Consider the following 54,662-nt stretch of genomic DNA (forward strand, 5'->3'; position numbering starts at 1 on the left):
AACCTAGTGATTCTGTGATTCTGTGAATGCCTGACAAAGAAATTGAAGAAATGGAAAGCGAGAGGACCCCTTATTCGCCCCTCTCAATTTGCACTAATTCTACCCCAATCTTCCTCCTGTCCTCCCCGACCCTCTGCCATCCTCCTTCCCTCTTTCTTTGCCACTTCTTCCCTGCTTCTACCCCTCATTCTTACCTGCCATTCTCTTTACCAGTCATCCCCTCATTTGCCCCCACATTTCTCCCTCTATTCTTTCCCCGCTTCCTCCTCCCATTTTTCTTTCCCCATTCTCCCCACTGTTCTCTTTGCCATTCTCCCCAGTGTTTCCCTACCTGTTCTCCCTACCATTCCTCCCCACCATTCTTCATCCCCGTTCTCTCCAATATTCACCTCACCATTCTTTCTCCCCATTTCCCCAGAGCTTACCTTTTCTTCCCTCACATTCTTCCCTCCTCAGTCTTTCCCACTATTCTTCCCACCATTCTTATACACCTTTCATCTTCCCATTCTTCTTACCATTCTTGTCCCCACCATTTACTGCCCCTCATTGTCTCTCCCTTCATTCCCCACACAGTAACCCCCTCATGTCTTCCACATCCCCCACTCCCCCATTTTCTCCCCACTGACATTTCCTCACCTCTCTCTGTCTGTCAGTATTAGCAGTTGATCATGTGGCAGCAGGACATTATCTTGTCTTTTCATAAAGAGTTAAAGCTACTCAGTCACTCAGCTGCTCCAAGAGCAAGGTGAACCAGAGAAGGAGACCAAGAATAGCTCCTGAGACATATTATACTGGGTGGTCTGTTCATCAGAACTGCTCAGCCACAGTGGCAGGATTAATATCTGTTTTCAGGAAGAAGAGTATATTTTTTTTTAAATTCAGATAGTAGTCTTAAAGTAAAATGCAGACCAATAGCAAGGATGAAGGACTGGTTATGAGCTCTTCCTTAAGACTGTGGGATATTGAAAACTGATTGTATAGCTCTTTTGTTTCATGGTCGCCTCTGCAGTTGGACTTTTTTCAATGATGATTTTAATTACATCTGCACTCATCTATTGCCTTGAAAAGGGGTTGCCAGAAGCAAGTACAGGCATTGCTGGAAGACGGTAGCAGCACTGGGGAGTCTGCCAGTGGAAGTTAATTCACAGCTTTGTTTAAAAGTCTTGAGTCAAAAAAGAGGTCGTTAGCATTGATAACAGTATTGGCAAACTGTAAACTGTACTAAAATCTATTTTTTCTCTCTATCACTTATGAGTTTTTGTGAATTGGAAATTGTACTAAAATCTATTTTATTTTTACTCTGCTTAATCACTGAATAAACATAGTGTTGAACAGGAAGGTATTGCTTTACATCTCTGTACAGACTTCAATATCTGAAGCATCTTGAAATACCATCAGTCAACATTGTGTAAGGCCTCGTCTTTTGATTTGTCATAGTTGTAGACCATTGAAAAAGTTTAAAATCCTCATATTGTAGACCATTGAAAAAATGTTCCCCAAACTATTGTTGCTATGTGCTATTTTTGAGGAACCTAGATATCATAGATCTTTAGTATACATGACATTTGTGCTATTTTATATCTGTATTCCATTGACAATATAAGTAGTTACACATAGAAATACTCACAGCTTACAAAGAGCTGATCCAGCTTTTGACCTCATACTGACTTCTGCTTAGTTAGAGGTTATATTTCTTCTTTAAAATAGAGAAGAATGTGGAAGTAGAACTATACAAGGATTATTTTTTTAAAAGAACTAGAAGTTAAGCATAAGTTAGCCATATGATTAGATATGTCAAGACCCTAATAATCTAAAAAATAATTCCCTCTCAGCTTTGTCTCAAAAATACTTAGTTCACTAAGACAGTCAAGACAAAATTATAGAGAAAATAAAATTAAACTTTATACTTAAAAATATATATAAATATGCAGACAGCCATTTTCTCCAACAAGATTATTAGCTCTTCACATAGACCTTTCAACAGATTTTTGGGTTTTTTTAATCTATTTCTGCGTGCCTGTAACTTTTGCTTAAATTACATATTCTTTTGGACAAAGAGAGATTAGAAAGTCTGAGAAAGGATTTCCAAAAAAAAAATGTAGTTTTTCCTCCCTGAATTCCCAGTTTTACCTCCCTTCATTGGACAGCACTGGCTAGTGATCTGTACCAGTGGGAAGGTCCTGTCTTTCCTTACCGTTTTGCAAAATGTGCATGAAAGTTATGCAGTCATTACATTTTATGTCCTAATCCTTCTGTGTCGTTCCTTGGATTTAAGGAATTCTGACTCACGAAAATTCCAAGGGATCCTTGGAGCCAAAGTATGTGTGTCAGTACCCACAGATTACAACATAAAAGATATATGAGGTTAGAGAAAAGTTGTAGGGCAAATCCTGATTTATCCACAATAAAGCTTGATTAAGGGTAATTGTTTTCTCTACCATCATGCTTCAAGAGAATGATCTTTGTAGCTAGCGTAATAACCACTAAGATGGGCATTGTTCCTCTTCAAAGATAGAAAACTAAGGAGTGTAGTTTAAAAATGGATCTAGCTAACTCATTTTTCTGAAATGAAGCATTAGCCAGTGTGCCCATTGATTTTTGGCATTGTCTAATGTAGAATGATGAATTGAAACAGAAATCAGCCCTTTATGCTTTTGTTATTAAGCATGAAATTGGTTGCCTTCTTTCTGGGCAGATTTTCTAAGGCCACTTGAGCAAATGGTTCAAGACATCTGTGTTCAACAAGCATCACTGAGCCATATCATTGTTGAAGTATATTCTGTCAGCTATGACATGGTTGTCATTAAATGTATGTCTCAAATGAGGACAGTATCCTACTCTAGTTTTTTCACAGGTTGATAAAAGCAAGTTCATCTTTAATCTCCAGCAGTTATCCTTCTGCACTGCTTTATTCATTCCCAAAGTAACTGTCATTCACAAAATTATTCAGAAAATTAGTTTCCTATATGAGAAAAATAAATAAATCAGTGAATATAAAATTGCACACAATTTCTCTCTCAATCTCTAGGTAGTTTAAAGTAAATTTTTATTTGGAGGCAGTTTATATGGCATTAATTTCACAGAGTCTGTTGTGCTCCAAAAACCTCCCAGGTAAATATGTCTGAGACAATACAAAATCGATTGGATAACTCCTTGGTAGAATACTGAAGAATTTCCTCAGAAAAAACAATAGTATGCAGTGACCCTTGTGATAGCTATATATAAGCTCGTTTCCTACCTTGTTTTCACATCCTCCCTCTTCCTGTTTTACACATTTTTGCCAGAATGACCTCTTCTGATTTTTCAGTAGAACTTTACTTGCTACCTGCCTTTTACATCTTTAGATCAGTCTGGACAAGAACAAACCCAGTTTATTACTTTTGAAATTTTCTTTGCCTCTTCTATATCCTCTCTTTTAGAAATGACAGCTTTTGTAGTGGTCTTCCTCAAGCCAAGACAAGAAAAATTATTCATTCACTGAGGCTTGTATTAATGTTTGAATTTCCTGGAAAAAATGCATTGTTATTTAAAAGGTTGAAATATTATTTACCTTTTTTACCCTTTCTTTCTTCTTTAGAGTGGCTTCAAATTCCACTTAAATGGAGTAAACCCTCCCTGTTCTTACCTGTGCAGGATGTTCTTAACTCAGGCTCTCATGCTATAGAGTTTATGTTAAAGAACCCTAAAATAAACTCCTGGAAGTTATTAATACATTAAAACTATAAAACAGTGCCACCTTCAGTTAAAATTGTTAAATATGATTTCAGTTATATTAGTAAAACAGTAAATAGGTATTCAGAACTAGTTTTGATTATCCATCAATATGTAAGGGACATCCCTTCCTCCATCTCCACTATTGCTGCCAGTGTTGGAGATAAATTAGTATTAACAACCATGAGGAATTTTCTAAAGGTTTTCCTAGTGTAGATAACACCTCAGTGTCTGTATACAAAGTCAGAATCACAGTTCTCTAAACGGACCTGGAATGAGTACAAGTTTTAATTGATTCAAGAGTCTCTGCTGAAGTCATATCACAAGGAAGAAGCTCAGGCATTTGTTTCAGAGGACAGTAAAACTCTAAATGTGAAACTCTGTATATGCTTACTGCAGGCCCCCAAATGATTACAACATGAGCAATATGGTGAAATACTGCATTTAAAAAAAATATTTAATGGGTGTGGGCAGTTCTCAATGCTAATCCCAGGCTTCCTTGACGATGATCATGGAAAGTGAAGTAAACTCCATAGTGAGTGAATTTTTAAAGCAAGGAGGAAGAGTTTCAGATAAAGGAAACTCATTTGATGGCGTTCATCCTTTGGTAGCAATGGATTCAACCTAACAGAGTTTGTTCTCATTTATAGAATCATAGAATCCTAAAATGGGTTGGGTTGGGTTGGAAGGGCTCTCCAAAGATCATCTAGTTCAACCTACCTTTCATGGTCAGGGACATCTTTCACTAGATCAAATTGCTTAAAGCCCCATCCAGCTTGACCTTTGAACACTTCCAGGCATGGGGCATCCACAGCTTTCTAGGCAACCCTTTCCAGTGTCTTATGATCTTCATTGTAAAGGTGCAAGACCCTGCAATTGACCTTGTTGAACTTCATGATATTCAGATGGGCCCAGCCCTCAAGCCTGATCAAGGGACAGAGTGCTAGCAAGGGCCCTCAGCCTGTTGCTCTGAGATGTGCTGGTTATACTGCAACACACTTGAAGTCTTACAGAGATGAGACGTGGGCTCCTGAGGTAATAGAAGCCAACACAGAGACACCAGTGAAATATCTCAAAGGAATTAAAGGGTGTTTCTCTAAGAAGGTGACATGGCCGACAGCCCTGCTGAATGCACACAGTGCACACCAATGCATGCAGCATGGGCAACAAACAGGAGTTGGAAGCCATCATGCTGCTAGAAGGCTCTAACCTAGTTACTGTTACTGAAACTTGGTGGGACGAATCCCACGACTGAAGTACAGCTGTCGATGGCTATAGGCTGTTCAGAAGGGACAGGTGAGGAAGGAAGGGCAGAGGCTTTGCCCTCTGTATCCAGAACTGGATAGAGTAGGAAGAGCTGTCTCTGAAGAATAGCCACGAGCAGGTCAAAAGCTTACGAGTAAGAATCAAAGACCAAGGCAACAAAGGGAACCTTGTGGCTGGTGTCTACTACAGGCCACCCAATCAAGGGGGAGCTTATTGATGAAGCCTTCTTACTCAAGCTACAGAGGCATTGAGCTCACAAGCTTTCGTCCTGCTGGGGGACTTCAGCCACTCTGACATCTGCTGGAAAAGTAACATGGAGAGCTGTAGGCAATCCAGGAGACTCCTGGAGTGCATTGAGGATAACTTTCTGTGCCAGGTAATAGACAGCTCTACCAGAGGGGATGCTGTACTGGACCCATTAGTCACCAGTGCAAATGAGCTATCAATGATGTCAAGATTGGGGGCAGTCATGTACTTGAGCAGATTGCAGTCCTGAGGAATATGGGTCAGGCAAAGAGTAAAGTCAGAACCCTGAATTTTAGGAAAAAAAAACCTTCTAGCTCTTCAAGGTGTTGGTCAATAGAACCCCCTGGGAAACTGCCCTCGGGGACAAGGGAGCAGAACAGAGCTGGCAGATCTTTAAGGACGCTTTCCGTAGAGCACAAGAGCTCTCAATCCCCAGGTGTAAGAAATCAGAAAAGGAAGGCAAGAGGCCAGCATGGCTGAGTGGAAAGCTGCTGGTTCAAATGAAGGGCAAAAACGGGCAAGAAGGAAACTCAGAGGCAGTGGAAGCAGGGACAGGTATCCTGGGATGAATACAGGGATGCTGTGGGGCTGTGTAGGGATGAGGTCAGGAGGGCCAAGGCATGGCTGGAGCTGAACTTGGCTGGGACGCAAAGAATAATAAGAGTTTCTACAGGTATGTCAACAACAAAAGGAAGGTCAAAGACAGCATACCCACCTTGATGAGCAAGATTGACAGACTGGTAACGATGGACAAGGAGAGGGCCGTGGTATTCAGCTACTGTTCTCAGTCTTCACTGGCAATCTCTCTTTGCACACCTCGTGAGTGAATGGACTGCAAGGTGGGGATTGGAGAAGCAAAGTGCCTCCCATTGTAAGAAAAGATCAGGTTTGTGACCACCTGAGGAACTTAAAGATACAGAATTCTATGGGACGTGCCGAGGTGCATCCCAGAGTCCTGAGGGAATTGGCTGATGTAGTTGCAAAGCCACTCTCCATGATATTTGAAAAGTCATGGCAGTCAAGTGAAGTCCGTGGAGACTGGAAAAAGGGAAACATTGCACCCATTTTTAAAAAGGATAGAAAGGAGGGCCCTCGGAACCTCCAACCTGTCAGCCTCACCTCTGTGCCTGGGAAGATCATGGAACAGATCCTCCTAGAAGCTATGCTAAGGCACATGGAGAATAGGGAGATGATTCGAGAAGCTAGCATGGCTTCACCAAGGGTCAGTCCTGCTTGAACTGACCTAGTGGCCTTCTATGATGGAGTGACTCCATCAGTGGACAAGGGAAGAGCTACAGATGTCATCTATCTGGACGTCTCTAAGGCCTTTGACATGGTCACAGAATCACAGAATCACAGATTCATTAAGGTTGGAAAAGACCTTTAAGATCATCAAGTCCAACCATCAGCCCAACACCACCATGCCCTAAACAATATCCTGAAGTGCCACGTCTACATGTTTTTTTAATACTTCCAGTGATGGTGACTCCACCACCTCCCTGGGCAGCCTGACCACTCTCTCAGGAAAGAAATTTTTCCTAATATCCAGTATAAACCTCCTCTAGCACAACTTGAGGCCATTTCCTCTCGTCCTATCACTGGTTACTTGAGAGAAGAGACCAACACCCACCTCACCACAACCCCCTTTCAGGTAGTTGTAGAGACCGATGAGATCTCCCCTCAGCCTCCTCTTCTCCAGACTAAACAACCCCAGTTCCCTCAGCTGCTCCTCATAAGACTTGTTCTCCCAACCCCTCACCAGCTTTGTTGCCATTCTTTGGACGCGCTCCAGCACCTCAACGTCCTTCTTGTAGTGAGTGGCCCAAAACTGAACATAGTAGTCAAGGTGCGGCCTTACAGTGCTTACAGGGGGACGATCACTTCCTTAGCCCTGCTGGCCACACTATTTCTGATACAGGCCAGGACGCTGTTGGCCTTCTTGGCCACCTGGGCACACTGCTGGCTCATATTCAGCTGGCTGTCAACCAGCACCCACAGGTCCCCCACAACTTCCTTCTTTCTAAATTGGAGAGACACAGATTTGATGGGTGGACTCCTGGATGGATGAGGAATTGGTTGGATGGTCACATCCAAAGGGTAGTGGTCAACAGCTCAATGTCCAGTTGGAGCTCAGTGTTGAGTAGTGTCCCTCAGGGGTCTATATTGGGACCAGTACTCTTTAATATCTTCATCAATGACAGAGACAGTGGGATCGAGTGCACCCTCAGCAAGTTTGCAGATGACACCAAGCTGACTGGTGTGGTTCACATGCCTGAGGGGTGGATTGCTGTCCAGAGGGACCTGGACAAGCTCAAGGAATGGGCCCGTGTGCATCTCGTGAAGTTCAACAAGGCCAAGGGCAGGGTCCTGCAGCTGCGTCGGGTCAAACCCCAATATCAATCCAGGCTGGGGGATGAAGGGATTGAGAGCAGCCCTGTGGAGAAGGACTTGGGGGTACTGGTGGATGAAAAGCTGGACATGAGCAGGCAACGTGCGCTTGCAGCCCAGAAGGCCAACCATATGCCGGACTGCATCCAAAGAAGTGGCCAGCAGGTTAAGGGAGGTGATTCTACCCCTCTACTCAGCTCTGGTCAGACCCCACCTGCAGTGCTGTGTCCAGCCCTCAGCACAGGAAAGACATGGACCTGTTGGAGTGGGTCCAGAGGCGGGTCACAAAAATGATCCGAGGGATGGAACAGCTCTCGTCTGAGAATAGGCTGAGTTGGTGTTGTTTATCCTGGGAGAAGAGAAGGCTCCGGGGAGAGCTTATTGCAGCCTTCCAATACTTCAAGGGGACTTCTAAGAAAGATGGGGACAGAGTTTTTAGCAGGCCCTGTTGCAACAGCATAAGGGGTAATAGTTTGAAACTAAATGGTTAAAAGACAGGGTAGATTTAGATTAAATCTAAGGAAGAAAATGAGGGTGGTGAAACCCTGGCATAGGTTGCCCAGGGAGGTGGTAGGTGTTCCAGGTCCCTGGAAACATTTAAGGTCAGGTTGGATGGGGCTCTGAGCAACCTGATCTAGTTGAAGATGTCCCTGCTCATTGAAGGGCGGGTGGAGTAGATGACCTTTAAATGTCCCTTCCAACCTAAACATTTCTATGATACTATGAAGGTCCCTCTGCGTAGCATCCCTTCCCTCAAGTGAACCAACTGCACCACTCAACTTGGTGTCATCTGGAGATCTGCTGAGGGTGCACTCAATCCCACTGTGTATGTCATTAATAAAGATACTGAATAGCACCAGTACAAACCCCTGACAAACACCACTTGTTAGTAATCTCCCTTTGGACGTTGAGCTAATGACTGCAACTCTTTGGATATGGCCATCCAGCCAATTCCTTTTGCATCAAATAGTCCATCCATCAAACCTGTCTCCAAATTAGGGCAAGAATGTTGTGGGTGACCATGTCAAAGGCCTTACAGAAATTGAGATATATTAGGTAAGTAGCTCTTCCCTTGTTCACTGATGCAGTCACTCAATCGCAGAAGGACACTAAGATTGATCAGGCATGATTTTCCATTGGTAAAGCCTTGTTGGTTGTCTCTACTTACCTCTCTGTCATCCATATGCCTTCACATTGGTTCCAGGAGAATCTGCTCCATGATATTCCCAGGCACAGAGGTGAGGCTGACAGGTCGGTAGTTCCCACAGTCATCCTCTTTGCCCTTTTTAGAGGTTAACAACTGAAGCCTAAATGGTAAAGAAGCTTCTTGTTGTGTTGTCAGCAAGGATAGAGAGTACCTCGCAATATTGTGTATTGGGAGTTTCCAAGTACATGCTGACAAGGTCTTGAGGTAAAAGCCAACAAACAGTGTCGTCTTTTGTCTCTTTGTCAGTTTTGCACTTTGTTTCCAGTCTTCCTACTATCTGCAGGCAGGTGGCATTCTTTGAGGCTGGTTACTTCTTCATCATAGCATAACTTAAGTCAGAAGGCATCTCTGAAGGCTGTCTTGTCCACTTGCCTCTGCTCAGAGCAGTTCCAGTTACACCAGATTGTAACAAAACATTGACCTATTCTCCAAATGAATGTTGCAATAACGAACATTGCATCCAAGTTACTTTGAGGAAGTGTTACTAGGGAAGCAACCATGACGCTCCCACTTTGTCAGCAAGAAATAGCTGTGATTCAACCTCAGACTTTCATAGACCATTGAAAGAACTATTAGGCACGATAAAATCAGCAGATAGTCTTACCATAGCCCAGGTCTCCAAGCTCCAGGGCTCAAGCAGCATATTGTTCTCCATTGTTCACAGTTTTACTGTGACTTGTGACTGCACAAGTATGGAGTTCATAGAAAAAAAAGGTTGAAATACAGAGAATTTAGAGTTAGCACAGTCTGGATGCAGGTCACGTCATGAGGTGGAAGCATTAATGGCACTGATGACTGAGAACTGTTTGGATAAAGGCAAGTCTTCCAATTTTTCTTCTGGAGAGTGGTTCAAAGCAGTTGACTATAAGATATTGTTCTCCATTCTAAGAAAGAACAGAGAGACAAGCTAAAAAGGCTCAAGGTTTTCATTGAGGGACGTAGCATAGTAACGGGGATCACGGGTTGCCACCTACGGAAGTACAGGAGTGAATTGATACTTTTTCATTCCTGTTAGAATGGTGTGTAGGCATCAAGTGACCTAGCAGACCAACATGGACTCAGTTGCCAGGTCAGCTGCAAATGACTCAGATCTTTACATCCATTTTCCCGCTTGCCTGCACCACTGCCTGTTCTATGTCCCAGCTGTTCAATAGCAGCATTCGTGACTACAGAACATTGGTCAAAGTGTAAACCTAAATGAGTCCTTGGTGATGGTGGCAGAAAACACACTGTTAGGAGTTTTACTGCTTAGTCGGTGCTCTTTGAGTCATTCTGGGTGCATGAAGATCTGGCATAGCAACAACTACAAATGCCACTCTGCACTATGTTCACTTAATTTTGTAATGGTACTGACGTGTGATATACAGCCTTTTGCCACCTCCTATTTGTGTCACCAGTGCTGTAAAATTCATGAATCCATCATTTAAAGAATGTTGCTGTACCCATATGCCAGGGAGACAGGCTCTTCCATGCACACCAGCAATGAAATTCTGTAGTAGTTTTCTTAGAACTGAGGTAAAAGCTGAGTTCTTTGTTATTTGTTTTATACTCAGGACAATTTCAAGGTATTCTTACATTTGGCATTAGATTGTAAGTATCACAAAAGCCACCTGTCACAAAGGTAAAGTTTTATTTGTGCATGAGGTAGTCTTGATTGTTAGACAAAACTTATGTAGTTATCCTATAGATCTACAGATGCTTGTATACCAGATAAAACTCCCTCTCTCACCTCCCCATGCCCTAGATACAGAGATGATGTCAAAAAATGCTCTAAAGTCAACAGATGCTTCCAGTTGGAAACATGTTCAAAGGATCTTTTTTAGAAAGTTCAAGGTAAATTTTGGTTCCTAAAATAAAAACTGAAGTGATTAAATTGGCAAGAGAAGTTGCTTCCTAATTGCACCCTTTTCTGATTATTGGTCCCAGTAGTTCTAGGACATCTATAAATAAATAAATAAATAAATACACCCCCCCCCCCCAAATAAGCCTACAGGCCTCTTTATTCATATTTTGCATTTTCTGTTCCTCAAGAAGAGCATAGAACACAACATATGGTGAAGAACTACTTTTGCAAATTTGACCCTTGCAGGTTTTCATCAGATACTATTTTCTTCAGTGCCAAGGAAATGCTTTGGCACCTCAGGTCTATCAGGCAGCATGATAATTCTTTACTGATGTGAATGAAGTCTCCCCAGTTTTTGTGTTCCTTTCCCTTTTTATTTCAGCAATACAACAATAGGATCATCCAAATCTCTCATATTATTAAATAAAAGTTAAAGAAATAATTTTGACAACATAGTTGGGAAAAAAATTTGTCATCACCTTTTTATGTTTGAGATACTGGTGCACAGAAGAGATATGGCTTATCCAAGATTATATCAGAATTATTTGTCAAATTCTGGAATCAAGCTAGCTGGTCCACATTCTAGTCCCCTGCCTTAAACTCAGCCCATCCTTTACCATTGTTTATAAAAGAATCAAACAGTATTTATTTGACCCAGTCTTTTAATGGCCCCTGCCTGAGTTCATACGTATGGAGAGATGAGCAAGAGGCTTTTCCACTGGAGCAGCTGTTGAAGACTACTCACATAAATCCTGCTGTGCTGGTCCTTTGGAGGAGATAGGCAGCACTTGCTTTTCCTTCTTGGCAGAACAAGCGTCTGAAAACAGAAGACATTCAAGCCATGCCCTGGTCCACTCTGGCCTATGGTTTCAGTGTTGTGCAGGGGAAAACCATGCTGTAACTAGCTAAGCGCTGATGCAGCCTGTACAGTACCCCAGTAGAAAATTACACAAAGAAGGATTGTGTCTACCCATCTGACTTGCTTTCTTCCCTGTTGCTATTTCTAATCCTTTGTTAAACGCAGTGCAAATCAATCATCCCAATTAAGTGAGGAATATGTTAGTAAGTCAGTAAAAATATTGCTAACTGTTCTCAGTGTTTCAGTTTGTTTTCTGGAAAAACAGTGTTTGTAGAGAGATGTTGGGAAGAAAAACAATGAAAAAATGGAATTACCTTACTCTGCTTTAACTGTAATGAAAGAAAGGAGAAATACATGACTTTACAATGATCCTAGAAGGATTTGTAACAAAGGTCATTGCTTCTTCACAGTGTCCAATTTTACAATTTTGTCATCAGTGGTTTATGTAAATGCATCTTATTAAGGTTAGAAAGTGGAGAAAGCCAAGCAACAAAATAAATGTAAGCTTAAATAAAGTGACGACAAACAAAATGATGATGCCTTTTCCTCTGTCTAGACCCCTGTGTTGAAAGCATGTTTTCATAAAACTCAGACAGAATTCATTTCCATACTGAGTGCTTAATAGTTCCTGTCAGAAGAAAACAGCTGGGAAACATATGGTATCCATTTCCCTGTATCACTTGGAAAAAATTTCACATGTAAATAAAACCAACATAAAAGTGTAGGCCTTTGAACCTAGAATCTTATACAATACATAAATAAGTCAGTACAGTGCATTCTTTGTGTTGGCCCACTAAGTTACATGCCTTTTGATTATTATTATTTTTATTTCTTCTTTGGAAATGTATTCTTAAGCACTTCCAAAAGTATTTAGGTAATTTTCAGACATCCATAACTACTAAGCCATACTAATCTTTCATTTCAGACGTTAATGTTGCACTGAAAGTGTATATATCTGTTTCCTTAGGAAGGTGTTCATGGCAAATTGTGTGTTTTGACCACAAATTAGATCCCACTGATATGCAGTTAGCACGTGTAATAAATCTGCTTTGTTTAAAGAATATTCTTGACTTTCAGAATGCATTAACTCTTAGTGTACATTCAAAGGGACATAGAAACTGCCTAGAGGCTTTACTGGTTTTAGTGATGTCCTTCAACTGAAAATAACAAAATAAGGAAAACTCTTTGACAGAGTTCAACTGATTATGGAGATCATAAATATCACCAGCTGGGACTGTGTGAAAGAGTGCAAGTTCAGTAGGATTGAGTTCAAGGTCAGTAAGATTAAGAGTTCAGGTGCCTTGAGCTCCCTTTCTTCTCTGCAAGTCAGATTCATTGGCAAACTCCATATCCTGCAGTGCACTGAAATAATGGTCTGGAAGGTCCAGAGATATATATATGTGTGTAAATATATACAGGTTATATATCTATAAGGGAGGGAAAGTTTGACAGAGAAGCCCAACATACAGAGGAGAAGTGGAAAAGGAAACATCATACCTGAAGAAGTAGGCTTAATTTTCAGATCAGAGAATCAGAAAATCGTTTAGGTTGGCCGGGACCACTTGAGACCGTCTAGTCTAACAGCCCTGCTTAAGCAGAGTCAGCTAGAGCAGGTTAAGCCCAGGACTGTGTCAAGTCAGATTCTGAGTATGTCCACAGATGGAGACTGTCTCAGGGCAGCCTGTGCCAGTGTTTGATCAGCCTCACAGTAAAAAAGTGTTTTCTTGTGCTCAGATGGAATTTCATGTGTTTCACTTTGTGCCCATTGCCTCTTGTCCTGTCAGTGGGCATCATGGAGAAGGGCCTCACTCCCTCTTCCTCATGGTTTGCCATCATGTAATTATACACAAGGATAAGATTCCTCTTGACCTTTCTCTTGTCCAGGCTGAACAGTCCCAGCTCTCTGTCATTGTTCACATGAATTTCCAGTTCTTGTGTGAAAAATACATTTCTCAGAGATAACAGGCCTTAAAAAAAATTTTTTTACTGTTGTTAAAACAAATCCAACAAAAAATTTTGACTAACCTTTTTGTTGACCTCCCAGAAAATCATCCTATTCTTATGATGCATCTCTGTGCAATAAAAAAAAGCAGAGTGCAAACTAACATAATTGGACAGGACCATTGTAAATGCCACTAGGATCCTATTGATGGCCATTAATTGATTGAAACTACTTTATTTGTAATTGATTACAATGTATGGCCTGTTTGAAGAAAGTTTCTTTTCTGGAGTGTCAAATTCTTCAGCTGTTTTAATAGAGATGCCATTAAATCTGCTTAGATATGAATGTGGTATGTTATCATGTAATTCTTGCTTCTGATGCTTGGCCAGGTATATCTTTAAAGCATGCTATATCATGTCACATGTCTGGTAGTAATCACTTCTAAATCACATTCCTCTATTTCTCTAGTTTCCAGCAGCAGCTGGAACTGTGGAGTCTCAACTCTTATCGGAAATGCACAGAAACCAACAGGAATTGCAGATGTGTGCAATAAATTCAGACCAGTGAAGAGGGTTTCCCCATTAAAGCACCAGCCAGAAAGCTCTGAGAACAATGAAAGTGATGACCAGAAGAACCATAAGGGAGAATACCAGAAAGGCAGTGATTCTCAGTCTGCACCTCCAAATGATGACCAGAGTCCAGGAGAAGGAGAGAGCCTCAAAAGCAAAAACATCGAGCCCGCTGTTTTGCTTGGGGAACTGGAGCACTATGACCTGGATATGGATGAAATTTTGGATGTGCCTTATATTAAATCAAGCCAGCAACTTGTTCCTTTTACAAAGGTAGCTCCTGAGAAAAAACTTTTGGGTCTATGTTCAACAGTGAATGGTCTTAGTGGTAAGACCTGCTCTGCAGGGAGCACAGAGAGCTCGCCTGCCAGTGGGACGCAGTTCTGTGTGCTGTCTCCTGTGAAAGGCTCTCAGCTGAGAAAAACGCAGCCCATTGTCCTTGACCAGCACAAGCATTTAACAGAAGAATTGGAGCTTTCCCAGTCTGTAGTTAAGTGTAGCTCAGTCCATGAATCTGAAACCCAGGGCAAGGGCTTCCTCAGCAGGACATTTGTTGATCCTCATGCTCACAAAACTGAGAAGACTATGCCAAACTGCCACCTGAGGACTTTCCACCTGCAGACAGCAGTGGCAGAAAGCAAGCAGCTAGAGGAACTGAGTATGAACTGGAGCAGTGCGGGGGGCCAAGAAGAGAGGAGCGAAGAGGTGAAAAAAATTAAAAGCATCTTAAACATTGTAAAGGAAGGCCAAATCTCTTTACTGGTAAGTATCATCTTTTTCATAAAACACATAGAATAAGGGTGATCTGTGATGTGGTTTATTAAGCCAGCAAAGCTGAAGAAGTACGTAATTTTGAACTGCTGCCCTTTTTATCTTTTACACTCCTTAGAAATTGAGCCTATGGACTTCCAAATGGAAAGTTTTAATCTAAATCAAATACGTAGCAAAACCAAGATCCTAGTTTTATGTAAATGTGGCCAGGATTGCTAGTTTATGCAATATACTGAAATCATGTAGAAGACAGGCATTTTAGCTATTGAGATCACTTAAATATTGGATTTAAATCTTAATTGAGTTTTGCCTTTCACAACTTTTGTGAGTCACTTTGTTCAATGATTGCTGGTTTACCTCAGTTGTTATTTAGAGGCTGGTGATGGGAACAGAGGGGCTTCTGTTTTATTCTGATTATTATTCAGGAGTGTTTATGCTGTCTTGTTGCAGCAGCATTCTCAAGCAGGAGTTTTCTGTAAAGCCTTGTTGGCCTCTGACCCATATGAAGTTTTTTAGTAAATTCTAGCACTGTGATCAGCCACTATCAATGATGGTTTCCAAAGTAACTAGATGCAAGTTAACACAGTGATGCAGAGCATGTGATCTCCACTCAGAACGGGTGGTGGAGGCACAGTGTATGTGTAAGAAATGTTTTTGTTAGATTTTTGTTTAGCTTCTCTGTTTACCAGCCTAGCTCAAGCACAAAGGCATGCTATTAACATAGCAGCAAGAACAAAGGCAGATATTCAAAGACTAGACAGAGGCAGAAGAGAATATTAGATTGCTCGGTAAAAAATAAAAGCAAATTAAATTAGCCCTGAAATAGGAATTGAGGGGGAAAAAGCAGGTCATCATAAATAGGTAGATGGAAAGAAAAAGCATAGTTTTTCCAAACAGGTCGAAACCTCTGAATCATCAAACAGTACTCTGGCAAGTCTGCAACAACTTTATGAACTTATCATTGCTACTCCATAACTCTGTCTTCCTTCTTCCCCTCTCCTTCTGGAGTTTCTCAACTTTTGTTTTGTCTCATTTGGGCAGAAATAATGTATTAGTTCATGGTTGTATAGTACTTTGGGTAAATATTCCAAGAATTTTTTTTATAAAAACAAGCTATTAAATAAAAGTCTTCTGTCGTGTGTTTTAACTACTTTTTAGATTGTGCTTAACACAAGCTGCTGCTTTTGCGATGAGCAAAATTAATAAGGAACTTTTTTTAGGAGACATGGATGTTTTCTGTTCAATTATCAGCGTAATGAAAAAAAAAGGAGAGAAAACAAAGGCAAAATAGACAGAAATCATGAAAATCTGGGTATTTTTGCAGATACTTCATTGATCAAAGTAGTACAAAGACTTAAAGCTACTCAAGATCCGGCGCTGTTGTATGACAATTGCAAGAGAAGGCGAGAAGCTACACAGTGAATCAAGCCAGTGAGCATCCCACCTTTATCTGTTTGGCTAATAGTAGCCAGGTTCTGTATAGTGCAGTGAAACGCTCCTGGTTTTGAGTTACAAAAGAACATGCCTATGGAGAAACATCTTTGTATTTGTCTTGTGTCTTGGGCTGTGAGGCTTAATGTTCAGTGTGTCTTTTTATCCTTAGTTGTAACTAGCATACATACCTTTTTTAACAGCCGCATTTAGCAGCAGATAATCTGGATAAGATCCATGATGAATGTGACAACAATCTGTTGCATGTAGCAGCGTCAAAGGGACATGCAGAATGCCTGCAGCATCTCACTTCTTTGATGGGTGAAGACTGCTTGAATGAACGAAATGTTGAGCAGCTAACTCCAGCTGGATTAGCAATAAAGGTAACTTAGTGTCTGTCTCTACTGTAATGTGACATGAAGGTCATATAGTTTCTTTCTGTGATGGCAGCAGTAATATATCCAGCAGGATGTTATTTTTCAAGCACTGTGTTAAGTGAGAGCAAAAAGAACTGTTGGCTGGTACCACGTAAGCAAATAAAAATGGATTACTATGCAGGATACAGTATCAGCTGTACAATACTGACATTTTATAAGTTGTTGTCAATGCATATACATTGATTTTTAAATCAAATATCTGACTAAATCTTTTTTTTTATTATTTTGAGGAACTTTCTTTTAACTTGGACTCAGTTTTGTGTTTAGAGAGCATAACAGTTTCTTGGTTTTTAACAAATGCAGGTTATAATCTTGTAAGATACGTGTGAGAACATGTTTACAAAGCATGAAAAACCTCTGATCCACATCTGGAGCTGAAAATTCTTGGTTGTCTTGAACAACCTCATCAAAGTTAAAATGTGCATGTTACAGAACAACCTGTCATAAACTGCAAAAATTGATGTCAAAGCTTACAGGAAAACCTGTTATGTAGGAAAATGTGAAAATTATTGGTGTTGCTGCACTAAAATAAAATATAGTGGTGTACAGGAAGGCTGATAATTTAACCGTACTGATTCTTTTTCTTTAGTAAGTGAGACTGAATGGTTGAATGCCGTTCCTTTTAGCCACTAGGTACCTACTGGCTAAAGAAGAAACAAGGAAAGGGGTGAAATGTAATACAAGAGTTTCTGTTTCATCCACAATTCTATCGTTATTTGCTTCTTGGAAAAACTTTAGCAACTAACAGAGGACTGGTGGATTCCAACCTGCAGTTTTGCATCTTTGATACATCATTTCAGTGACCTAGGGCCCTGGTGCCGGTTTCATGAGAAGGTTTTTTTAATTTTTCTGGGACAAAAGAAAAATTATATAAGCCATATAAATGTAAAATGAAACTGATACCTAGTTATGCTAATGAAATGCTGTTATAAAAGTAAGGTACTTAGCTTCAGTATCTTGGCCTATGTCCAGGCTGAATAGATACAGTTTGCCAATTTGAAATCTTACAATTTTAGTTGGAATTAATTTTCTTTCTTGTTTTTTTCAACCTAGGTAAATAATGTGTTTATAAGCCAATAAAACCTTTTGGTTTTTTCTGCAGAAAGGTTGGCTTTTTTAATAATAGGTTCCTTTAGTTTCTATAATACTTGGGCATCCTTTGGCATTCACAGAAAAGTGTACAAATGGAGTTGTTCATGTAAGTGAGTGTGCTCAGGCCCAAGTGTTTCTAATGACGGATTAGAACAAGTCTGCATGGCTGGACTTGTCCTGCATCATTGCAAAGTTTTGTGAGAGCCTTAAAGTAATCTGGCATAACTAAACTTTGTACCTCTTGATGCTTAGTCCCAAAGTGGTTTTGCACACTGATGGAATGGACTTTATTCTTCTTGCTCTTACTATATACCACTGTAACTGCCATAATGTTTACCATGTGCGCGTGCACCTATGTTACACAAGAATGATAACTATCAGAACGGAAGAAAACTTGCATGCAGGAATATAGATTTCCATGGAAGAGAATTTTAACAATTTAGTGATGATGCATGACACCTCCCAGTAAGGGATGAATTAATTAAAACTAATTCTTTTGATTGAAGACCTCTTTCTGACCCTGAGCTATGAGGTAGAGAGTGAAAATGGAGCAGTATGTTGTCACCAGTCACACTGTCATATTGATTGTTTATTTTAACTAACTGTGGAGAAATCCTTTCCACATTAGCAAAATTATCTTATTTAGCAGGTATTTGATGTTATTAATTCTTTACCTTAATTTTAAAAATACAGAAGTATTTTATGCAGTTGTGATACAAAGGAAAACAAAAAATAATATTAGTTAGTCATGCTTATTAATATTTGAACCCAAATACAATGAGGAAAATTTTTTTAGCGTGTTAAAAAGAATACAATTAGTTTCATTGTTTTACTTCGTTACTGAAATTGAGAGAAATAGAGGAAAGTAAGTAATGCAAAATGGTGTGCATTTTTGTGTTTATATACATACATTACATATAGAAGGAATAAGACAAATATCAAATTAATTTTATACCAATTTTTCTTTCTCCCATATAATTTTAAATGAGTTAATATTTCTTCTTTTTATAAAAATAAAACTGAAGCTTGAAATGGGTGTTTCTTTCCTTCTCATGATAGTTTTTTCCATTTTGTCCACACAAACAGCTTTTTATGTTATGTATGTTGACTTCTGTGAGGTTTTGACTAAGCAACTGAAATACTTGTTTCAGCTATAAAGAATATAATAGCCTTTATGAACATGAGACTTGAAAAATCAAGTAAGAGCAGGCGGGAATGTAGGTCACGCCAAACTGCATTTGCCAAGGTACCATTGCTGAAAAGGGGCTGCAGCAAGAGAAGCTGCTAAAAACTCTTGCCTTTCCATTGGGTGACAAGCATGGTCTGAAGAAAATGTTCATCTGTTTCCACAGCATGTACATCCCACTTCGTAGTAACTTGCAAATTACTAGGAGTGTGCATAGCAGCTTGGGATCATTTTGACTAGGCTGTAAAAGGTGTTCAGGGCAGGAATAATCTCTTTCTTTGTGTTTGTGCAGTATCTATTGCAGATAGGTCCTAATCCATGAGGATTAGGTGTTCATATACTACACACATGTGGGAAGCACGCATGTAATTAGTGATCAATGAAGACTTGAGTTTGTAGGGAGGCTGTTCACTCTGTGCCAGCAAGTGATCTTGTTTAGTCATTGAGCCTTGCTGTACAAGTGATGGAAAAAGAATCATGGTTTTGCTCTGAACAATCTGAGAGGGACCAGATTGTGTATACAATACTGCTTTACTGCCACTTTCACATTGCCCCTTTCGCTATAATCAATAGCCAAGCTATAGGTTGATCTAGGACAGTAAGATAAACAAGTACATGATATGAGACCCGATGGAAGAATGCATTTTCAAACAAACTGGATTTTAATAATATTTTTATAATTATGATAAGCTTTTCCCTATTTAGTAGATGCCTTTAGAACTGAAACAGGTGGAATTTAATTTTTTTTTTATTTGTTTAGAATGGTCAGCTGGAGTGCGTTCGATGGATGGTGAGCGAAACAGAAGCTATTGCAGAATTAAGTTGCTCAAAAGACCACCCAAGCCTTATTCATTATGCAGGTTGCTATGGCCAGGTATGACTTTCGTGTACTTTTTCAAATAGATTATTTAGATGCTTATACAAAAATTTCAATTTAAAGCATATTATCATTTTGTGGCTTTTAGTTACAGGTGTTCTTAATTAGTTCAAATATAGCAAAATCTTTTCCCACTTGATCTGTATATTTTTTTTCAGCATTTTCCCTCTTAATTCTGGGGTTTTTTTTAAGCTTTAATTAATGGCTAGGAGAAGATTAGCTGGCATAGTAGGCCAACCTGTCAATCCCAACAACATTGGGGAAGATCATCTGTCATGATCCCTAGAGGACTCCTAGGACACATCAGAAAATCATCAAACATTTTGGGATAGTTCACATTCTCTTTGCAGAAGAGACTAATCTCAAAAAATTTTGTCAAATTGTTACAATTTAGCAATTCAGTATATTGGCAGTGAAGTGTGGTGAAACTTGAACATCATCTGTCTGGTTCTAGCCAGTTTTATTGAGAATTACATATAAAAATATGGTAAATCAATCCTGTTCCACACCTAACTTATCTCTAAATCTAATGATGAGAAACCACAGAAGTACAGCATTTCACTGCTTTGCTAATGTCTAGGGAAACATACCACTTAATCGCACCACATTGTCTTCCCACAAAGTCTTTTTTTCCTAAGCAGACCTTGCAATAACTGCTTTTCAAAAGACCTTCTCCAGGATCTGCTATGCAAGGAGTAGTGATAGCTTATTCTTCTCTAATCTCTGTGGCAGATGGGCCAGTTTATCATGCAGTTTCTTCAACAAACATTAAGGATAAATGCAGAAAAAAACACTATTTTTCTGCTAATGCTTATTTTTCTCTTACCTGTTAAGAGAGAACAAGCAAAATGTAACCACTAATAAAATTATATTTTTCTTTCCTGTACAAGTATGGTTACCTCATTCAATGCCACACAATTACTGTAGTGTATATCTGCTGTTAACTGATCCTGTCCAAGCATGAATTTACTGGAGGGGGAAGGAAAAAGAGAGGGCAGGTTTGGAAGGCTATGGAGCTGGAAGTCTACCCTTTGTCCTGCTGTTTGCATAGGCACACAGACACCCTTGTTTTCATGCTGTGCAAAGGTCTCCTTTGCCTTTTCTCCACTCACCTGCTGTGCAGATGTTACCAGTGCAAGTTAGGACCCTGCTGGATATATTGATTGATTGTGTCCTGCTTTCCACAGCAAGTTTGGCCTGTAAAACTAGCACTGAATACAGGGAGGCTGGGAGCCAGATCAGAACTGGATTTGAGAAAGGTGTATTTGCTACTGGGAAGAAGAAATTTGGAAGAGAAGGTTTCATGTGAACTTACTTCAGTTGATTACCCTAATTTTGTCCTCATCTCTAAGATATTTATACAAACTAAATCCAGCAAAGCTTTGGTTTTTTTCAGTGAGCTGTGCTGTCTACTACCAGGAACAGATCTGGCACACTTTATCTAGATTATTTTCAGAGCAGGAAGGAAGCTCTACCAGTAATAAACACCAGCTACAATCAGCCACCCATGAAATTTAAAAAGGTGATATATAAATTGCTGCCAAATTTCCTTAATTAGCTGAATGCCAAAGCAAGTTCACATGTAATGTCAATTATCTTTTTTTTTTTGATAATACATAAACATCTTGCAAACATGAGGTAATGTTGAGGCTGAAGGGATGCCAGACTGTCTCACCCAACTGTATTAGGAAGAAAAAAACACTGAGAAATTCAAATGCGTAGTTGGCGCTATCCTCCGAAGCTGTAATTTATTTTACCATTACTTACATGAGAGATAATCCATGTAAACACTGGTCTTGGCAGAATTACAAGAATAATATTTTTACAAGGAAGACCTGTTATGGAATCATTTTCTAAAGGAGTCAGTCCATCCATTGTTTCCCCAGGCATTAGATGTGCGCACCATATTTTTCTTCAATAAATGTCTGGAATGGGCAGCAAAAGGGAGTTCATAGCAAAGTTCCTATGTTAAAGGTCATCAAACCACAGTCATGGCTTGACTCCAAAGGTATCTCAACCTGGTATTTCCAGTGAGAGAGGGACTACATAAGTTCATGTGATGGAAGAGGAGATCTTAAAGTCAACCTGTAGCCTGGTCAGCATACCTCCTAGCAAGGGCTTCTTTAAGCACGGGATTACGCAAGAAGCAGCCATTGTTGTTGGCAGGCCTCTCCATGCCATGCATAAGTCATGGGTACATGGCAGATTGGGTATCATCAACTGTGCCTGGCACAGTCACCATGTGACAGGAAGGAGACGGTGATGCAGTCCGAGGTGCACATAGTAGGTCCTAAGAGCTTCACAGGGCTGTAATTTCATTCCAACACGGATGCTGTGGTAGCATGGACTGCACAGATAGGAGGCAGAAGATGGGGAATACCAAGGGTTTCTTGCTTCTGAGCTCCCGAAAGTCTAGGAGGGCTTCGGGGAGCCAGAGCTACAGCATGACTGAAGACCTAGAAAGGGTTCTGTGTACCACTCGGCAGTGGTGTAGTGCTGGAGAGTGCACTGGGGAGGAGTGCACAGATACACAAATGCCTAACAATACACCTTTTTTGCACCTAAGGATGTTTACCTTCCTGTCTAATGTCATTTTTGCAAGGACAATGTACTGCTTTCACTCACTTCTACTCCTCTACTGTGAAGGGATACTGAGAAAGGCAGCTTATTTAATTAATATCGAGTGATGGGGCTAGGCTTAGCTGTAGAGCCAGTACACTTCACCATGCTAATCCTTCCATTTGTAGTCCATTTAATGATTTAAATGGTCTTTGTTAGTTATTCTTTCTGTTACAAAAGCCATCTGATGATGGAGCCAAAGTCTGCAGCCTGTCCCAAAACAGAAATGATGTAGACATTTTTCCAGAATCTTTTTTTCAGGAGGTTTGAATTATTGTAGGTCTAGAATATGCCAGAGGGATGTTAACCACTGCTGTATCATAAGACCATTGTAGGTCTTAAAATTATCAAAAGTACTGAATAATTCATCAGTATTTATCAGTTCCCATTACATAACAAATATATGATTATTTTCCATTATCTTAATCTCATTAGTTTTCTTATTATCCTTCATTTTGTCTGAATAAATTGAGTTGATGACTATAAACCTATTCTGAAGAACACTTTTATTCCAAATACATAATGTGTTACTAAAGTGGTATATGATATATTTTGATATGTGATATTTTCATTTTCCCTAGATATAACTGAAGATAATAGTTGTTTTCTTTCCTTTGTCAAGGATACATTTGTTAAAAAACATAGTCATCTGAGAGAAACACAAAGTGTTTGTGTAGGCCTCTGACTCTGTGCCTGTGATCAGCTGATGCACAGACAGTACAGATGATTGCATTTAGCCATCCAGGCACTTGATTTCCATGATTATAAGATAAATGACTAAAAAGCATCATTTGCTCCACGCCGATTGTGATCATAAAATTACAGAACATGTTTAACATTCTGGTCCCTATTATGTTCCAAAGAAATATATAATTTCAAAGCTATAGTTATCTTCCAATTCTGCACAGGAGTTTTGCTAAAATATTTTTCTTTTAATTATTAAAACATAAGGGCAATTCATAGGAGTAGTGTAATCCTTCTTCACTGCTGGCCAACACCACAGGCATCTCAAGAAATTGCTCAAAAGTATTTTAAAAGGGATATGTGATCTGAAGTCATCTCTCCATGCTGTCTGTCAACTGTATTGGGTATTCAGCCAAGGAGAAGTAAAAATACCTATCCCTTCACCCTGTAATAAAAACAAAACTGCTGTTGAAGTGGAAATATGAAGAAGGTAAGTTCCAGACAGACTAGCCCTCTGAAGTAGTAAGAGAGATCCAGGTGGCTGTATGGGCAGGATCTTTTGGAGGAGACCTGGAAGAGTCTGAGGATCCATCTCCTTTTTCTTGACATTAAAATTTCTGTGGTAGCTTTATACAAAAAAAGAGGTTTATACACATGGTTCCTAGCTGGAATTTCCTTTTCTCATTTTTATTCTTTCCCTTTCCTGTCCTATTACAGCTCAGACTCCTAGAAATGCTTTTGGTACCATTTTATTTAGGTACACTTCACTCATACAGATCCACGTATCTTACTGTGGGCCATTATGTACTTTCGTGTCACTGAAGCTACTGAAGTGCTGCAGGTTAAGTCTGTGCATTGGTGTTTGCTTCACCAACACTAGAATCTACAAAGCCCTTTTGAACTAGAGCTCCTAGCCAGTATAACACATGATAGATATCAATGGAAGATAATAAAAAATACATGTTTAAATAAAGAACTTTTAAGCTAGAAAGTAATTTTTTCTTTTCAGCTACTTAGATGCAAAAACTGGGAGTACAGCTGCAGTCAGCTATCCTTTAATGGACCTCACTTTTATGTAACCTATAGATTTATTCTAGATTTTTCAATATCACATTGAGCAGGACACAATGAAATTCAATCTGGAGAGACATGGAAGGTTCTTGGAGAGAAGAAGATTTTTCCAAATAAACCTGCTGGGGAAAATAAGAAATAAAATAAGCTTAGTGCACATATATTACCTCTCCATTGTTAGAAGAGAATACCCGTCTAAATGTGTATTACACCTGCATACACACACAAAAAGCAATGTTAGAAAGACTTAAGTCGGCACCTCAGTTTTGGCTTGCAGACTTTCACTTGCAAGTTTTGCTGTCCAAGTCTCCCCGTACTTCCCAAACTGGAGGCGTATACAAATGGTCCATTAGTCAATATACTGAGAGCTCAGGGTAGAGGGATTTCCTGGTATTAGTTGTATTGCTTCTCCTCTTGCACAACAGCCCAGAGCTGGGGCCTGGTGACAGACCTGAAGAATCTATCTGCTCAGCCCTGTGATCTGTGCATATTCCTGTTTTAATTTTCCAAATGGGCTTGTGAAATTTCATCGAATTTCACAAGCTGATTTTTGGATTGACACACAGGCTGTTCTGCCTCGGGTCTCCTCTCCAACGTACAGGCATGCATGCTTTTTAAAGTACAATCTCTCAGAATGCGTTACAGTACTCAAATTGTTCTTGTTGTGTGTTTTTATGAAACAAATAAAGTATATTGGCCTATTTCCTTGAAGAAAAACAAAACAAAACAAAACAGAGGCACACCCATGATACAGTAAGTCCTACAAAGAGAGACTCAAAACAAGGAATTACTGAACAGTATTGGTAAGAGATGATGATACCAGTATTCCTCTAGTACCTTTAGCTTTTCATTCTTTCTTGTCTTTTGTGACATCTCTTTCCCGCTCTTAAAAAAAAATCCTTCTGTGGCTTCTTCAGTTTATGCAAGAGCAAGGGATTTCACTGGATGAAGTTGACCAGGATGGAAATACTGCTGTTCACATAGCTGCTCAACATGGCTATCTAGGATGCATACAGGTAGAGTGGTAGCTATATCAGAAACTTCTTTGCATCAAACTTGAATGACAGCAATCATTAAAATGAATATAGGAGATCTTACAAGTGGGAATAATTATTGGTACGTTAGAATACACTAGAAGGAATAATTTTGAAGTAGGAATGAGACTGAAATACCAAAAAGCTCTGGGTTTTTTTATTCTATTCTCAATTATGCTATTGTTGGCCTAAAGTAACTGTTGTATTGCAAGAAGAAAGCGTGATTCTATTGTTTCTACATAAGCAGCTAATGTGTATGTTTTTATGTTACAAAAGGGCAGCCAATGTAGATCTGCTTACTCTTATTACTGTTTGGATATTTTTCTTCTATTTCTTTTTCCAATGAGTAGTTGTAGCGCTCTGGCTTAGGGGAAGTTTAACAGATAAGTTTCTTCTATGTTGAAGGATTTCCATGTTGAGTAAACCATCCCTTCCAGACTTGTAATCTTTGAATCTATCTGTGCTATACAATGCAGCGTGATGGTGATTTCCTTCTAATTCTCAATGAATCAGCTTGGCACTGAAAGCAACATAGTTCTGTTGTACAGAGCTCCTGAAAAGGGTATTTTATGCTGCTGAGAAGGCTTACACAGCTACACTACTTTTGGGAGCCAGATCTGAAAAAAAGAGTTTGGATACCTCTGTACAGTACCAGTGTTCAGTGCAGACATATGAGAAAAGCTGTAGCTGGATGGCTAGGTGAAGCATCTCAACTTTGCATTGAATTGCAGATGTACTCTCTGTCCATCGAAGTCACTAGAAGGATTACGTGACAAGAGTACATTTCTTGCATTTGGTGTTGTCTGCACTTTGTGTGAGAGCTGTTTGGAGAAGAAATAATAATAAAATTATTATAGTAGATTGCAGAAAGGTATTTAAGAAACAAATTAGTCATTGGAGAAGAGTAGATAAAAGAATAAATAACCACATTAGCAGAAAGTCAAGAAATAGAAATCAAAGTAATCAAGTCAAGTAGGGAAGGAAAACATATCTAAGAAGGAGTAATAATTCTCAGAGTCTAACGACTCAGATATATATCAGTAAACATTTTAATCCTGTTGCCACACATGAACTGAATCATAGTCCCTCTTCGGTCACTGCAAATACAGAAAATTTGTATTAGTTCAACCCTAAAAGAAATACAGCTAGTCAATTCTCATTAGCTAACCTCTTAAGAGATCGAAATATATTTGTGCAGACTGTTATGTTGAATCTACAGATGCATGGCTGCTTATTATAGCAGTCTATTTATGTATCTGGACACAAAGAAGACGTAAGTCTATAAAAGTCAGTTTGAGAGTTTCACGCAATAAGAAAAAGCATGTAACAGTTGAGGTGAATGATTAGACTTGAAAAAACCAGTTTAATAGATTTGGAGGATATGACCATCTATGCATTTTCTCATTGATGGGACATCTCTTTCTTTTAAAGATGTCAGGAATAGACTCTGCAAACTCTTATGAGAATAAAATAAACAAATCATTACATCTCTGCTAAATCTGGTGGTTTTATTATTATATTGTAGACAACTGCTATCATCAGTTGGAATAAAGGGGACAGAAGAAATGTTTATGATTTATTAGCGGGGAGCACCATTGTGGTAGGATATGTACTTAGGGTTGCTAACTCAACAAGTTAGCCTCATCAAGATGTACAATGCATTTGAAGGAGAAATTAGAGTAGATTGTTTTGAACAGAATGGTGACATCTGCAGGCTGTTCAAAACAATCTTGTAGATAAATATACAAGTCAACGAGTGTTTTGTGTTGAAGTGAAGCCATGAGAATAAATGAATGAAAATATCTAATGACAACAAAAATATACAACATTAGTAATGTCATTTCATTAACACCTCACAGTCTTAAGTGTAGTTGATGTTTTGTTGTGCTGTGAGACAAAATAAGCCTTCTGCCCTGTGAATTTATAGTCTAATTTAAAACAATGTACAGTGAACAATCTGATAAAAAGAAAGAAGTGATAAAGGAGGCAGGGAGCTTATAAGTAGCAGTACAAAAATTGAAGGGTCACAGGCTGTCAGTGATTCCCTGGCCCTCCCTGTCAGTGATACCCTGATATGAGAGGGACTACTAAACACAGTAGGACTAGGTTCTGTCATGTTCCAAAATCTAAGATTGCTTTCTGCAGGGTTATAACTCTCCTTTCTTCATTTTCTGTACTGGCAAATTAAACCAAATTTGTTGACATGAGATGCAGTGCAAGACGGTTCATAAGTTTCCTTTCTGTATAGATTTAGCAGAGCAGACAGACCACCGTTCTTCTATTCTGTCAGCAGATGTAGAGGTCTCTGTGCCTGCTGTTCTGAGTCAACAAGGCCACTCCAACCCTTGGTGGCTTACCAGATCTGCTTGAATAAGTCAACCAAGAGCTCAGCCACACAATTCCTCTTCTGCACGTGTATGTGTAATGTTAATGATGCTGTAGTGTTTGGCTGCATTATGATTTTGTCCAGAATTTTTTCCAGAGTGCTCTGAGCAATGTGTGTCTGAACATTGGTGAGAACATTTAGGTCCTACTCTAGGCTCTCCAGTAAGGTGAATAGTGCATAACACTGATTATCACAAATCAGAAAGAGCAAAGGTTTGGTCTCAATTCTTGCTTCAGTTACTGGGTGTCTTGACGTCAGCATGACAGAACTTCTTTTGCCCTTACAACAGTCTCGATTCAGGTCCCAGAGGTAATTCAAATGTCATGTTTACAACCTGGACAGTTCTCCAGCAACAAGCTAGGGTTCTCCACTAGTACTGAGGGAAACACAGGGGTCTACATCAGAGTATAAGCCATTAGTTTTCTTAAAGACTAAATGCTGGCACATATTTTAGTATCTCTTGAAAAGAAAATAAGGGGAAACCAAACAAGTGCAAAGCAATGAGACTTCTTTCAGCATTAGGAAAAAAAAAAAAACCAAACCCCCAAAAAACCCAACCAGATTGAAAAAGTCATTGTACAGATTTCTTTCTGCAAAAAGAAATTTGTGCCTGTCTAACCTAAAGGAGTTGTTGGAAAGTATCTGCCATACTTTTCATATCCAAACATCACTTGGCTGTGGAATCAGGACATTGAGACTGCTGCGTTGAGTGTTTTAAACTCAGGGATTCTGCTGTGGTAGGAAATTGAGAGCTAAACCACAAAAGGAGTCAGCAAATGTTGTGGAAAGACATTCCTAAAAAGAGATTTTCAGAGTGTGTTGCAATGCCTTGCAGTGCTGAGGTCCCAAGAACAGCATATAACAGACGCGATACGCCATTACAGCTCATCACCACCCTCTATAAACTGGCTAGCAATGTGTTCACACTGCCCTGGACCCTGATGTTATCTAGCACAGATGTCCTTTGAATTGCACTTGCCTGATTCTTCTTTTCTAGGTCTACCACATGCAAAGTTAGCACAATGTTCAGTAATGCATAGATAGGTGTATCTGAAAAAGTTTATTATTATGGCTCAAGAGAGAATCAATAGGTGCCTAAATGTAAATTCTCTGTTTTCATTTGGTGGTCCCACTCACTGTATGAATGCTACAAGTCATGCTATGCTGTACAAGTCATGCTATGCTGTACAAACGAATGAACAAAAAAACAAATGAACTGAGTAGAACTGCAAGAGAAGAGGAAGTAAGAATATAGCCTTTTTATAGTTCTTCTGAACCACAGCTCACTCTTCTGTGTTATCCTTGCACCTGAAAGATAGATTTTAGTGGTAGGTGTTTCGAGTTCAAGCTGCATATAGACTTGTCAGTGACTGTTTTTTAAAAATTATTGGCTTAGACCAACATTTTCAAGCATTTTATTTGGGAGTGCTTTGCATCCAGCTGTTCTTGTGGTTGACCAAAACTCACAGTAGAGACTTAATGCTTACAGGTATCCATGTTTCCTTTGTGTTTTTACAGACATTAGTTGAATATGGAGCAAATGTCACCATGCAAAACCACGTGGGAGAGAAACCCTCACAAAGTGCTGAGCGACACGGGCACACGATGTGTTCCCGCTACTTAGTAGTTGTGGAGACATGTATGTCATTGGCATCTCAGGTTGTCAAGCTGACCAAGCAGCTGAAGGAGTAAGTGTTTCATTGTTAGCAGAGGGATCATTCTTAAAACAGTACCCTACTTTGTCTTCAATTTCTGAGCAGTGTCTGGTTTTGCACTTCTTATATATGATATTTTCAAGTCATATTTCTACCTTATTTTTCCACCCTTTCCTCCTCTCAAGCATTTGCCCCGACACATTTGGCAGCTCAGTTTTTTAGCTCTTCACTTTGTGGCGTTTGCTGTGAACATAGATGAAGAGAATGGGAGTGGAAAAGGGTATGTGTGTAGCAATCCAGTCCCCTTTCCCTTTGCATACCTTGGAATCACATCATTGCTAATCATAATTTCTGTTCACGTAGCATGCTTTTATATACAGTGAGTGGCTCTTCCCAGTTACAGTGCTGGATGTTGATGTTGGGAGGAATAATGGAAATAGTAGTTGGAAGAGGTTTTTTTGGTCTTGGAAGGTCACAATGACTACTCAGGAAATATCTTATGTTCTGTTTTTTCTTCATAGGAGCTGGTTTTAATATTCTAGTGTGGTCTTTAATAAACGTTCTGTAAAGAGCCTGTTATTTTGAAACATGAATTTATGCCATTGCTTACTGTTATTGTAGATGCAGTTACTGTGATTTACCATGTCTATAGGCTCATAAGATAAGCCTTAGAAACCAGCAGCACTGACCTAACACTGTTCCAACTTAGATACATGATTGACAGCTTGTCAGCTACCGCAGGCCATGAAAGTGGCTTCTGACAATCCCATGTTTAGAGGAGACCGTATCATTTTATGCAAGCAGCATGTGGGTAATTGTACTGGGTATAAATTACAAGACTGTTAGCAGGGGAGCTGCAGGGGTGGCCTCTGTGAGAAGAAATGAGAGGCTGCCCTTTGCTGGACACAACTGGTTCCAGCCAGCTCCGAAACAGACCCACTGCAGGACACAGCAAAGCCCATTGACCCAAGTTGGTGGCACCTCTGTGAAAACATATTTGAGAAAGAGCAGAAAATGCCAGAGGAGAAGGGAACAGAAGAGTGACAGAGGGAACAGCAAGGTCAGAAGAGCAGGAGGTGCACCACGGTGGAGCAGGCACACTCCAAAAGGAACTGTGTCCCATGGAGTACCCATGCTAGAAAGTATGCCCCTTGAAAGGACTGCAGCCCATGGGTAAGCCCACACCAGAGCCAGTGCTTCCCCAAATGGACTGCAGCCTGTAAAAGACCCACACCAGGGCACAGGAAAAAGTGAGAAGGAAGGAGCAGCAGAGAGAAACTGCTACACATGAACCTTGACTTCTGCTGCTCGTTGCCGTACTGAAAAGACTGGGTGTAACCTGCAGCGATGACAAGAGGGGAAGAGACGTGTCTGGAGTGAAGCCTGAGAATGGGGGAGAAGAGGGGTTTGGAGTGCAGATGAACCTGAGACTGAAGTTGATCCTGGAAAAGGGGAGGACAGATGTTTGAAATGTCTGTCCTTCTTTGTTTCCCAATACCTGAATCAGTAATGGAATATTTATGCTGATTAGCAATCAATTAAGTTAAATTCCCCAAGCTGAGTCTCTTTTGCCCATGGCAGTAACCGGTAAGTGTTCCTGCTGTCTTTATCTTGACCAACGAGCTTTTTTGCTTCTGTTTCTCCTATTTTCTGCTCCCATTCCACTGAGGGATGGCAGGAGTGAGAGACTTATTATGTGGGTGCTTGGCTGGGGCCAACCCATTACCATGATACAATTTTTAGTTTCAAACCGTATATCTTGAAAATAAGGGTAAAAATTATCTGTACTGTTAATTCACCCTTTTGGTATGATCAGGTATGTACTTGTACTGTTTTTACAGCAAAAGGAGTGTGTAGTAGTAGTCCTCTCTGTCATTACAGAATACTTTCCTGCATTTGAAGTATGCTTATTTTTACATTTGTACCTCTAAGTTTTATATTATAAAGGCATTTTCTCTTTGTGATATCTTCACTCTTCTTTTGCATTTATATTCTCACAAATATAAACAGTCAACTAAAGATGATTATAATTTTCACAGTTTTCATAATTTTACAGTCTGGCACTGTTCACTGGACATTTCAAAGTACCAGGTATTTTGTAGTTGGTTCATTCGCTGAGAAATACTAAAATACACAAATTGGCTGATATAAAGGAGAAAAATACAACATTGGGTATTTCCTGAGTAGCTTGCATTAGCACCTGGCTCATGTCAATATATCATGATATTTATTTTCCCCATAACTCAAAAGAAAGAAAAAGGATATAGCAGGAAGTCGGAATGGCAACCACAGATTCTCGGTGTTTCAGTTCTCTTCAGTGCTCACGGTACTTGATATAATTGTTACCTCTCATATGGAAAAGAAAGACTTGTTACATTAGTCAGCAGGTTGTTTACCCCCATAGAAATAGTCTAGTTCTGACTTTCCTTTCAAAAGCATTAACACTTTTCCAAGTCTTCCCCCTGTCATCTCAGAGACTGCATGCATAGGAAGTCATTTAAATTATTCTTATCTGGCTTCTGATGGGCTCCTTTGCTTGTCTCAGCTGGAGTTAAATCTGCTTTCCTTCAGCAACCTATTTTTTCAGGCTTCGTATTTAGCTCCAGTAAGTGCAGCAGCAGCCTTTTCTCCCTCTTCTACAAAGACATGTGTCTTGTGCAACCCTGTTGCAGTTTACTGAGGCAGTGAAATACTCTATTTTCTGCTTGAAAGAACAGCTTCCGCATGGTTATTTGGGCTGTAAGCCTCAGGCCGTGAGTGGCTCTGATAGAAGCAATGGACCATGTTAAGAGGTCCATGCTCAGGAGACAGAGGTGATGATGGAAGAAGACTCTTGCCCTGTTTTGCAGCACCATCCCGCATAAAAATCCAACGATGGTACAAAGTAAATGCCTGGGACAGCGTCTCAAGGGACCTTACCTCTAGCATAGCAGGAGAATTCATTGGCTACGGCCCTGCTGAAAATTCTGCAAGCATCAGATGGCAGCAGATGGAAGTCCAGTTTACAGTCCAGGTCACTTCAAACTGCTGTTACAAACTGCAACTCCAACTTGGACAGCTGAGCTAGCTTTCCTGTGTTTTCTCCATCTACTTCTGCTGGTGTTAATGAACATTATTCTAGAGACAGAGGAGTTATGACTGTATCATGATGGAATACTTGAATGGTCAATATCAGCACAGAAAGCTCTTATGTGCCTTGCAGCCTTCCCTCAGCTGCTGTAGACATGAGTTTATAATGTAGTCTTCTTTTATTCTGGATGCCTAATTAGCCAGGGAAAAGAGCTTCTCTCCGATAACACTGTGTGTCCCCAGCCACAGGAAGACTGGAATGGTTGATATTGTGCAAGAAGAACAGCAGCGCAGAAACTGTCTTTGACCGGCACCTAGAAAGACCTATCTTCGAAGTTCCTAAACCAAAAAGGAAGTACTGTCTTTCATTCTTTTTTTATGAACTCTTCCAGACATCAAGGCAACACAGAGCAGTTCTAGAGAAAAGTTATCCCAATCCATCACACTCTCTGGAGCCATTCCTGAAAAAAAAAGGCACAAAACCAGAACAATTAAAATCTTGTTTTGCCAGAGCTTTCACATCTTTTAGCTCTTTCATCCAACGCGGCTCAAATACAGAGGAGTATAGCAAAACCTTTTGAATTGGGTCTAAGTCTCCAGTCAGAGAGAAAAGCCTTTATATTTGAAAGAAGGAAGTAAGTGATAGCTACAAATGTTCCAGCGAATGTTCACAAGAGGATTAACTGAGACTTTTCCCCAAAAGAGGGAAGGAACCAAGCAATTCTTTCTATAGGTAAGAAGGAAAGTGGCCCACAAAAACTGCCATTACTGGCTTCAAAATAAAAGCTTTGATTTGCATCGCTTGTTAGTTATAGAAGTTTGGTCAATCCAGGAGGACTTTCTGAACTAAACAAAATGCTTAGGACAGTCTCAAAAGTTTCTCACAGGGTCTGTACAAATACTGGCTTTCATTTTACTTCCTGAGGTCTTCATAGGTCTTACAATCTTTGTTATTCCCTCACTGATTTCATCTGCCTTAAGAAACCTTGGCCACCAGTGTAGAAAATTCCTACCTGCACAAATACATGGTTTCTAGCACTGATGACATTAGCAGTAATGACTTGTATTGTTTGGGCTTTCCTGGCATGAAGAGACCAAGTCAGAACTAATGACATAAAATTAATGCTTCCCTAGATTTCTTTTACAATGCTGCTTGATGGCGAACTGTTCTACCTGCAGTCCCAAAGGGTTGCACTGTCCTATGTTTATGAACTTGGATGTGCAAAGCAATTAATGAATTAGAAACTTGTTGATATTTTTGATACACTATCAAGCCAAAATCTCTGGCAAAGCAAAGATCAAAGAAAACCGTACGTCAAAAGAGGAAGATGAGAAAGTGGTTTAATATCCTCTGTTGCGACCACTTTTCTGTGTTCTGTAAACAAATACTTTATTTTCTTGAAACCTTATAGGAATAGCTGTAAAAATAGCTGAATAAAAAATTATTGTGGTGGTATGTTCAGGGGTGTTCAAGTTGCTGGTTGGGGTTGTTTTGGGGTTTTTTTTTGTGTTAGTGTTATATAGACATATAGTAAGAAATCCAGTATAAACTTTACAATGTTCGTCTCTTTTTTACTTAGTTAAACTGTTTTATTTTCTGCTTTGTAGAGTGGCTGTTCTTGTTTTATTTGAAACAAAACAGAGAAGTGAGGCAACATACTATGAAAGATATTTCAGTAGAGCCCAGTGCCTCAGCCTGTTCCCTGTTCAGTTACTGAGCTCCCTGATTTCATTAGGAGGTAGCTGGGGTCCACAATTGTCTAAGTAGACACAGAAGGGTCCTTACATATTACTTAACTGGGAACATTGTCTGAGCTAAGACCTTCGGAATTTGGGCATTAAATATCATAAAGTAAGTAGACCCTCTTACCCCTGAAGCTACAGTGATCTTGTCTCCTAAATCAACCTGGTTTAATACTTAGCAATATTGCTATTCCAAGAAGTTGGAATGCCTTGTTTTCAGTGTTACCTTAGATATATATGTGTATATTATATATCTTTAGGGATAGGGCTGGCAAGATGTGTGGGTTTCTGTGAGCTATTTACTAACTAACTAGTTGAACTGTGAAAATAATAGGGGAAACTTTAATTCTTTTAGCACAATAAAATGTTCAACTGGAATGAGAACGTTAACACAGCAGAAGAGGTGTCAGAGATTTCCATTAAAGCTAAAAGCGTAAGAAGCTGTTAGCCTCATTATTTTAGATACTTAGAGATAGAATTTGAAGGAAGCATAAAAGGCAAATAAAACACATAAATTGCATGATAATCTAATCTCAAATGAAAATTTCCCTGGCTCTTAAAAGAGAGTATCTGGGGAGTTGCAATATAAGCCAATGTTGACAGATGGTAGGAGTAATTTTAAAATAGTCTAAGGAAGTGTGTAGGCAAGAGGAAGGAAGACAGAAAATTAAAGGAAGAAAGGATCTATGTAAAGCATTGTTGTATTGTGAAATGTGAAGGCAAGGCAGTATGTCAAGATCCCACCTTTATTTCTGTAGCACTTTTCAGATCCAGTCTGATATGTTAGAAGTAAAATGTTTGTTTTCTGCCAGCCCTGCAAGTACAAACCCTGGTCTAAAAAGTCATCTGGATTCTTTCTGGCTCTGACATTGCCAGTTAATAAAGACTGCATTTGGAACTCAGCTAACTCTTCTACTGATGGCATGCAAGGTAGGAAGGAGTCCAGCTCACTGGTGGAGAACTGTATTAGTTCTGCAGATCCAACAAGAGTAAAAGTACTAAAAACATATTACTTCTACAGCAACAGAAGCAGAGCCTGGGAGAAGCAGATAAAAAGTCAGTTTTAGCATGGCCATTTGATCAGGACCGGGGAATAAAAGCAAATGTACCAATTGTATTCCAGGTGAAAAATAGCATATGTGCAGTAACAAAAAGCTGTAAGTCTCTTGTTTTCTATGTGGCTTCCCAGTAATTCTGTCTGTGCGGTGTTTAGAGGCACTGGTACTTACAGGTCACTAAACAAGTTTGAACGTTATCTGTGGTGGTCAACAAGCTAAGGGGTGTTTTGCTGTTACACTGGAAGGTCTAAATTGGATGTGAGCAGGGACAGGGAGAAGAACTTTTTGTGGCAAATTGATCTATTCCTTCATTTTCATAGAACTACTTGGAGGTTTGCAGGTTATTCACTTGAGTCCTTCCTATGGAAATAAGTATGTGGCAGGTCAACAAAAATTGTGATTACAGTTCTATGGAAAATGGAGTTTCTAGTATGGATGTCACTTTCATATTACCGACTACTTATATCTGCTATTACAGTTTTTTAAACATTGGTCTCTGAAGTTAATTACAAAGCAGTGTAGATCACAACACCAGACTGAAAGGGATAGACTGCAGTAGTTACAGCATTACAGAGTATGAAGTGAGTGCAGAGCACAGGTAGGACCTTTGGTAAGGTTGGGCAGCAAGCAGATGTGGTTTTTCCTACTTCGCTGAATACACAGAGGTCATACTTAGCTCCATCCTGCAGCTGAAGAAATCTGGACCAGCCCTTCCCAGTGGGCAAAGGCTCCTCTCTGAGTTCATTTGCAGATAGAAAAGGAGAGACCAGTTGTCTGAGCTATCGTTTAGTTGAGTAAAAGCCGTCCACCAAACATAAGCAATGACTTCTTAAACTGTCCCTTTCCTCTTCCTCTACACAAAGAAGAAAGAACTAGGTGGCCCTAAGTTTGCTCTGCCATATCTTTGTTTCTGGACTATTATTTTCTGTGAGTCACTCAGTTCCAATAAACTGCTGCTTATGATCCCACGCTTGTTCTTATATGAATCATAATAAATAATCTCTGACAAGTAAGCATCTCTCAGTTGGTCGTGCACAGTGATCACAAAATGTCCACAGGGATTCAGAGACAAGGACAAAATCTCTGTTTATGCTATTATTTATAATTTTGCTTTTTATTTACTATGTAAAATATAGGTGAAGAGGACTTCTTTTTTGAACAAAGTTGAACAGGTAGTATCATTCATCCTGTAGCTTACTAATGCTGACAGTTTTACAATTCAAGGTAAACCGTCTGATATTTTCTTGCAGGCAAACGGTGGAACGTGTGACATTACAGAACCAACTCCAGCAGCTTTTAGAAGCCCAGCGGTCAGAGGGCAGGTCACTGCCCATGTCCCCAAGGTAAGGTGACTGGAATTATGCTGCAGCCTGGATTTGCACAGCTTCATGGTACATCGGTTATCAGGAGCAGCTGTGACCTGTCTAAATAGTAGATGTGTTCTGTAAAGTGGTTTTTTTCTTCATGGGCTTGCAGCTGAGCTTCTAGAATTTGACAGTGTGTAATGTATAAATAACTGGAAATTTTGAGTATGAAATGAGTAGAGCCTGTTTCCCAATGAGGTGAAAATCAGATTTACGGTGGAATAGAATATATTTTGTATTAGATGAATAGCAGAGGATCCTAGAAACCTCTAAGAAAGTTGTAAAGTTTGACCTTGTGGTGGTCCACTGTTCATTACTGCCAGCACTAATCCATAAAGCCAGCTACCAACAAAACCCGCTTTCAGATTAATAAGACTCCTTATGCTCATTAAATCTTTTGCCTGCAGTAGCTTGTATAAAAAGTCAAGACTCCAGAAACTTTATGTGTTGTTTACCTATCCTGTCAGAAGTCCCAGAAATAGACACAAACTGAGTAACATTAAAGAGGAGGAAAATGAAGGCAGAGGACTGGATCTGGAGTCTGCTAACATATCTCTCTGACTTTTGCCATAGAGTTCCAGTGTGATGTATGGAAGTCAAGCAAGCACGTGACTTCTCTCTGATAGCAATCTGAAGATAACTTGGAAAGGAATTAAATAACTCGTATGTAAATAGGACTTGATTTATCATTACCTTAGAATTCAGTTTCCTCTCTGGAAGACATATACAGGGCTTCTCCTTGCTCCAGAGTTGTTAAGGAGCTACATATATGTTAAAGTATACAGCCAGCATGAAAGCTTCTGCAGGCATTGATGGTCAGAGCTTTCGGTCATCAGGTATGACCAGTACGGTTTAATATCTTCATCAATGATATAGACAATGGGATCGAGTGCACCCTCAGCAAGTTTGCAGATGACATGAAACTGAGCGGTGCAGTTGACACACCTGAGGGACAGAATGCCATCCAGAGGGACCTGGACAAGCTCGAGGAATGGGCCCATGTGAACCTCATGAGGTTCAACAAGGCCAAGTGCAGGGTCCTGCACCTGGGTTGGGGCAGCCCCCAGTATCAGAACAGTCTGGGGGCTGAAGGAGTCAAGAGCAGCCCTGCTGAGAAGGACTTGGGGGTACTGGTGGATGAAAAGCTGGACATGAGCAGGCAATGTGCACTCGCAGCCCAGAAGGCCAACCACATCATGGGCTGCATCCAAAGCAGCCTGGCCAGCAGGTCGAGGGAGGTGATTCTGCCCCTCTACTCCACTCTGGTGAGACCCACCTGGAGTATGGCATCCATCTCTGGAGCCCTCAGCACAGGAAAGACATGGACCTGTTGGAGCAGGTCCACAGGAGGGCTACAAAAATGATCCAAGGGATGGAACACCTCTCCTGTGAGGACAGGATGAGACACTTGGGGTTGTTCAGCCTGGAGAAGAGAAGGCTCTGGGGAGACCTTACTGCAGCCTTCCAGTCCTTCAAGAGGGCTTCTAAGAAAGATGAGGACAGACTTTTTAGCAGGGCCTGTAGCAATACGACAAGGGGTAATGGCTTTAAACTAAAAGAGTGAAGATTTAGATTAAATCTAAGAAAGACATTTTTCCCAGTGAGGGTGGTGAAGCACTGGCACAAGTTGTCCAGAGAGGTGGTAGATGCCCCATCCCTGGAAACATCAAGGTCAGTTTGGACGGGGCTCTGAGCAACCTGATCTAGTTGAAGATGCCCCTGCTCATTGCAGGGCATTTGGACGAGATAACCTTTAAAGGTCCCTTCCAAACCGAAGATTCTATGGTTCTGCAATTCTAGGAACTCCTAGGATCACTGACTGCTTTTTTTCCATTATCACAGAATCTCAAGCACTTTTCTGGACAAGTGCTCCATGTCGCTAAATTTCATGCATCAGTGTTTCATACAAGTGCAGATATTTACAGAAGTAGATAACAAGACATTGGGATTGGAGGTGCATTTGTGTAAAGGAACTTCAGCTAGGAAAGGGCTGTAAACTCCAAACTCCCACTTGAAATAGAAAACCACACTGGAAAAAAATTGTTTTGACCTTTTTTTTAGAATCATGGTTTTTGTCTTCCCTGTCTGCCAGCTCAACAGGGACAATGGGACCAAACACTGTCTTCCAGCTCATTTGGTTTCTGTGGTTTGATTCTGACTGGTCTTTCCAAGTGGTCATGCATCTGAGTACTCATGAGCACCAGGACTGTTTTACTTTCAGTATCAGATAAGATCAGGTGAGAGCAGATCTCTCATCATTCATTATTCCTGTAAAAGGGTAGGTTTTAACATCTTCTTAGTTAAGTCAACAAGTGTGAAAATAATACTCTATTATTTAAAATTTTATTTCATGGTTGGCTCCTACTTTTCCTTCCAGCTAGAACTCACTTGTGTATATTTTCATCACTGAAGGAGTCAGTAGCAGATCTAAGAGAACCTATCCTTTTACTAGGAATGCAGGTTGTAGATACATGCATATTCTTTGGTGTCTGTTTCTGTTTGCCAAGGGAGAACAAGTGCAAAATTAATTGAAGATGAGGTGTCTAGTATAGGCATGTGAATTTTATACACTGGGAGAGGTATGGACTCATCAGAGTAGAAGTTTCTTGTGAAAAAAGAAATTAAATGTCTTAATTCACTGCCTCACACTAATGTTAGTTTTGTCACCTTATCCTGGTTTAGAGGAAAAGTGGTTTAAAATCAGAAAGTGGAGTTCTATGAGATCTGGCATATGTCATGGGGACAGAAATGGTCTCTGTAATTTATGTTCTTTGCAAATCAGACTTACTTGGGATTGCTGTTTCCTCGCTATGTAACATTCGGAGTTCTGAATTTATTATTCTAATAGTATTGAAATAAATTCATGTCACCTTTCTCATGCTTTTCCCTATTTCATATCTGAAAAGGCTTTGAGTGCAAATGGCCCTGACTTTTTATGAGGTCTTATACAGCTATTATTAATACCAGATGAAGTTTAGATTTCTGAAATCATTGCTGTGCAGAGAACTGGTACTTTCATGGTATTTAGAATAAGCTACTTTTGTATTATGATGCCACTTGGATAGTAGGCATTTGGCCTTGCAGGGTTTTTTTGCCTTTAAAACACATCAACTCCCACAAATAGGAGACAGTAGTTGCTCTAAAGTTTTCCTCAGAAAGTCATCTTTGGCTTTGAAATAACTATTCTAAGTTTTTATTTTAAGGAGTTGTCTTTGTAAGAGAAAGTGAAGAGACTCGGATTGTAGTTAGGAGTGGAAGCAGGGTTACGTCCTTCTCTCTGTAATCTTTCCTGTGGCATCATAGTAATGAATTCCATGTGAGTAGCAATGAAGAGGATAAGTCACAATAAGCTGAGACAGACACGTACACTGGAAATGGCAGTTTCACATTTTATATGTGCATTAATTTGGCTGTGGTATCTCCTCCTCTTTTTTTCTTTAAGCTCACCATCATCTCCTGCTTCTGGCAAACCCCAGTGGAAACCATCTGAAGCAGATGAATTGTCTCCACCAAAAAGTAAATTGAACACCCAAGATGGGATTCAGATTCTTGGCAGCTTGGGAGCTTCTAGTCGCGCTCGAGCCAAGATAAAAGATGAGGACTCAGATAAAATCTTGCGCCAGTTGTTGGGGAAGGAAATCTCTGAAAATGTCTGTATGCAGGAAAAGCTGACTTTGGAATTTCAGGATGCTCATGCGTCCTCCAAGAACGTGAAGAAGATTTTGCCAGAGAAGAGGGAGCTGAAGTTAGCCAGACTGAGGCAGCTGATGCAGAGGTCGCTCAGCGAGTCTGACACAGACTCAGCTAACTCTGAGGACCACAAGAACACCCTTGTGAAAAGAACTGACAAACCAAGGCCTCAGCCCATAGTGGAGAGTGTTGAGAGCACAGAGAATTTGCACCTGATGATCAAGAAACACGCTTCCGCAGCAGGACGCCGCTTCCCTTTTGGTATCAGGGTCTCTAAGTCTGTGGACGGCCACAGTCCTTCCCCTACTTCAGAGAGCAGCGATCCGGATAATGAAGCCCCGTATCAGTCTGGTACTGTACCTCAGAGCCAGTTCTGTGGAGACAGCTCTCTGTCCGGCACAGACAGTGCCACTGCTCAAAAAGTTGCCACCAGCCCTAAGAGTGCCCTCAAATCTCCATCTTCGAAGCGCAGAACCTCCCAAAATTTGAAACTCCGAGTAACTTTTGAGGAGCCTGTGGTGCAGGTGGAGCTAGCAGAGTCAGAACTAAGTGAGGAAAAGGATAAAGAGCGGAGCAAAGGGCTCCTGCGGGCTCCAGCCGGTGCTGGAGAGCCAGTGGGGGACCAGCTGAAAAGGCCTTTTGGAACCTTTCGGTCCATAATGGAGACGCTGAGTGGCAACCAGAATAACAACAACAACTGTCAAACAGCAAACCTGATCAAAACCTCATCAACGCTGCCTTTTGCCTCATTAGGAAGGAAGACAGCAGACAGCAAGGGAAATCCAGCAGCTCTCACAAAAGGAAGAAACAAGCCAGTGAGTGCACTGAAAAAGAGGAAGGGCCCTTTGTTTTCTCTTGTCTCTTTAAGTAATGAATAAGTTTGACAGCTTCTTTTTCCTGCCTTTCTATAGCAAAAGAATGCACACAAATATGTTACTGTATTTGACCTGAAGAAAGCCCATCCACTGTTTTAATTTTTGAATGCTTTTCCAAGGAGTGGCAGGTATTGCTTGTGTACAAAGTCCATACTCTTAGTGCACGTGGTTCACATGTTCTGTGTTGAAAGCTTTCCACAGAATCATGATTCACCTGGAAATGATGTTTGATGTTGCTCTGACTGACAGGTCATACAATGAGAATGTCACACTTGAACCCACAGGATTTCTGAGGAGTAAATAACTGAAGAACTAGCCCTGTCCTGTCCTATAGCCAAGACTGATGCGCCTAACAGGATAAAAATAAGTGGTAGAATATAAAGAGGAAAAATAGCAGATATGGTCCTTCCTGCTCCAGTGGGAGCTACAGCCATCCCCTAGGCGTTGAAGCCGTCAGTACCCAGCCTTCTTTGCCCACCCTCTCTTCACAGCACAGAATCTTCTCATGGCAGAGCATATGGTTGGTCTGTGGCAAAATTCTGTAGCAAAATGTACTGGATCCAGATCATCCCCTCTCTGTGGTCAATAGAGTGCCCTTTCTGGGATCTCAACACAAAGAGGGGTATCTCCAGTTAGGAGGCTAGCTCTCTTGTTCAAAAGAGAACAAATGTATCTTCTAAGAGAAAGGAAGAGGTATTGAATGAAAGAAACAGATGTAGGAAATACTGTGAGCGCAGTGTTTTTGTGGAGCGGAGCGAAGTGCGAGCGTCTGGAGATACAATAAAGAGTTGAGTGAGCAATTTAATCCTCTGTGAAAGACAGGGTGGGAGGAAAGGGGTGGATGGAAAGACATGAGGCGAAAGAATAATTTCAAGATGAAAAAAAGAACATAAAACAGGCCAAGAGGAGGAGGAATAGTGAATTATATACTGTAAAAAGTATGACAAGGTAATGGGAGAAAAACACAGGAAAATATTAGGCATAGAGAAGGCAAAATAAGTATGGAAAAGAAACAGTGGAAAGAGAGAACTGGGAAACAGTGAGCAGTCCGTATTAGTGGGTACTGCTAAAACAGCAGTGCTATAGCAGAATGTGAAATTAAATGAAAAATCTGAAGGAAACCTAATAGGCTAAATTGAAGTGGGACTGCATATATTAAAGTTTACTCAGAATCACAGTAAGAACTACTGATTTGAGCCTTTAAAGACATGCACCATCTAGTTGTAGAGCTGATTTAACATAGAAGTGTTTTCATGGCAATGAATGGCAATTATTTTCAAAAGCTTTTCAGATTTTATAGTGACCGAGGAAGAGACAGTCTGTTTTCAAAGATGTTCTGATAGATTGCAAGGTCTTGAGCAGTTTTCATAGTTCCCTAAGAAATTTGAAGAGTTGGATGAGGTAATTCTAACAGTATTGACGCTTGCACTGTAAAGCACATGTTGTCTGTGAAAAGGCCGTGTTTACATGTCATTGTTGCCAACATCAAAATTGTGTAAAGAATACCATTTTCATACCAACCCAAAGGACGACAGCACAGCACACATCTGAAAGAGGCAACATATTCAGACTCATTTACTGACTCAGAAAGATATCTGTTAAAATGTTATTGTGGCTATTTGACTGCATGTGTTGATAGACTTCCACGTTATGCATGTGGTAAGCTCAGTGCATGTTTTTAACTGATACGATGTTGTACTTCCTTAGGCTCCTTACTTCAGCTACACCAGTCTTTCCTCTAGCACGTTGAATGAAGAACTTCTGTGTTACTATGCATGGTATGTGCTTATGCATGGTGATGTTAAGCATCTCTGTTTCTTTGTTTTCTTGAACTGCATGTGTTTGCTAACATTATTCATAGCTGAAATACTGGAATTAATTGATGCACAAGAAGGGAAATAGATGAACAGATGAACATCTAAATTCCTAGAAAAACAGAAATTTATGATGGATTTCTGCTGATGTCACCATTGAACTGGCTACAGGATTTCAGTTCCAAGCAAGTATAGAAAGTATTCATACTCGTAAATACACCAGGGAGTATAGCACACTTTGGCTGAGTATTCAGCTTCTGTTGAATGAAAGTCAAGTATCAGATGAGAATGGAAATTAAATTTCCTCTCATGAGGAAAGCAAAAAGACCACAGTTCGTCTCTAGATGGAGAGTAAGGAGAACATGAGGCAGAATGCTATACTTAAATCTAGTGCTCTCCTATTTTCACACATTTTTCGTACCGCCCCTCAGACTTTGAGGTTAAACCTGTTTTTAAAAGTCTGATAACTTTGACTGTGTTCAACTCCTTACTTTAGACATGTTCCATCAGGACTATTCAGGCAGGTAGAGACCAGTCTCTCAAGGTCCATGAAGACACGTTGGAAAAAACGACATTTGACAAAATATGTGTTTATTTTATAAGCAAATTCTTTGTAAAAATTACCTGTCATTTTTATTCAACTCTTAACACTCACAAATTCTTGTGTTGATAATCTTTTTCTGTTAAACTGAGATGTAAATCCCCTTGTCAGGCCTGGAAATGATTGCTATTCACAGCAAAATTACACATTTGAAGATACTTCTCGGAAAATTATAAATTAATTATTCTGCAGTTCAGGATCCTACATTAGTTTCAAGCCACTCTTTTCTAAACGTCTAACAAATTTTTTTTGTTCGCTTGTTTTCTAATGCCAGGACCTTCCCATACTTAAAAACTCAATTTCCGTAGTGGAAATGGGAGCCTTGTTCTGAAGTCATTGGCACAGTATATGTGAAACCAGAAGCAGAACTGTAAGGTTTCCAAGAGGCTTCATTCTCCCCTGAAAATAAAGAGGGAAATTCCAGTGCAGAAAACTGACTGCACAGCAGCAGTGTGAGGGAGCATCCATGGGCAGCCTCCAGTCAAAACACCCAGCTGCCCATCCAGACCGTGGAGTAACACAAAACCATTAATCTCATCCTTATGTTAGAGCCGTCTCCCGGATGTAGCCAGTTACTGTAATTCGGCATTGCCTTGTGTAAGTGCTTTCGTGTCAGGAATTCCTGGCAGCATGGCATTTCCCCAGAAGCAGCGAGAGAGAGACACGGAAGGTCTGGCTGCTGCTGTGGAGCAGCAGGCTGACTCCCGGCTGTCACTCCAGGCACCGTGTCCTGAAGCTGCCCCCGTGGTGGTGGGCACGTGGAAAACCGGAGGGCAGGAAACAAGGAGAAGACCGCGCTAGGGGCACAGCTTGAGGAGGCTGTTGTTGTACCCACAGATGAGGGCAGAAGTGGGCAAATTGCGTGTCGGAGTTTGTGGCATGAGATTTCCAGAAGTCACGTGAAGATGGAAGATGTATTGTGCGTCTCAGAAATCGGAACGCAGACCTGAAGGCTCTCAGAGCTTCTAAGCCGGCCTTCATGGTGCCTTTTAGCATGTGCTGTGATTTTTGAATAGCAAAATGGGTGCCTGTCGCTAGTCCATTGCATGCTGGTCTGTAGCCTGTGAAATTTAAATAAGAGAATAATAGAAGAATAATAAATTAAATAAATTTGTAAGTGCATCACGTGCACTTACAAGCCCCTGGACACTGTTTCAAGTTTTCCCTGGATGGTCTGGGGAGGCTGTGTAATTACCATTTCATAGCTACTTTGAAAAAGAACCTTTCTGGAAAACAGTGCAGTCTTTGGTGTTGTAAATCTTTGTACATTGTTATATTGGGGGGGGTGGGTATATTTCTGGACACCGTCCCAAACCCATTTTAACTCTAGACCCTTATAGAGGAGATTTTATTAGCATCTTCTGAAATCTGAGGTCATTATACAAAATCTGCCTTCAGTCAGATGATGTTCCTGTCCACCAGTTTCCACCTTCCTTTTCTTCAGCTTCTGTTTATTTTGTTCATGGGTTTTTTTCATTCAAAATACTCAGGTACGTCAAGGCTTTGTAGTTTACTTTGTCAGATTGTTCACAGCTTAATAATGGAGGATTGTATTAAATTTTCTAGTGTCCTTTTAAAATTTGATACACCTTATTTTTCTTAAGGCCCTGGAGTAAATTTTGGATGTGCAGGAGGGGTTAGGGTGTTTTTACCCCCTTTTGGAAGGATTGGCTATTTTCTTGTGTATTACAACTCCAAGCAAATGCTTGTAGTTTTTTCTGTCTTACATGTATGCTAATGAACGGTTCTTTCCCAAACTTTAAATCATGTGAGATCTGCAGTACATTAAAGTAAGCACTAACTCACCATATCAGTACAAAACCTTGTATTAGCTGCAGCTGTCAACAGCAAAAATTGCTTCATACGTCAGGAGCAATCAGCAGAATCTGCCATCAGATTTCTGTCAGATAGTAAACTGGGCATGCTTCTAAAATAGTAAGTGGATCTAACCCAACAGATATCCCACCGCCAGACCTAGTGCTGGGTAAATTACAACTTCAAATACATACTCTAGAAAAAGGATGCTTATCTGTATGTCTAATAGTTATGATTCAAACTAGTGCAGTATAAAATCAATATAAAAGTAATTCTGACCTTGTCCCAGACAATTTACAGTTGTGAAGTGTTATATCGTGTGTCAGCACCTGTTGCATGAGGGAATGTTTAGTGTTTCTGTGGTGACACAGGCACCAGAAGATACTAGAAATTTGGTTAGTAATTAGTAATATTGGTAATACGTTTCCTTCAGGTCAGCAGGCACAGTCGTAAAAGGCATGTCTGTTCAGCATTGTCACCTAGAGACATCTGTATTAGCTAAAAATTATCATCTTCAAGGTCACATGCAACTGTAGAGCTGCGAAATGGGGTCTTTGGAGTGCCTAGTGAGCCTCTACAAGGGTGGCTCACCCACAGGGTTTTTCAGCACTGCAAGTCCAAGATAACGCAGTAGTTAGTTGCTTGATGCAAATTATCTTAGCCTTGGAAAGCATCCATTAATAAAGCTCCATGGTTAACGCTAAACATACTGTTGATAACAGCACTGCAAGTTAAGTGCCAAAATGTAGCTACAGCAAAAAGTTCTACCTCCTCAGACTCAGTCCTACAAATTCTACCTCTCCTGGCTCAATTCTATGTCTTTTGCTCTTACTTTGGGTATGTGGCAACAGTATAATTTAGATGAATGAAGGAGATTTTAAAATAAAATGATCCCTCATGCTGTCTTACTAGGACCCACAACTATGGTCCCTAAGGTCAGCTTCTGTTAAATCCTGAAGTAATCACAAGGTTATCTAAGCATCCTAAGTACCCATCTTTTGGGGATATTTGGTTCTTTGTGGTCATTGTAGACTGGAATAAAGCTGTTCTGGTTTACAAAGATCAGGCTCACAAATAAGTGAGTTTAAGGCAAACTTTTTATACACATACTCTTGCCCTTTGCTCTGGGTTTTTAACCTCCCACTAGTATCTGTCCTTTGCAGCAAGAAGCCAGGTAGTCATGATTGTATTGTAGGAGTTTTACTGTTCAGCAGTAATAACTAAAAGTGAGCATTTTAACCTCTTTGAAAGTTGCTGTGGATTGGATGCTTAATCAAAAATCCTTCATCTGAAAGGTTAATTGAAGAGAGGGGGAACATACTGGGGATTCAGAACCAGGACATATGAAAGGAAGTGAAGAAACCGAGTGTTATATTTAGTGTTTAATTTTTTCTATTTCAATTGGCAAGCTATCATTTGAGTCTCATACACAATAGATAGATTTTTAACTTTTTTTTAATTTAAATGTACCTAGTGTAGAAATGAAGACAAACCATAGAGAAATTATCCTTATCTTTGCATCTAATACAATCTTAATGATTCAAATTGAAATTTTACCTAAATTACAATGTGAAAAGAGGTATAGGCTCCATGTCAGAAAGAGAATTACTGCTTGCCATTTTTTCTGTGGCCTTTGCCACCATCTTCTACTTAAGCAGACACATAAAGTAAGTCCAATGAATCACCTTCTGAAAGCATTTATTTCTCTCTGATGATTATTAATGGGGACTAGATGATTCCCTTACAGGTAGAGTCAGAAACAAACTGGGTATGTCTAATGTTTGTTGTAGTGGATCTTGTTATCACTATGGTGCTTTTCCCTAAAGGACAAGGAATTTTTGGACATTCTGCCCATTATTGCCAGAACATTATGACACTGTACTAATTAACTCTGTAACTTAAAATGCTCCTTATAATCCCATTGGTTTCCAGTTTTGGTTTCAGAATAGGAGCTACAAGAAAGTCAGTAAGAATCCACAGTATTAAAAAGTATTTTTTGGAGTACGTGTCTGGAGAAATAAGCCCAGAGAAAAGGATTAATTCAAAGTTCAATACTTGCAAACAGAATAAAACAGGGTAAACAAATACAAGGCAAATCCCTCTATTTTGTTAGTGTTACCATGAGTAATTTTCTTCTTTTTCTCTCCAGGCATGAGGACATCAATAAGAAAAGCCAGAAATATGACAGTCAAAAGAGAACTGAAGAGCCAGAGCTTCAGGAATTCTTCCTCTAAACCACATCTCCTGATGTCTCACTTTGTTTGAAATACCTGAAATATATCCTTTTTAAACACTAATATGAGACATACCCCTCACCAGCAAAACAGCAGCTATTAGGATGCCTTAATTTGTAGCAGTTAGACCATATACAAAACTTTTTTATGATATATGTGTATATGTAACTTGTTTGTAAGCTGTGCTGTGTAAAGGCATGGGTGAGCAAAAGTAACAATTTGAAAATTGTTATGACACAGGCAACCTCCAAAATGTTTGTTGGGCCACAGAACACATTTTGTACTTTGTGTCTTGCATGGATATATTGTCATATATCTTTATTTCCCTTTGTCAATGGCATATACTGTCAAAGTTTCAACCAGGACTCTGCCTGCTCAGCTCCTCAGTGAGACCAAGGCAAAAGCATTGATTTTTTTGAGTATGTTTTGTCAGTTGTTATTTCTATTTTTTGTAAAAAGGAAATAAAGACAGTGTTAATAGGACACACTGTGTGCAGATACTTCTTATGCTTCACTGTTTTGTCTTTTGAGCTTTAAGTGTTTTATTGGTCTTTTTGGTGTTCATTTGATAATGAGGCAATGTCCAGTACCAGGATTTCACTTCAGTCAGTCAGCTGAGTCAAGAATTGCTTTACAGTTTAGTGGTCCCTTTTCAGCTTTAAAATGTGTAGAAATAAAAAGCAAGCATAAATGCAATTTTAAATTACCACTTATTGTTACTTGCCAAACACTGGCAATGTGCTCAGCTCTGTTCAAATTGCTGAGTAATCTGATAAGACCTAGTCCATATTCTCTCAAAGCTGATCCTTTTAGTGAATATTCTTTAAACCTTTCAGAGAAAATGCAATCTCTTACTGAATTCACTTAGTTTCTGGTAAACTATGAGTACATTCCACAAATGTGTCATACAGCACAGCATCCAAAAGCAGACTACTAGGCAATCTTTACTTGACACATTTATTTATAACAAATACGTATGTATATATTTGCTTTATTTTGATGATATTGATCTGCTTGCATTTGAAAGACTGCAACAGTTTGATGAGGAAGATCCAAATGCATGAGGATTTATTTTACTGACTGTTCTAATAGAATATAGGGAAGTCATAGGAAGTTTGCAAAAGAAATTTTTTATAATAAAGACAGTCGGAATCATAGAGTGGTTTGGGTTGGAAGGGACCTTTAAAGATCGTCTCATTCTAACCTCCCTGCAGTGGGCAGGGACATAAAAATACGTAAGATTATGCAAATTAAATTTCTGCAATTGCAGAACTAATAGGTAAATAATGTGGATACTCAGGAGGATTTTGATTAAGTACAATGGAGTTGCTGTCTATGCAATTTCTCTTGCCTGCTTTTTGCTGTGTTCATCATGACCATTGGGCTTCATCTCTGATCAGTGAGAAGAGAGAGACACTTGCTGAATGTGATTCATCCTACCTATTATAGATGTTTCATTTACAGGAGTACCAGTCCCTTCCTACTTACAAAAGGGAAATTTGAGGTAGTAGAGCTGTTGGAAGAGTTACTTAGTGTTTGGATGCCGTTAATTGAGATAAATGTCTTTCTTTGGGTCACTCTTCAGAGTGATGTCATGTTTGGCCATACAGCCACCATGGACCAAGATAACTGAATGCCCCAGGCACTCTCCTTCCAGGGTTTGGATAAGCGGAGTACTACTGGATAAAATGGAGCCAATTGAGAGATCAGCAAAAAAAACACACATAGAAATAATAAAAGCATGCACTTACAGAAATGAAATTCTGAATTTCTTTCCACAGTTCTTATCTGTCACTTGGCAACACTTTGATTTTTGAGCTAAGTAATAAACCTAGCACTCTAGCTGACCTGAGCTGTGTTGTTTAAAGAAACAACCAAACCTCCAAAAATATCTGTCAGCCAGGAACAGCGATACCTCTAACTGGGCCTCCTGTCGTCTGCGTGCGTATGAAAAATCTGAACGCAAAGTGAGAAGAGGCACATGTGCTGCAATTGCCAGAGTGCTGAAAGAGAGTATAAGAAGGAGAAATCCTGCGTCTGCTAGATGGCCATAAAACAAATTGGCAATTTGCATGTTTGAGAGCATGAAGAGTGTTGGCTATGGTCATGTGAGTGGCAGAAGCAGCAATCCTGCTGACTGATCTTGACTGACTGGAGAGCTGTAGAGTCTGCCATAGATATCTGTAGTATCTAGCTGAATCAGGCAATAAAGCTGAACTTTCTGTGAAAAGATTTGAAACAGACCAAGGTGGAAGTATTGTCAAATCCTGGAAGAAAGACATTGCCTATTCTGGAGACAGGATTTAAAAGTCACCTGCTGTCTGCAGGGTAAGCAATTTCTACAAGAGTATATTCTCATATAGCATATGGTGAATCAAATTATGCAAGTATCATAGGGCGACAGAAATCACTAAATGAGATAGGACTGGGATGCCAGAAGGTGTTCAGGGTCTGTGGTTAAAGATATCTGCTAGGTAATTGATGTTGTGTCAAGGACTCCCATCACAGATAATTGGATAATTTAGTACAGCTGGGGAGGGGTGGGTGTTCCGAATGAGAGCTACACGTGCTCTTCATATGGCTATCTGCGGTTCCTGAGCACGCTGGGGCAGAAAGCAGTTTCGGGACTAGCTGGTGCAAAAGAGAGACCAACTTGATGTAAGCATGAAAAGTAGTGTCTGGAGGGTTTTATCTCATGTTGTATAAACTGCAGATTCTATTGTGCCTAATTTGTAGGGGTTTTCCTACCTAGGGCCCCAAAGCCTACACGTGGTACACTCTGATGTCATGCCTATTAGAGAAATGCTGATACTGTGATCTTCAGCTGGCTGAAGCGTGAGGTCCACATATTTGTATCCTTAGTAGCCACAGAATCCAGGTGCCGTAACTCCTTCTGTTTGGTTTATAATCCCCCAGGCAGATCCCTCCTGGCACGAGTCTAAGTCAGGCTTCCGTCAGCAAAAGCATAAGCATTTCCCAGAGGCAGAAGAGCTGATCAGGGATTTTCCAGCAAACAATCTTCGGAAAATGTCAGTTAGCCAAAGCTTTTAACAGGAGCACAAACCCCTTTTGATTACAAAGCTTGGCAGAAATGGTCCACTTGGAAATTTCTAATCAAAAGAAGGTAGTGAAGTCATTTGCTAGTAAACCAATGTGTGTCCCTAGTAAAACGACATCTGTGGACACCACAGATACAAAGAATGGCTTTTCGTGTTCTGACACCCCCAAAGATGTTGGAATAGCACTCTCTGTGTTTGTCCTGTAGTTCCGTACCAAACGTGATAAATATGATGTTGGAGAGCAGTTGTGAGTTCCCAATTTCATTGTAATCTCTGGCTCTCCTCTTTTGAAGAATGAAAATCATTTGCTAGGAGCCTAGTTTTTTCGTGGTTGGCTGATTCATTTGTTTGTTTCAGGTATTTGGGATGGGCAGCATATGGAAACATTCAGTATCAAAACTGCAAGTATGGTACTTTATTTCAGCAGCAGGATGGTGGACTATGCTTTGTACTGCATTAGTAGAGCAGCAATTTAGTAACATTTTATTTATCTGCCTTTCAGTCTCATATTAGAGGGCAAATATATTGGCTTGCTAGGTTACTAATGAATAAAATAACTATAGTCAGCATAGTTGGTGTATGAAGGAGGCAAGTTAGACAAACAGTTTAGATTTAAGATTCATTTCACTGTAACTGTCATTCAGAAACCTTTTCGTAATATCAAGCTGACATAAGATCAATGGCATAACAAAATAGGATTGACAGCATAACATTAAAAAATTCTCCAACATCCACTTATTTATAACAAAATGGTAACTGTCTCAGAAACATGTTCTCTGAGAGCTGATTTGTTGCATGTTTCATCACCTACCATTACAGCAATGTCAGAATATCACCGTGCAACACAGTCAGAAGTAAAGTAAAAATGTCAGCACATCATATGCTAGGTATGAATTAATTGATTAGTGAATGGATCTCATGGTGAGACAACTTTTGTCTGCATGTAGGGTAAGACTCAACTCCTAGTACCCTTGAAATATTTCTTAGCCTTTTAAAAACCTACTTGATGAAAATTTGACAGAAAGGTCTGTGAAAAATGTAGTCCCTGTAGCATCAAACTGCAAGCCTTAATTGTCTGTCATGAAATGGTTTTGCAATGACATAATAGGAATAATTCCTCAAAATTACATTGCAGTTCCTATTGTAAGTTCAGAAATGTCCTTCTAACTGTACGTTAACCATACCCAAGTATAGCCTGTTACATAATCATCTTTTGTATACCTTGTTCCTCTGTTTATAAATGCATTTTGAGGTTGAAACTAAGTACACAATTGTGCATGAGAAGTATAGTACATGCTGTGTAACCAAAATGTCTATCAATCACAGAACAATGCTGAGTATAAATTGCCCAAAAGAAAAAGCCCAAGCACTGAGTAACCTGTAGTTCATCCTCTGCCCCTGCACAGTATCACTGCCATGTCATCTTCATGCATACACCAGACATACTGCTCACTATTTGCACACATCTCTTCTTCATTATATTGACCAGTCAATATGTAACTTTGACCCAAGTATCAAAGACTGCAACCAGGAGAAATCAGGTAGGTTCTTAAAACGCCGCACAACCTCTTCCAAATAAGGAAGGGGTGCTACGTACACAGCATCCACCATCCATCCTCCTTGCACACATTTAATAATTCATCACCAGTTTTCCAGATACTCCAGATTTTGTAACATGGACTGCTTTTTTCTAACATATATATGGACAATTATAAATACTAGCTCAAGCCATCTGTTTCCTGAAGAAAACATTACTCTTTGACGTCTGCACAGCCACTTCCTTTCCCACTCTAACTGCTAGGTGTTTCGCCAGTATGCTTATTGGCAAGCAGCGTACAGGAGGAAGGAAAATAATTATTCTGGACATATCTGGGAAAATGATAAGAAATCCTGAGGCTGTTAGAACACAGAGCTAGCTTTTATGTATCGCTGCTGTCAGTCATCACTGTTGCTTCAAGAAAAGACAAAAATCATGTGGGTCTGGAAGGGAAGAGGGAGAGGCCTGAAAGGAGTTTACCCTCCTTGCTGTATAGATGTGAACATAAACTTACCTGTAGATAGTGTACAGATACCTGTAGAACCTTGAAAAACTGCAGAATAAGGACCAACTCAGGGGTTTTGCAATGCAAAAAGCTGTGGCCTGGCCATATACATGTATCTGTGTATGTATGCAGATAGGTATGTATATGGACATGCAGTAGAAGACAACAATCTTTACATTTTTATTTTCAGCTGTGGATATGGACAGCGAACCTAGAAATACATTAAACAATGAAACATGAAAGTGCACAAGTGCAAAGCCATAAGGAAACACAGAAAAGGAGTTAACTTCCTGTAAAAAAAAGTCAAGTGACCAAGATAACTGTCTTCCAGTACACAACTAAAAAGGAAGATGGTAATAAATGCCCCTTCTTGTTGCTCTGCACATTGTCTGCTATGGGTAGAACAAGAAGCAGTGAATACAGAACTGTAGCAAAGGTGATGGAGGTTATGTGTTAGCAAAACTTTCCACAAGTAATGACAGCACTGGAATCAATAGCCTGGGGGATGTTGTGAGCGAGTCATAATTGGAGGATTTTAAGAACAGGTGGGAGAAACAACTGTCAGAAATGACATGCCAGCAATAACCATCAGAAATGCCATGGGGCAGGCAGTTGAACTTGGATGACCTCCCAAGATCCCTTCCAGGCTGCTCTTTTTTAATGGGTCTGTGATTCAATTGTGGCAGAATCAGCTTAAGAGAGAAAACTGTTGAGGTCTTTACAACTCGTGGCTTTTATAGCACTGTCAAGATAACCAACACTTCTGCCAGAGGTCTGTGATATGACATTTATTATCTGAGAACATTGATCAAATAATATCCACATACAGATTTCCTAAGGAATCAAATAGGTGACATAAATTTAGGCTTCCTTGAAAATGTCTACCCGAATTGTGGCAGCTTCTGAAGTATGTTTCTGGTCCATTAAGAAACCAGATGAAATCCTTTTGCTCAATGCAAGGCCAGTTTTCACTACGCACCAGTTTTCTGAGCTATAAGAAAAGGTTCTTTCACAGGATCCTCAGATTTCACTGTATATGCAGTAGTGGCACAGGGGAAAAGAGGAGAGATCAGCCAGGGTAAATGATCAGTCCAGGTTTAGTCGAAAGGAAAAGCATCCAGCAGCAACTAAAGGTACCCCTTTTGGTGAAGAGAAGCTGCCACTGCACAAGCAAGCCAGTAGTCAAGTGTGGAATGAAAGAGTGGCAATCCTGGGAGTGACCTTGATCCTGTACTTAGCCCTCAGTTCCCTTCTCAGTTGCTCAAACACGGATATTTTCTTTCCCTTGCTGGAGATATGCATAAAAAAGCATCCTAGAGATATCAACAAGGTAAATGCGGCTTCTCCCAGCAGTACAGGAAAAAGTTACTCTTGCCATTCCAGTGAGAAAAGTTTGAGTTCTTGGCATGAAAAGGGTGCACTGGTGAAGGGCTCTTGCAAGCCATACTTGCTGCTGTTGCTGCGAAGTTCTGGGAGGAAAAGGACAGGAGACTTGCGTCTTCAGCAATAACAGAAGATTATTATTGCCAAAATTATTCTCACCTCTCACTTAGCAGTAACACTGTCGTTTCCATTGACCTCACACCTAAAAAGTGACAGCAGTGCTGGTGCCCTCCACCACGGCCTGCTTTACCAGTAATGGGAGCAAGGCCTGTGCAGAAAGTAAGATCTGCACGGAGAGAGCACATGTGCACAACAGGCTGTTGGGGAGCCTTTTCCTGGTTTTCAGAGGGAAATGTTTGTAAGATGTTGTGGTGGGTTGACCCTGGCTGGAGGCCAGGTGCCCACCAAAGCTGCTCTGTCACTCCCCTCCTAAGACAGACAGGGGAGAGAAAATATAACAAAAGGCTTGTGGATCAAGACAAGGACAGGGACGTCACTCGGCAATTAGCATCACGGGCAAAACAGACTCGACTTGGGAAAATTAGTTTATTACCAATCAAAATCAGAGTAGGACAGTGAGAAATAAAATCTAAATCTTAAAATACCTTCCCCCCTCCCTTCTTCCCAGGCTCAGCTTTACT

The 54,662-nt window shown here is 40.1% G+C and overlaps 1 protein-coding gene across 1 annotated transcript; it reads left to right on the top strand.

Moving 5' to 3' along the window:
- Positions 1-14,026: 14,026 nt before the first annotated feature.
- SNCAIP (synuclein, alpha interacting protein) lies at positions 14,027-48,020 on the top strand. Its single transcript, XM_010282382.1, has 8 exons — positions 14,027-14,793; positions 16,437-16,616; positions 19,709-19,823; positions 25,091-25,215; positions 29,138-29,307; positions 36,395-36,487; positions 39,951-41,013; positions 47,453-48,020. Exons 1-8 carry the CDS (start codon positions 14,242-14,244, stop codon positions 47,456-47,458), a joined length of 2,304 nt encoding a protein of 767 aa, XP_010280684.1. The 5' UTR covers positions 14,027-14,241; the 3' UTR covers positions 47,459-48,020.
- The last annotated feature ends 6,642 nt before the right edge of the window (positions 48,021-54,662 follow it).

The sequence above is a fragment of the Phaethon lepturus genome, unplaced genomic scaffold, assembly GCF_000687285.1.
Source record: "Phaethon lepturus isolate BGI_N335 unplaced genomic scaffold, ASM68728v1 scaffold14992, whole genome shotgun sequence".
Classification (NCBI taxonomy): domain Eukaryota; kingdom Metazoa; phylum Chordata; class Aves; order Phaethontiformes; family Phaethontidae; genus Phaethon; species Phaethon lepturus.

Excerpts from the sequence above, each read along its gene's own strand:
- SNCAIP (XM_010282382.1), top strand. The coding sequence starts at position 14,242 with ATGGATGAAATTTTGGATGTGCCTTATATTAAATCAAGCCAGCAACTT. Across the intron at positions 14,794-16,436 it reads AAGGCCAAATCTCTTTACTG|CCGCATTTAGCAGCAGATAA; the intron begins GTAAGTATCATC and ends CTTTTTTAACAG. Across the intron at positions 36,488-39,950 it reads TCACTGCCCATGTCCCCAAG|CTCACCATCATCTCCTGCTT; the intron begins GTAAGGTGACTG and ends TTTTTCTTTAAG.